The 60,948-nt window shown below is 44.3% G+C and overlaps 2 protein-coding genes across 5 annotated transcripts; one reads left to right on the top strand and one right to left on the bottom strand.

Moving 5' to 3' along the window:
• Nucleotides 1–10,701: 10,701 nt before the first annotated feature.
• On the bottom strand, nucleotides 10,702–18,017 carry LOC124037056 (vesicle-trafficking protein SEC22b-B-like). 2 transcript variants are annotated; one of them, XM_046351685.1, is made up of 6 exons: nucleotides 17,669–18,017; nucleotides 14,081–14,092; nucleotides 13,800–13,909; nucleotides 13,463–13,623; nucleotides 12,726–12,872; nucleotides 10,702–11,738 (listed from the first exon to the last, which is right to left on the bottom strand). In XM_046351685.1, the coding sequence occupies exons 1-6, from the start codon at nucleotides 17,741–17,743 to the stop codon at nucleotides 11,584–11,586; spliced, it is 660 nt and encodes a 219-aa protein (XP_046207641.1). In that variant the 5' UTR covers nucleotides 17,744–18,017; the 3' UTR covers nucleotides 10,702–11,583. The 2 variants fall into 2 exon arrangements, with proteins under 2 accessions (XP_046207641.1, XP_046207642.1); XM_046351686.1 differs by lacking the exon at nucleotides 14,081–14,092 and having other exon boundaries at nucleotides 17,669–18,014.
• Nucleotides 18,018–41,423: 23,406 nt separating this feature from the next.
• Nucleotides 41,424–57,673, top strand: LOC124037715 (ER degradation-enhancing alpha-mannosidase-like protein 3). 3 transcript variants are annotated; one of them, XM_046352703.1, is made up of 21 exons: nucleotides 41,424–42,309; nucleotides 42,409–42,454; nucleotides 46,623–46,723; nucleotides 46,839–46,878; nucleotides 46,982–47,094; nucleotides 48,327–48,480; nucleotides 48,739–48,873; nucleotides 49,016–49,121; nucleotides 49,304–49,401; nucleotides 49,544–49,669; nucleotides 49,802–49,885; nucleotides 49,969–50,052; nucleotides 51,913–52,037; nucleotides 52,221–52,389; nucleotides 52,553–52,698; nucleotides 54,396–54,540; nucleotides 54,699–54,890; nucleotides 55,051–55,216; nucleotides 55,673–55,858; nucleotides 56,220–56,267; nucleotides 56,644–57,673. In XM_046352703.1, the coding sequence occupies exons 1-21, from the start codon at nucleotides 42,191–42,193 to the stop codon at nucleotides 56,922–56,924; spliced, it is 2,664 nt and encodes an 887-aa protein (XP_046208659.1). In that variant the 5' UTR covers nucleotides 41,424–42,190; the 3' UTR covers nucleotides 56,925–57,673. The 3 variants fall into 3 exon arrangements, with proteins under 3 accessions (XP_046208659.1, XP_046208657.1, XP_046208658.1); XM_046352701.1 differs by having other exon boundaries at nucleotides 52,221–52,440; XM_046352702.1 differs by lacking the exon at nucleotides 56,220–56,267 and having other exon boundaries at nucleotides 52,221–52,440.
• Nucleotides 57,674–60,948: the final 3,275 nt, after the last annotated feature.

Genomic DNA, 60,948 nt, shown 5'->3' with positions numbered 1-60,948 from the left:
GTCTTGACATCCTCTGAACTATTGGAGAACATTCCCAATGTCAAACCAGATGGAGAACATTCCTATAACATGACCAAAAATGTAAATAAATGTAACCATGTTTGAACTTTTAGGAAACATTATGTTAAAGTAATACCAAGAAAATAATGTTATTTTGTCAAGATTCTTAAATGTGATGAGAAAGTTCCAAAGCCAAGTAACTATCCAGCACCATTCCCAGAACGTTGTGGGAAGGTTGTGTGCAAAATAACCATGGGTCAACGACACTCACAAAACTCACAAAACCCGAAGAAACACCAAACTCGAAGAAGCATATGGTTCTCAGAACGTAATGTGCTAGCTGTGTGATAAGTGCCTCAGTAAGGAATAAGCACAATTTTGATATCTTATTTGTCAGGAGCCATGAGTTTGATTATAGAAGAGCCCGTTTCTGTCTGTAGGCTATGGCATCTCATGAATTGAATGCCAGTTTACAAGAATGTTTTAATTTACTGTAGCTAGTCATACAGCAGCCTACACAGCATCATATAGACTAGGCCTACCTGGTCTGGAAGTGATAGACTACCTGTACAAACCTTGCAGCAGCGTTAATCTTCCACCTTGAATCATCCGTGTAGTCTAAATAATTAACCTTATAATATAGATGCGGGCAGCAATGAACGAGGTCGGAAAGGACACAAGATCAGTTGGATAACAAAGCATGTTTAGCAACACTGAGCCATGCAAGAAAGCACCAGCTCTTCCAGACAACTGTGTGAAAGCACCAGCTCTTCCGGACTGTGTGAAAGCACCAGCTCTTCCGGACTGTGTGAAAGCACCAGCTCTTCCGGACGACTGTGTGATCACTGACTCCGTAGCCAATGTGAGTAATACCTTTAACATTCAGAAGGCTGCAGGGCCAGACAGATTACCAGGACGCATTCTCAGAGCATGCGCAAACCAGCTGGCAAGTATCTTCAATGACATTTTCAACCACTCTCTGACCGAGTCTGTAACACCTATATGTTTCAAGCAGACTGCCAAGGTAACCTATCTAAATGACTATCGCCCCGTAGCACTCACATCTGTAGCAATGAAAGGCTTTGAAAGGCTGTTCCTGGCTGACATCAACACCATCATCCCAGACACCCTAAGCCCACCCCAATTAGCATACCGCACCAACAGATCCACAAGATGATGCATTATCTATAACACTCCACACTGCCCTTTCCCACCTGGACAAAAGGAACACCTACATGAGAATGTTGTTCATTGACTACAGCTCAGTGGTCAACACCATTGTGCCCTACAAGCTCATCACTAAGCTAAGGACTCTGGGATTAAACACCTCCCTCTGCAACTGGATCCTGAACTTCCTAAAGGGCCACCCCCAGGTGGTGAGGGTAGGCAACAACATATCTGCCATGCTGACCCTAAACACGGGGGCCCGTCAGGGGTGCGTGTTTAGTCCCCTCATGTACTCCCTGTTCACCCACGATTGCGTGGCCGCGCACGACTCCAACACCATCAAGTTTGCAGACGACACAACGTCAGGTAAACCTGATCACCGACTACGATGAGCCAGCCTAAAGGGAAGAGGTCAGAGAAATGACAGTGTGGTGCCAGGACAACAACCTCTCCCTCAGAGGAGTTGATCATAGACTACAGGAAACGGAGTGCCGAGTACGCCCCCATCCACATCAATTGGAGAATGGAACCAAGATGGCATAGCAGTTGGACTTGTATTTTGTCTTGTCCCGTGTAAATATCATTTTCCCGTATATATTTAATATATATTTTAATATCACTTTCCATCTACGGACTGAATATACTCTCCTGCAACCCACCTCACCCAATGTGGTATGGATCTGCAATTTTTTATACCTAAGAACCGTAACCCCCATCAAAAGCTAGCCAGCTAACTGGCTGCTAGCTAGTAGCCAGTTAGCCATTGCTAGGCCCGTCTGCTAGGCCCATCTCCCGGCAAGCCGAAGAGACCCATCAGCCACTCCTTGGGCTACAATACCTGGACCCCCGCAGACCCATCACGACTGGACTACCGTCGTAATTCCGCCCGAGGGGGTTTTTCAACTGACTCCGCCGTCGCGACGTCCCCTGAATGTCCACCTGCTAGCCGCGGCCCACTAGCTGCCTAGAGCACATTGGACTGTTAGCTTAAGAGGCCCATCGGACAAATTCTTTGGCAACTATGCCTATTTTGCCAATTGGCCTGATTTACAACACGGAGCCCTGCTGATCCGTCTCCCGACATCACAGCATGACGGGGCCACAACAGACTTTCTTCCGTCGCAAAGTCCCTCGAAGGCCCATCTGCTAGCTTGCTAGCTGCCTGAAGCCACTCACTGGACTCCTATGGTCACTTGGCTATGCATGACTCTCCCTAACGTCAATGTGCCTTGTCCATCACTGTAGAGCCTCTAGCCCTGCTAAATACGCCTTAGTTAACACTTAAGTTCCACGTCCCACACATGCAGTGACATCACCTGGTTTAAATGATATTTCTAGAGACAATATCTCTTTCATCGTCACTCTATGCACAGGTTTACTCTCACTGTATTCTCATCCTACCATACCTTTGTCTGTTCATTATGCCTTGAATCTATTCTACTGTGCCCATAAATCTGCTCCTTTTACTCTCTGTTCTGAACGTACTAGACGGCTCTGACTTTGAATATGTGGATAAATACAAATACCTTGGTGTCTGGTTTGACTGTAAACTCTCCTTCCAGACTCACACTCCAATCCAAAATTAAATCTAGAATTGGCTTCCTATTTCGCAAACAAAGCATCCTTCACTCATGCTGCCAAACATACCCTCGTAAAACTGACCATCCCATCGAACCTTGACTTCGGCGATGTCATTTACAAAATAGCCTCCAACACTCTACTCAACAAATTGGATGCAGTCTATCATAGTGCCATCCGTTTTGTCACCAAAGCCACATATACTACCCACCACTGTGACCTGTACACTCTTGTTAGCTGGCCCTCGCTTCATACTCGTCGCCAAACCCACTGGCTCCAGGTCATCTACAAGTCTCTGCTAGGTAAAGCCCCGCCTTATCTCAGCTCACTGGTCACCATAGCAGCACCCACTCGTAGCATGCGCTCCAGCAGGTATATCTCACTGGTCACCCCCAAAGCCAATTCGTCATATGGTCACCTTTCCTTCCAGTTCTCTGCTGCCAATGACTGGAACAAACTGCAAAAATCTCTGAAGCTGGAGACTCATATCTCCCTCACTAGCTTTAAGCACCAGCTGTCAGAGCAGCTCACAGATCACTGCGCCTGTACATAGCCAATCTGTAAACAGCTCACCCAACTACCTCATCCCCATACTGTATTTATTTATTTATCTTGCTCCTCTGCACCCCATGATCTCTACTTGCACATTCATCTTCTGCACATCTACCATTCCAGTGTTAAATTGCTATATTGTAATTACTTTGCCACCATGGCCTATTTATTGCCTTAACTCCCTTATCTTACGCATTTGCATACGCTGTATATAGACTTTTTGTTTACTTTTTCTACTGTATTATTAACTGTATGTTTGTTTATTCCATGTGTAACTCTGTGTTGTTGTGTGTGTCGAACTGCTATGCTTTAACTTGGCCAGGTCGCAGTTGCAAATGAGAACTTGTTCTCCATTAGCCTACCTAGTTAAATAAAGGTGAAATAAAATAACTATATGTTGTCCTTTCTCTTCAGGACTCCAGCCACTCAAGTTATAGACTGTTCTCTCTGCTACCGCATGGCAAGTGGTACAGATGCACCAAGTCTGGAACCAACAGGACCCTGAACAAGCCATAAGACTGCTAAATAGCTAGTTAAATAGTTAAACAATAGCTAGTTAAACAATAGCTATCCGGACTATCTGCATTGATCCTTTTTGAACTAACTCTTGTCACACATGCTGCTGTTACGTTTTATTATCTAGCCTGTGGCCTTAGTCACTTTATCCCTACCTATAGTATATATCATGACACGCAGTATCTACCTCAATGGCTTTTACCCCTGCATATTGACTCGGTACTTACCCAGTATTCAAGTTATCGATACTGACTGTGTATTTATTTCTCGTGTTATTATTTTTTATATTTTTATATTATTTTATATGTTTTTCTCTCTGCAATGTTGTTTACGAAGCATGTGATAAAGAAAAAAAAATGTTCTTTCAATACCACAAGGATGACGCAAGTTAATTTTAGTCTAGTGCTGTAGGTTGGTTATATTTGAATGCAGAAGGTAATCATTCTTAAACTCATTACAGGGCATTCGGAAAGTATTCAGACCCCTTGACGTTTTCTTACATTTGGTTACATTACAGCCGTATTGTAAAATTGATTCATTCGTTGTTGTTTTTAAACTTATCAAACACAAAACTACATAATGACAAAGCAAAAACAGGTTTTTAGAAATTTGAGCAAATTAATAAAAAATCTTAAAGGAAATATCAAATGTACACTCAGTACATTGTTGAAGCACCTTTGGCAGTGATTACAGCCTCAAGTCTTCTTGGGTATGATGCTACAAGCTTGGCACACCTGTATTTTGGGAGTTTCTCCCATTGTTCCTTGCAGATCCTCTCAAGCTCTGAGCGTCGCTGCACAGCTATTTTCAGGTCTCTCCAGAAATGTTTGATCGGGTTCAAGTCCGGGCTCTGGCTGGGCCACTCAAGGACATTCAGAGACTTGTCCCAAAGCCACTGCTGCGTTGTCTTGGCTGTGTGCTTAGGGTCATTGTTCTGTTGGAAGATGAACCTTCGCCCCAGGTCCTGAGCGCTCTGGTTCGATTACAGATTCAGAATGGCCAGAAACAAATAACATTCCCCTGAATCTCTTCAGTCTATTCTTGTTCTGAGAAATGAAGGCTATTCCATGTGAGAAATTGCCAAGAAACGGAAGATCTCATACAACGCTGTGTACTACTCCCTTCACAGAACAGCACATACTGGCCCTAACCAGAATAAAAGAGTAGTGGGAGGCCCCGGTGCACAACTGAGCAAGAGGACAAGTACATTAGAGTGCCTAGTTTTAGAAACAGACGCCTCTCATGTCCTCAACTGCCAGCTTCATTAAATAGTCCCCTCAAAACACCAGTCTCAACAGTGAATAGGCGACTCCGGGATACTGGCCTATAACTCCTTGAAGATTTAGACAATGATGAGTGGGTCCTGGGTGTCTTTTGACAGACTTGTTCGCTGTCACCCTCACTTCTCTCTTCCTCCTTCAACATCAATGTTGATCTAAAGGAGCTCCCTGGATGTCTACATTCTCTCTGAGGTGAAGTGGATATTTCACTCTGGATAGTGAACAGGAGTTTTCCGAGGGTCTCTTTGGAAGAGGCATTTAAAGACATTGCTGTTTGTTTAGGACATACAGTAATGGCTTCAACCCTGTGAGGAAATCCTTAAGCTTCTTCTGCACATTGGTGCAGATGTTCTTAGCCATTGACCAAAGCTTTTCCTCTGATATTTTCACAGTCAATCCCCGGGAGGCCACTGTTGAGGTCTCTGAAACTCCCCCCTAGCACTGACTCTGTTGGCCACTTAGTGGACTCAGTGTTCTGGAAAATAGTTGCCATCCCTTTGACAAAGGTTCCCATTATTCCAGAGGCTGTGTCCTGAGAGGATGTGAATGCAATCTCTGATGATAAGCCAGATGACAAGTCAGTCCAAAGACCTTCCTGAAGACTAGTATGGCTATCCTGTATAATAAGGAAATTACTGGATGTCATAATAGCCACTTTTGCCTGGAATTCCTTGCTAGAGGAATTTGATTGCTCTGAATCAGACTAGCCGATGACTGTGTGAATATTACACTCTCTCCTGAGCTCAGTTCAGAAAATTGAAGACTCAAGTCCTGAAATGTTGAGGGGGACTAGGAAATAGTGAGAACACCATCCACAAACCACCCAAGGGAACTTGCTACTGTTGAAGATTTGCTCTCCACTTTTGAGACCTCTGTCTTAAAGATGTTCACAAGGCTGCTGAGCACCTCTTGATTGCTGTCTCTAGATCAGGAAGACAGATAGCTGGTAAAGGTTGGCTCTCACTGGGAACTCTACTGAGTTGGGTGGTGGGTAATTGCTCCTCACCATTGGAAACGTTGTCCTTTTGCAGAGTGTCTGAAAACTCACGAAGAGGAGCATCTTTAGCCACGCCTTGATCTGGAGCAAAAAGTGTAAGGAAGTCCATACGGCCATAGACTCTGTGGGCTGCAGAGAAGACACTCCTCTATGAAAACTCTGTCTCTTGGTTATTGAGAGAAGCTGGCTCAACACATGCTTCACATGACTGTGCTGTGGCCTCCATGTCTCCCATAAATGTATTAATAATCCCTTTGGTTGTGGAGGTTACAGGCGTCAGAACTATGGGAGCAACACAAGAATGCCTTCAGGAAATAAGCACACCAGAAGAGCTGCTGACCTTCATAAGTATGGTTCTCACCACTGCAGGGGCGTTAGACTGGAAGTCAGGGCTAGAGAGAGTCTGAAGGTTTCTGGACACTGCACTGGTAAAAGGTCCAGAGTCTTTGAGAGAGTGAGTGGGCTCTTCTTTTCCAGGTGAAACATCAAGTTCAGGTTGAAGTTTAGATAGAAAATGAGACCCCAAGATTTTAATCTTCTTGGTTAAATCCAAAAGAACTTTGAAGTTCTCTGCCATTATGTCCATACTCTCCACAATGACATTAAGGAACTCATTGGTCAAAGGGTCCATTAGGGGCTTAATCATGTTCACGCACTACCTTGGCTCAGCCTTTCCATCAAAGCTGTCCATTAGTGTCTGTAGCTGGACCGAGACCACATGCACCATCTCCCTGCCTGCTGCTAATCCACCAGCATCATCACAATCTAACATTATGGGGGAGAATCTACCCGAGCTGGTCTGCATTGCCACTGAGAGGCCAGCATTGAGCTGGTTGACCAACTCCCCCACCATAGCACAGGTGAGCTGGAATGAGTTGGTGTAGGCAGGGTTTAAGTGAGCCTCACCTAGGAACAGTAGGAATCTCATCTCCGTTATACCAAAGACATCCTTCTGGAGACACATTCTGCATAAAAGTCTGGGACCTTGAACATACAATAAATGCACAAACTTGAGATTGGAGACCAAACTTAGCACCCTGATGGTTTACTTATGTCAGTGTAGTTCACCAAACAACCTCCACTACATAAGTGGGCACTATTCTTCTTCTAGAATCCCTAAACCAAATAACATGGTTTTGTGGCTGAGTTTGATGTTCATACGACATCACAATTAGATTTGTTTTACTCAAAATGTCACAGTAGCTTCATTCAGCAATCTACAAACACATAGCCTATTAGGTATACGATTAGCTGTTACACATTAACTCACATTAACACCCCCTTGGGATTAAAAACTATAATTTAAAACGTACATATGGATCTGTTAGCAGAACAAGTATTTTATTTACCAAAGGTCCATTTTAAAACTAATTTCCCTTCACATTTTTCCATGTTAATATGATATCTGAGTAAGAGTGAGGTCAGGGCCCCTGGGCACCATGGCAGGGGCCAATTAGAATTGAAGGCAGTCAATCAGGAAGTGATTCTAATTTAAAATTAAAAAATTGAAAAACTTTTAAAACTTTTTAGCTTCTACTCCTCAGTTTATTGAGAAGCCATTGAAAATAAAAGCAGTTTTCACAAATTTTGAATTGTTATTTAAGTTTATTTCCTGAATTTCCGCACATGCCCTCCGTTCACTGTCGGTAATTCAGCCATGATTACTACAGTTTAGATAGCTGGCTAGACTAACTCTTTTTTAATTTTAAAAATGTATTTCACCTTTATTTAACCAGGTAGGCTAGTTGAGAACAAGTTCTCATTTGCAACTGCAACCTGGCCAAGATAAAGCATAGCAGTGTGAACAGACAACACAGAGTTACACATGGAGTACACAATTAACAAGTCAATAACACAGTAGAAAAAAAAGGGGAGTCTATATACATTGTGTGCAAAAGGCATGAGGAGGTAGGCAAATAATTACAATTTTGCAGATTAACACTGGAGTGATAAATGATCAGATGGTCATGTACAGGTAGAGATATTGGTGTGCAAAAGAGCAGAAAAGTAAGTAAATAAAAACAGTATGGGGATGAGGTAGGTGAAAATGGGTGGGCTATTTACCAATAGACTATGTACAGCTGCAGCGATCGGTTAGCTGCTCAGATAGCAGATGTTTGAAGTTGGTGAGGGAGATAAAAGTCTCCAACTTCAGCGATTTTTGCAATTCGTTCCAGTCACAGGCAGCAGAGAACTGGAAGGAAAGGCGGCCAAATGAGGTGTTGGCTTTAGGGATGATCAGTGAGATACACCTGCTGGAGCGCGTGCTAGAATAATTTACCAATCCATTTTTTTTCACTGACATGGGCTAATTGAGTGACTGTCAATGAGTGACATACAGTATCATAAGAAAGTATTTGCCCCCTTTCTGATTTTCCCTATTTTTGCATATTTATGATAGTGGATGTTATCAGATCTTCAACCAAAACCTAATATTAGATAAAGGGAACCTGTGTTTACAAATAACAAAGAAAATGTATACTTATTTTATTTACTTAATGAACAAAGTCATGCAACACCCAATTCCCGTGTGAAAAAGGAATTGCCCCCTTACACTCAATAACTGTGTCACTTTAAGTTGCAATGACTGCAACCAAATGCTTCCTGTAGTTGTTGGTCAGACTCTCACATCGTTGTGGAGGAATCTTGACCCAGTCTTGCATGCGGAACTGCTTTAACTCAGTGACATTTGTGGGTTTTCAAGCATGAAGTGCTTGTATCAAGTCCTGCCACAACATCTCAATAGGGAATAGGTCTGGACTTTGACTAGGCCATTTCAAAACTTCAAATTTGTTGCTTTTTTAGCCATTTTCATGTAGACTAGATTGTGTATTTTGGATCATTGTCTTGCTGCATGACCTAGCTGCACTTCAGCTTCAGCTCAGATAGATGGCCTGACATTCTCTTGTAGAATTCTCTGATAGAGCAGAATTCATGGTTCCTTCTATTAAGGCAAGTCGTCCAGATCTTGAGGCAGCAAAGCATCCCCAAACCATCACACTACCACCACCTTTCTTGACCGATGGTATGAGATTCTTACTGTGAAAGTGGACTTTTTTTTGGATGACATGGGACCCATTACGCCTGGCGAAAACCAAACAAACATTTACTCTGCTGATTCCAGCAATGTAACACAGACTAGAATAATGATTACTATAGTGATGACTGCAGGCTGTGTTATCAGTTTGAGTTCATTAAGTAACATCAGTATCATTTGGCTCCCGAGTGGTGCAGCGGTCTAATGCACTGCATCTCAGTGCTAGAAGCGTCACTACAGACCCTGGTTCGATTCCAGGCTGTATCACAACTGGCCGGGATTGGGAGTCCCATAGAGCGGTGCACAATTGGCCCAGCATCGACCGGGTTAGGGTTTGGCTGGGGTAGGCCGTCATTGTAAATAAGAATTTGTTCTTAACTCACTCGCCTAGTTAAATAAAGAAAAATATCTGACATGTCCTTCCTGTGAAGACTCTTGGATATGATACGATCTAGTTTGTCACTACAAGGTTAGTTAGTCACACACACTTCCCTTGAAGATGTGTATCCCTTGAAGATGAGAGGTGAAAAGGTTAGGCTGTGCCCTGTGGTTAGCTCTGCACGCTATTGATGCCAGAGACGGAGAAGAAAGCGAGGCATCACACTCGCTCCTTTATTCTGGTTCATATACAGTCAATGAACTAAGTAGACCAGACCCAGCTGCTAATGCAATTGGTGCCTATGGGAGAGCCACCCTTTAAGCAGACCGGAACTGTGAGCATTTTTTCAGTGGTAAACGGCTTGAGTGGGACATCTTCATTTATCCAAAACCATCTTAGCTGACGCTACCCTCTGCTGCTTCTCATTTCTGCTGTGCCCACTTCCTGTTCAAACTATGTCAGCAGAAACAGGCTGCAGCACTTTCTAAATGTATGTAGTGCATTGTTTTTTTTCTACCCCAGAAGCAGCAGTATATTTTTTCCAGCCTTTACTACCCTTTGATTTTGTGCAGCAAACATCTTTGCCGCAACAGTGTTTCAAGCTGCAAGAGTATGCCATTTTCAGCTGCAAGATTATCATAAGACAAGGACACCAGCTGCTGGCTGGGATAGGCATAGCTTGAAGAGCTGATGTATGAACCAGGATGCCTACCAGTAGTTGGTCCTGTTAAACAAACATAATGATTTGAATGCATCACCTCACTATAGGTCCCTTATTTAGAAAACTGAGCTGTTGACACATCTTCCTCTTGTGCATTTAGAGGTCTGACATTGACCTGGTGGTAAGTAAAGACCACAACTGGCTATGTGTCCAAAGTTCATGAACAAGCACAGCACCGGGCAGGAATACAACAGTTTCTATTGGTACTGTATAATATGTACATCAGTGGAGGCTGCTGAGGGGAGGACAGCAATATAATGTCTGGAATGGAGTGGAATTAACCACATGGAAACCACATCTTTGATGTGTATGTTACCATTCTATTTTTATTTATTTAACTAGGCAAGTCATTTAAGAACAAATTGACTCCATTCCAGCCATTATTATGAGCCATCCTCCCCTCAGCAGCCTCCACTGATCTATATTGATCCTGATTTGTGAGCAACTTTGTATTCTCTAGTAGAAATCAAATACTTTTGTGCAAATCACTTTATTCATAGCAAATGAAACAGTTAAGTTGAAATTCATTAACCCTGCCACAATTGGCATAAGCCAGCTACATAGCATTAGCTAGCTATCATTCTCATCTAGATAAAACATGTTTTTATCGTGGAGCCTTTAACTTGTGTAAACTTTTTCCAAAATATAAGAAATGAACCCTTTAGACGTTGTCTGGTGTTAAACTGGTCCACTCAGTGTGGAGATGAAGGTGAATGAGAAATATTATTTCTGCAGCCAATACCACGGGTAATGTGATTGATCACCCCAGTAAAGCAGGTTAACATTTAAGAAATCTCCACCAAACCAACATAATAGTAGTGTTATTAACGCCAAAGCCCTTAGGATGTCCTCTGGGTAAATAGAATTACGTAGATTTTTTCTGTACTGCTACAAAGTATACACAATTAAATTGATAAGAGAAGAATTGTTATCATACAGGTTTTGGTAACACACACACACACACACACACACACACACACACACACACACACACACACACACACACACACACACACACACACACACACACACACACACACACACACACACACACACACACACACACACACACACACAGGAAAATAAAATGTCCTCTGTCACACACTCACACGCAATACAAACACTCAACTCCAAGGCATAACCACTATAGAATGACTGTAATTGTTAATAAAACATAACATTTGTAATTACATGATAGATCTATGGACAGACAGTTGGAAAAATAACGTGCAGTGTCTGTCCCTACTTCAACAGTCTTGTGTTAAAAGGAGGGATCCCATATTGGATGGGATGTGAGACCACAGCTAAGCTCCTATCAGCTCTTCTTCTCCAACCCCTCCTGTCTCCTCTCCCTTCTCAGAGCCACCAGAAGCGGACATAGACGATGAGCATGATGAAGAAGACCCCTCCGGCAGCCAGCTTAGCATAGGTGGAGCGAGTGTTCAGGTACTTGGCGTCACTTCTGTACTTCTTCGACAGGCTGGACAGATTACTGGCCTTGGAGTCCAGAGCTGGATGTGATGCGAGTGGATCCAGGTGAGCAAAGAGAGGGAACAGAAACCAGAACAAATCCTCATTTAACACAAGTGAGAATGGCATCTGCTTCCTCTTGTGACTTAAACACTATTCTTTGTCACAACTTGACAAACAGTATGTAGCTGAGAAGTGGCACTCCCTTTTATTAGTTAATCTAGTGAATTCTACCCAACATCATTTACATTTTATCAGTGTGTTTTGCTGCAATGATGTGCATTCATGATAATGCAATAAGCCCTTTCCAAGTTAGACATCAGATAATCATAGATAAAAGGTTTGTGTAATAGAGGTGTAATAGAGGTGTAATAGAGGTTTGTGTAATAGAGGTGTTTCAGCTATCGAGGACCTACATCGAGGACCTACATCAGCCATGCTCAACTGGCGGACTGTGATCCAGATCCGGGGTTGAACGGGGTCAAAACAGACCTTGGGCCCCCTCCCCCAAGGTGCCATTTGAAATTTGGTAGTGTATGGGCAGTTTTCCTCTTGTTATGTCATTCACTGACAGACCTTAGATAGTAGGGTTGGGCAGTATCCAGATGTTCATACCATACCGTGGTACATGGTATTACCAGCAGTGAACACAAGGGGTGCTATTGTTTTCCACAAAATAATGTAAACGATAATAATAATAATAATAATTGACAAACAAAACACATTTAGGCAACAGTGAACTTGATCCATGAGTGGATTGATTGTCTCTGCTGTAACTAAGAAGCTTGATTTTGGAAGTTAGAAAACTTTGGTTGTCTTCAACAAGAGGGGTGTGAACATTTTGAACAGTTTTCAGTCGGATGGGTTGCGCGGTCGGGATTGTTACTATGCCGATAAATGCCTATATCCATCCGGACCTTTGCCACGGAGGACATTTGTGTGACCAGACCATCACAAATAGTAGTTCAGTACCCCTGACCTACATTATTGCTGTAAATCTATAAGAAGAACAAGTAAACCGACATTACCAGACAAGGCCTCCCCTCGTTGCAACACTTCCTCAATGTTGGCCACCATGATCCTCTGAACATCCTGCAGCTCTGTGTTGATGCTGCCCAGGTTCCTGCGGGCTCGGCTGTCTATGTACGACTTCTTGGTCTTCTGAATGTAGGTGTCTGTTGTCAGAGGAAAACATTGCAGGAATGTATGGCATATTTTTTCATCATTCATACTAGGGTATCCTTTAAAGGTTCATCGCAGTCAAAAATATGATTTTCCTATGTTTCATATATCTCCACACTACGAGGTTGGAATACTACTGTACAATTCAGAAAATATTGATAATGCCATTTTAGTGTAAGAGCTGTTTGAAAAGACTGCGTTTAATGTTCGCCTGTTGTGGTGGGATGGAGTTTTGGACTGCCTGGTGACATGGGATGGAGTTTTGGACTGCCTGGTGACATCACCAGGTGGTAAATTTGTTAATATGCCAATAAGAAAGAGTTCCAAACCTGTCTGCCAATAACAGATAGTTTAGATTTTTCCCCTCCCCACTCAGACCACCTCCAGACAGTGGTAGCAAAATACTTGCTTGGGAAATTGCTCTTTGCTAAGAAGCTATTTTTTAAATTGAAAACAGAGTACGGTCGTTAATTGTTACCCAGAAATAATTTAATATTGAGATAAGAATGGCTGCATTGGACCTTTAATCAACGTTGGGTTGTTGGTAGGGATTCTAATGATGATATATTTAATTGAATCTCACCAAACTCAATGAAGGAGTACGGTCGGGACACAGTGGGGACCTTCTTCCCGTGCTGTTCATGGAACTCTGCCTGCAGGTCTTCCAGGTAAGCAAAGGCAAGTTTTTTGTGAAAGCTTGCTTCAGACAGCACTAGGTAGACCACTCGTCTTTCTATGACGTAGCTGTTGGGAGAACCATGAGGGAAACATGAGAGTGGAGTGTCTGAGAAGCATAAAGGTCAGAGGATACCTGCTTATTAGTGCATGGTATAAGTATGTTAATGGTATTTTAATTGTGATGAGTGTTTTGCCAAGAGAGAGTGTCTGTGGTGTCTTTCCTCTAATTGGTTCGAACTCACTGGAAGGACATGGAGCCAGCCTCTAATGTGCAACGTGTGGGACTCTGGTCATTGAGTTTCCTAAACAGCTGTTTAGCCTGGCTCTGGTACTGTTGCAGGTCCCGACCCAACTAAACACGGAGGACAGAGCAAGATTATGCAACTAAGCATATTTAAGAGGACACTGAACCAATGATCAGGATCAATATGTTATCAGCAAAGAAGCGAGTGGTCTGGGTATGGTAAACACAGTAACACATCACAGGAACAATGTGTATGATGTCCAAACAGAAAATACAAACCTTCTCACTTCCCTTTGGGAGAGCAGATAAGAAAGCAAGGGAAACGTGTTAAAGTTCTTCAAGCGGGTGGCAAGACTCATATGTAGCCTACTGCAACTCATAAATACTACACACGTCCTAGAAATACATGGCTGCCTGATTTGCTACAACTACAAGAAAGTAACAAGGATTAATGAAGTAGACCATCACAAATTGCAAATTAACTAAAGAGAGCAGAATTTACTCAATGGACATAGTGTATCTCCTCTGGTTAATCAAATCTCTATCACAGCATCATTCAGCACAGTACACAAATGGCTGTTCTGCATTGAGCATTGGTCTTTGACTCACTACCTACACTACATGATCACAAGTATGTGGACACATGCACATTGAACATCTCATTCCAAAATCATGGGCATTAATATGGAGTTGGTCCCCCATTTGCCGCTATAACAGCCTCCACTCCTCTGGGAAGGCTTTCCACTAGCTGTTGGAACATTGCTGCTATAACAGCCTCCACTCCTCTGGGAAGGCTTTCCACTAGCTGTTGGAACATTGCTGCTATAACAGCCTCCACTCCTCTGGGAAGGCTTTCCACTAGCTGTTGGAACATTGCTGCTATAACAGCCTCCACTCCTCTGGGAAGGCTTTCCACTAGCTGTTGGAACATTGCTGCTATAACAGCCTCCACTCCTCTGGGAAGGCATTCCACTAGCTGTTGGAACATTGCTGCTGTAACAACCTCCACTCCTCTGGGAAGGCTTTCCACTAGCTGTTGGAACATTGCTGCTATAACAGCCTCCACTCCTCTGGGAAGGCTTTCCACTAGCTGTTGGAACATTGCTGCTATAACAGCCTCCACTCCTCTGGGAAGGCTTTCTACTAGATGTTGGAACATTGCTGCTATAACAGCCTATAACTCTTTTTCAGTTCTGCCCACAAATTTTCTGTAGGATTGAGGTCAGGGCTTTGTGATGGCCACTTCAATAGCTTGACTTTGTTGTCCTTAAGCCATTTTGCCACAACTTTAGAAGTATGCTTGGGGTCATTGTCCATTTAGAAGACCCATTTGCGACCAAGCTTTAACTGATGTCTTGAGATGTTGCTTCAATATATCCACATAATTTTCCTTCCTTATGAGCCATCTATTTTGTGAAGTGCACCAGTCCACCTTGCAGCAAAGCACCCCCACAACATGATGCTGCCACACCCATGCTTCATGGATGGGATGGTGTTTTCTTCGGCTTGCAAGCGTCACCCTTTTTCCTCCAAACATAACGAAGGTCATTATGGCTAAACAGTTATATTTTTGTTTCATCAGACTAGAGGACATTTCTCCAAAAAGTATGATCTTTGTCCCCATGTGCAGTTGCAAACCATAGTCTGGCATTTTTATGGAAGTTTTGGAGCAGTGGCTTCTTCCTTGCTGAGTGGCCTTTCAGGTTATGTCGATATAGGACTCCTTTTACTGTGGATATAGATACGTTTGTACCCGTTTCCTCCAGCATCTTCACAAGGTCCTTTGCTGTTGTTCTGGGATTGTTTTGCACTTTTCACACCAAAGTACGTTCATCTCTCGGAGACAGAACACGTCTCCTTCCTGAGCGGTATGACGGGTGCGTGGTCCCATGGTGTTTATACTTGCGTACTATTTTTTGTACAGATGAACGTGGTACCTTCAGGCGTTTGGAAATTGCTCCCAAGGATGAACCACACTTGTGGAGGTCTACATTTTTTTCTCTGAGGTCTTGGCTGATTTCTTTTGATTTTCTGATGATGTCAAGCAAAGAGGCACTGTTCGCTGCCTGTACCCGCACCCCCGACTAGCATCACCACCCTGGATGGTTCCGACCTAGAATATGTGGACATCTATAAGTACCTAGGTGTCTGGCTAGACTGTAAACTCTCCTTCCAGACTCATATCAAACATCTCCAATCTAAAATCAAATCTAGAGTCGGCTTTCTATTCCGCAACAAAGCCTCCTTCACTCACGCCGCCAAACTTACCCTAGTAAAACAGACTATCCTACTGATCCTCGACGATGTCATCTACAAAATAGCTTCCAATACTCTACTCAGCAAACCGGATGCAGTTTATCACAGTGCCATCCGTTTTGTTACTAAAGCACCTTATACCACCCACCACTGCAACCTGTATGCTCTAGTCGGCTGGTCCTCGCTACATATTCGTCGCCAGACGCACTGGCTCCAGGTCATCTACAAGTCCTTGCTACGTAAAGCTCCGCCTTATCTCAGTTCACTGGTCACGATGGCAACACCCACCCGTAGCATGCGCTCCAGCAGGTGTATCTCACTGATCATCCCTAAAGCCAACACCTCATTTGGCCGCCTTTCCTTCCAGTTCTCTGCTGCCTGTGACTGGAACGAATTGCAAATCTGAGCAGCTAACCGATCGCTGCAGCTGTACATAGTCCATCTGTAAATAGCCCATCCATTATACCTACCTCATCCCCATACTGTTTTTATGTATTTACTTTTCTACTCTTTTGCACACCAGTACCTCTACCTGCACATGACCATCTGATCATTTATCACTCCAGTGTTAATCTGCTAAATTGTAATTATTCGCCTACCTCCTCAGCCTTTTGCACACAATGTATATAGACTCTTTTTTTTCTACTGTGTTATTGACTTGTTTATTGTTTACTCCATGTGTAACTATGTGTTGTTGTCTGTTCATACTGCTATGCTTTATCTTGGCCAGGTCGCAGTTGTAAATGAGAACTTGTTCTCAACTAGCCTACCTGGTTAAATAAAGGTGAAATAAAAAAGTTAAACTGAGTTTGACAGTAGGCCTTGAAAAACATCCACAGGTACACCTCCAATTGACTCAAATGATGTCAATTAGCCTATCAGAGGCTTCTAAAGCGATGACATCGTTTTCTGTAATTTTCCAAGCTGTTTAAAGGCACAGTCAAACTTCTGACCCACCTGAATTGGGATACAGTGAATTATAAGTGAAATGATCTCTGTCTGTAAACAATTGTTGGAAAAATTGTGTCATGCACTATGTAGATGTCCTAACCAACTTGCCAAAACTATAGTTTGTTAACAAGAAATTTGTGGAGTGGTTGAAAATGAGTTTTAATGACTCCAACAGAAGTGTATGTAAACGTCCGACTTCAACTGTGTGTATATATATATATATATATATATATATATATAGCCTTTATTTATTGTGCGCCGCCCAATCACGGCCGGTTGTGATACAGGCTAGATTCGAACCAGAGTGTCTGTAGTGACGCCTCAACCATCTCTTCCTCTAGCTACATCACATACATGGACTAAATCTGTCCATTATGATTAGCTGCCTGTTACTCTGACACCTGGAATAAAGCCATCTGGATTTCAATGATAGACACAATCAAACAACTAGCTAATAATATGGTTTTATTATGAAGTAGGCCTGCATAGATAGACACCGAATAGATTATAAAATATATATTGCACATGTAGCTAGCTAGCAAGCTATCTGACAAGCTATTTCCCAATAGTTCGATAGCTGCACTGAATTGCTAGTGTTAACATTAGCTATTTTAGCTAGTTAGCTGTCTGACATTGACAGGGAAAACCATTAATATTAACCTGTTCGTCCTCTTGCATTGATGCGGCCAGCGGCAGTCCATCAGCCAACCGAGCGATCATTGTCAGCAGCACCATTTTGGGATTTAAATGTCTTATTCTCAACCAGTGTTGTTAGCCACAGTGTGAAAGCTATTATAATGACAGACAGCAGCTAGGGGTGTGTTCGTAAATTCAATCTGGAGAGCCAGAGTGCGCTCTTGGCGTTACTAAATTCAGAGCGTTGTCAGAGATTGTCTGTTCGTAAATTCAGTGTTTCGCTCGCTCAGACCGCACACTGGACGAGGGGTAGAGTTGACCTCACAACTGGCAAACAAACTAACTAAAGTTTGCTAGCTTGCTAAAAATGAGAGAACCTCACTCTCACCATATTACTCGCCCCAGCAGAACTGGTTAGGCTGTTTTCATGTTATCTAGAGCGTTGGTGACTGTGTTGCTGGCAACAATTTAATGACGCTTTTTTGCCAACGTGTACTGACACCGGCCATATTCAACGCATGTTGAGCGTTCGTAAATTTATTATGCGCTCTGAAAGTCAGAGTAGATAGCCACAGAGAGTTTACGAAGGTACCATAGATTGACAAAGGTCTGTTTTCCGGGATCCTTAGGACGTCCCTACAATGAAGATTACGTTGAAATGGTTATGGTTATGTAGGGTTTGAGATTACGTATAGGGTATGGACATCCCAAGGGTTCCTTATTGCACTAACTGATGTGACAACCCGTCCGTAATGTTGGGTTGTCAGAGTTACCACATGAAAACAAAAAAAATGAGCTTTTTGGTCTTAATTAAAGTTTAGGGTTAGGCTTAAGGTTAGCAGTGTGGTTATGGTTCAAATCAGATTTTAAGAAGAGCAAATGTAGAAATAGGCGGGGTTTAGCCATAATTATAACTTCGTGGCTGTGGTAACTAGTGACAACCCCTCCGAACGCTTTAAACAGGCTTGAAATGTTCGTTGGGTATGTCACTCAAATCTCTAACCGTCCATCCCAGACAGCAGTATTCTCAAAGGTTCCGCGTTACTCGAAGCGAGAGGGATAATGGGGCCAAAAATCGGTCTTCTCCACCAGATGGCGTTGTTTAATTTTTTTCGCTCACCAAGCGAGGGGTTTTGGAAGGTGGTTTAATGAGTGTCGAATTTGGTCAACAAGAATGTCATTGATTTTTTCCTATGTAAGGTTTATTTGATATAATAAAAAGGTTCGTAGTGCTTAGATTGTTATGAGTATACTGTGACAAAAGGACACTTGACATCCCGGAAACTTTGAGAAAAAAAACTTTCTATCGGAGTTGTCTCGAGATAGCTACGCATATTCATGACATGATGCTAGCATTTTTTATTTTTTATTGACAACAAATACATGAGGGAACAGAAGTATACAATGGACAATTGGGCTAGGGGGTACAATATCACATTAAACAAGGACCTTAAGGGACATACATACACTTATAATTCTAATAGCTTTTTTGTTAGTAGAGTATTTAATTGTCTTAAAATACAGTTCAATTTCTTTTTGTAGGGTAAGAAAATGTGTTTTTTTGTTTGTAAATTTACATTTACATTACATTTACATTTAAGTCATTTAGCAGACGCTCTTATCCAGAGCGACTTACAAATTGGTGCATTCACCTTATGACATCCAGTGGAACAGTCACTTTACAATAGTGCATCTAAATCTTAAAGGGGGGGGGTGAGAGGGATTACTTATCCTATCCTAGGTATTCCTTAAATAGGTGGTGTTTCAGGTGTCTCCGGAAGGTGGTGATTGACTCCGCTGTCCTGGCGTCGTGAGGGAGTTTGTTCCACCATTGGGGGGCCAGAGCAGCGAACAGTTTTGACTGGGCTGAGCGGGAGCTGTACTTCCTCAGTGGTAGGGAGGCGGCAGGCCAGAGGTGGATGAACGCAGTGCCCTTGTTTGGGTGTAGGGCCTGATCAGAGCCTGGAGGTACTGAGGTGCCGTTCCCCTCACAGCTCCGTAGGCAAGCACCATGGTCTTGTAGCGGATGCGAGCTTCAACTGGAAGCCAGTGGAGAGAACGGAGGAGCGGGGTGACGTGAGAGAACTTGGGAAGGTTGAACACCAGACGGGCTGCGGCGTTCTGGATGAGTTGAAGGGGTTTAATGGCACAGGCAGGGAGCCCAGCCAACAGCGAGTTGCAGTAATCCAGACGGGAGATGACAAGTGCCTGGATTAGGACCTGCGCCGCTTCCTGTGTGAGGCAGGGTCGTACTCTGCGGATGTTGTAGAGCATGAACCTACAGGAACGGGCCACCGCCTTGATGTTGGTTGAGAACGACAGGGTGTTGTCCAGGATCACGCCAAGGTTCTTAGCGCTCTGGGACGAGGACACAATGGAGTTGTCAACCGTGATGGCGAGATCATGGAACGGGCAGTCCTTCCCCGGGAGGAAGAGCAGCTCCGTCTTGCCGAGGTTCAGCTTGAGGTGGTGATCCGTCATCCACACTGATATGTCTGCCAGACATGCAGAGATGCGATTCGCCACCTGGTCATCAGAAGGGGGAAAGGAGAAGATTAGTTGTGTGTCGTCTGCATAGCAATGATAGGAGAGACCATGTGAGGTTATGACAGAGCCAAGTGACTTGGTGTATAGCGAGAATAGGAGAGGGCCTAGAACAGAGCCCTGGGGGACACCAGTGGTGAGGAGATAGATTCTCGCCACGCCACCTGGTAGGAGCGACCTGTCAGGTAGGACGCAATCCAAGCGTGGGCCGCGCCGGAGATGCCCAACTCGGAGAGGGTGGAGAGGAAGATCTGATGGTTCACAGTATCGAAGGCAGCCGATAGATCTAGAAGGATGAGAGCAGAGGAGAGAGAGTTAGCTTTAGCAGTGCGGAGCGCCTCCGTGATACAGAGGAGAGCAGTCTCAGTTGAATGACTAGTCTTGAAACCTGACTGATTTGGATCAAGAAGGTCATTCAGAGAGAGATAGCGGGAGAGCTGGCCAAGGACGGCACGTTCAAGAGTTTTGGAGAGAAAAGAAAGAAGGGATACTGGTCTGTAATTGTTGACATTGGAGGGATCGAGTGTAGGTTTTTTCAGAAGGGGTGCAACTCTCGCTCTCTTGAAGACGGAAGGGACGTAGCCAGCGGTCAGGGATGAGTTGATGAGCGAGGTGAGGTAAGGGAGAAGGTCTCCGGAAATGGTCTGGAGAAGAGAGGAGGGGATAGGGTCAAGCGGGCAGGTTGTTGGGCGGCCGGCCGTCACAAGACGCGAGATTTCATCTGGAGAGAGAGGGAGAAAGAGGTCAGAGCACAGGGTAGGGCAGTGTGAGCAGAACCAGCGGTGTCGTTTGACTTAGCAAACGAGGATCGGATGTCGTCGACCTTCTTTTCAAAATGGTTGACGAAGTCATCTGCAGAGAGGGAGGAGGGGGGGGAGGATTCAGGAGGGAGGAGAAGGTGGCAAAGAGCTTCCTAGGGTTAGAGGCAGATGCTTGGAATTTAGCGTGGTAGAAAGTGGCTTTAGCAGCAGAGACAGAGGAGGAAAATGTAGAGAGGAGGGAGTGAAAGGATGCCAGGTCCGCAGGGAGGCGAGTTTTCCTCCATTTCCGCTCGGCTGCCCGGAGCCCTGTTCTGTGAGCTCGCAATGAGTCATCGAGCCACGGAGCGGGAGGGGAGGACTGAGCCGGCCTGGAGGATAGGGGACATAGAGAGTCAAATGATGCAGAGAGGGAGGAGAGGAGGGTTGAGGAGGCAGAATCAGGAGATAGGTTGGAGAAGGTTTGAGCGGAGGGAAGAGATGATAGGATGGAAGAGGAGAGAGTAGCGGGGAAAGAGAGCGAAGGTTGGGACGGCGCGATACCATCCGAGTAGGGGCAGTGTGGGAGGTGTTGGATGAGAGCGAGAGGGAAAAGGATACAAGGTAGTGGTCGGAGACTTGGAGGGGAGTTGCAATGAGGTTAGTGGAAGAACAGCATCTAGTAAAGATGAGGTCGAGCGTATTGCCTGCCTTGTGAGTAGGGGGAAGGTGAGAGGGTGAGGTCAAAAGAGGAGAGGAGTGGAAAGAAGGAGGCAGAGAGGAATGAGTCAAAGGTAGACGTGGGGAGGTTAAAGTCGCCCAGAACTGTGAGAGGTGAGCCGTCCTCAGGAAAGGAGCTTATCAAGGCATCAAGCTCATTGATGAACTCTCGAGGGAACCTGGAGGGCGATAAATTATAAGGATGTTAAGCTTGAAAGGGCTGGTAACTGTGACAGCATGGAATTCAAAGGAGGCGATAGACAGATGGGTAAGGGGAGAAAGAGAGAATGACCACTTGGGAGAGATGAGGATCCCGGTGCCACCACCCCGCTGACCAGAAGCTCTCGGGGTGTGCGAGAACACGTGGGCGGACGAAGAGAGAGCAGTAGGAGTAGCAGTGTTGTCTGTGGTGATCCATGTTTCCGTCAGTGCCAAGAAGTCGAGGGACTGGAGGGAGGCATAGGCTGAGATGAACTCTGCCTTGTTGACCGCAGATCGGCAGTTCCAGAGGCTACCGGAGACCTGGAACTCCACGTGGGTCGTGCGCGCTGGGACCACCAGATTAGGGTGGCCGCGGCCACGCTGTGTGGAGCGTTTGTATGGTCTGTGCAGAGAGGAGAGAACAGGGATAAACAGACACATAGTTGACAGGCTACAGAAGAGGCGACGCTAATGCAAAGGAGATTGGAATGACAAGTGGACTACACGTCTCGAATGTTCAGAAAGTTAAGCTACGTAGCAAGAATCTTATTGACTAAAATGATTAAAATGATACAGTACTGCTGAAGTAGGCTAGCTGGCAGTGGGTGCGTTGTTGACACTACACTAATCAAGTCATTCCGTTGAGTGTAATAGTTTCTGCAGTGCTGCTGTTGTTTACGTTACGTTGCGTTAAAAGAACGACAATAGCTGGCTAGCTAACCTAGAAAATCGCTCTAGATTACACAGTTATCTTTGATACAAAGACGGCTATGTAGCTAGCTATGTAGCTAGCTACGATCAAACAAATCAAACCGTTGTACTGTAATGAAATGAAATGAAAATGTGATACTACCTGTGAATGCGACCGGGTTGTGAGTCTATTCGGTAGACGTTGGCTAGCTGTCGGCTAGCTGTTGGCTAGCTGTTGGCTAGCTAGCAGAGTCTCCTACGTTAAGGACGACAAATAGCTGGCTAGCTAACCTCGGTAAATTAAGATAATCACTCTAAGACTACACACTCTAAACCTAAACAACACAATTATCTTGGATACGAAGATACGAAGACAGCAAAGACAGCTATGTAGCTAGCTAACACTACACTAATCAAGTCGTTCAGTTGAGTGTAATAGTTTCTCCAGTGCAGCTAATCAGTGGACGTTAGCTAGCTGGCTAGTGAAGACTACGTTAGGACGGCGAAATACGATAATTACACAATTATCTTTGATACAAAGACGGCTATGTAGCTAGCTGAGAAGAAATTGCTAAGATTAGACAAATCAAACCGTTGTGCTATAATGAAATATAATGAAATGTAATGAAAACAAATGTTACGTTACATTTGTGAATCTGAAATTTGGCCAAAAGAATAATTAAATTAATTACATAAAAATGTTTCAGCTTATTCCTATCCGAGTTAAAGAATCCAAGCAGTACATCTCTCCACAATAGTGTAAGACCTTCATATAAGTGTTCAATTATAAATCTACTGATGTCTTGACACAGTTTTCTTACATGAATACAATGCCAAAAAAGATGCAACACTGTTTCTGGGTGGTCATTACAAAAGGAGCAATTTGAGTTGATGTTTTCCTTAAACTTCTTCATATAGTGGTTGGCAGGGTAATATTTATGAATAATTTTAAAGGAAACTTCCTTCATTTTGTTAACAAGTAGGTATGTGTGTGGCAACACACATATTGCAAAACAACATGAAGTTAAGGCCAGCCAAAGTAGAGAAGACATGATGAGGAATAAAATTCCAGATAGAAGTGGGTCTTCTTAGGAATTGTTTTATCCAATTGATCTTAAAAGTATTCTTTAAGTTAGTAAAGTCCAGAAAATTCAGCTCACCATTCTCATAAGTGTTCTTTACAACAGTTTTCCTAATGTAATGGGTATGGTTTCTCCACAGAAAGTTGAAAAGTATCTGGTCTATCTCCTTGCTTATTTTACTGTCAAGATATAAAGATAGAGGGCCATATGTTAGTCTAGAGATACCTTCAGTCTGGGTTATTAGGACTCTTCCTTTTAAAGATAAGACCCTCTGTAGCCATTGACTTAGCTTCTTCTGGGGTTTTTTAATAAGAGGGTTCAAATTTAGTAAGCCTCTAGACTTCTGATCCTTTGTAATGGTTATGCCTAAATATGTTCTTCTTTTACTGGAATACCATAATATGAAGGTGTCACACAATCTTTGATAGGCATGAGTTCACATTTATTCATGTTAAGATATGGACCAGACGCTTTGGAAAAGGATTGTCTTTCAGAGCAGCATAGCATCTCTCTTCATTGAATACAGGCGGATGATGTCAACACCCCAAAAATGTTTTAAAATAACGAGATGTAACCACCAATCCAAAGAGTATGGAAGTAAAACGTTCAGGCTGCTGTGCAGACACCATGGAGGCTCTAGTACTCAGCCTTTTTAAACTGTCGAAATGGTTAAATGAATGAGAAATATGTCATTGTTGTAATCGTTTTTGTAGTGGGCAACAAACTATCATGTTAAATTATTATTTACATATACATTTTTTGATATTGCACTAATTTCCCAGTTTGTTACTACTGGCTTGCACAAACTTGCATTTTCACCCCATAACATTTTGTGGAATTACACATCCTTTTTACCCCAAATTGGTTATGTTAGTATAAACGTTTATAGTCAACACGATGACAATATCAATGGCTTAAAACAGATCAATATCTTTGGTTTTGTACTGTTGATTTTGTCACGCGCTGTGGTTGTTCAGGAACGCCGAGTTAATTTTCGATCTTTCAAATGGCACGGGAAACTCAGGGCGGTCTCTATTTAAATGTCACTGACCACACACCAATTTGACAGTCAAACTATCAATTAAATAGCAGTCAACCGTTGTCACTGTAGAAATCCTTTGTCTCGTCGTGATTAGTTCAAGTCGGCTAACATAAAAAGTGTGGTTTGTACCCGTTTCCTTGATGGCAGCCTCCTGAAATCAACATAGGACATTCCAAAATATCGATATAATCCTTCTACAAATTCTCATATAACCATATTCCAAGTTTCCGTGTGGTCTTTGAATAGTGATAGTTTAAACACCGCTTCATCCCAAACATTTGCCCCCTTCTATTGATTTCGGTGTAATATTTCTCAATTAAAAAAATACAAAATAAATGTAGCTAGCTGTCTTCTACAAATGGTATGGAAGTCCAGAGAGGACATATGAATAAAACAAATATGACCTCGTTATGTCATGATCACCACATAACATTTGTTTTGTCGAGATTATAAGATAATTGTCTCATGATCACAACATAACAGAAGTTGTTTTGTCAAGATGAAGAGATATTCAAAAGTACCACTCATCATCAGTGGTGGAACTAGACTTTTATACATGGGGTGGCCAAAGCTACTTCAGGGGGTCCATAGACCATGACAGAAAATGTGTGTTTAACCCTAACCTGGCATCTAAGGAGCATGAATGAATCCTATGATTGCTGATTAGAGGTAGAAGTGATAATTCACTTAACCCGGAGTTCTTTAATGTGGCAGATAGTGTGGTCCAAAAGCGTTACTTCACTAGAATTGTTGAACATACTATGAATAGTCATACTATGAATACCTCGGAACTGCAGCTCAATTACTCACTCACACACACACACACACACACACACACACACACACACACACACACACACACACACACACACACACACACACACACACACACACACACACACACACACACACACACACACACACACACACACACACACACACACACACACAGGAGAGACTTGGGTCACTCTGTTACCATGAATATATCATCTGGGTCTATGTGTTGAACATCCAAAATATTTTCAGAAAATACTTCTCAAGCACCAAGGAGATAAGATAGCATGTGTGTTACATGAATTGCATTGTTTATTTACAATAAAGTAAATGTACAAAAAAAACACACTGCAATTTGACATATCAAGCAGAAATGGACTTGAAAAAATATATATATATATATTTGGTGCCCATCAATATTACAAACTTACAGTATTTATTTTGATTATTTTTTTGTTTATTTAACCAGGTAGGTTAGTTGAGAAAAAGTTCTCATTTGCAACTGCGACCTGGCCAAGATAAAGCAAAGCAGTTCGAAACATACAACAACACAGAGTTACACATGGAATAAACAAACATACAATCAATAATACAGTAGAAAAATCTATATACATCGAGTGCAAATGAGGTAGGATAAGAGAAGTAAAGGTAATAAATAGGCCATGGTGGCGAAGTAATTACAATATAGCAATTAAACACTGGAATGGTAGACGTGCAGAAGATGAATGTGCAAGTAGGGATACTGGGGTGCAAATGAGCAAGATAAATAAATGAATACAGTATGGGGATGAGGTAGTTGGATGGGTTATTTACAGATGGGCTACGTACAGGTGCAGTGATCTGTGAGCTGCTCTGACAACTGGTGCTTATAGCTAGCGAGGGAGATATGAGTCTCCAGCTTCAGTGATTTTTGCAGTTCATTTCAGTCATTGGCAGCAGAGAACTTGAAGGAAAGGCGGCCAAAGGACGAAATGGCTTTGGGGGAGACCAGTGAGATATACCTGCTGGAGCGCATGCTACGGGTGGGTGCTGCCATGGTGACCAGTGAGTTGAGATAAGGCAGGGCTTTACCTAGCAGAGACTTGAAGATGACCTGGAACCAGTGGGTTTGGCGACGAGTATGAAGCGAGGGCCAGCCAAAGAGAGCGTACATGTCGCACTGGTGGGTAGTGTATTGGGCTTTGGTGACAAAATGGATGGCACTGTGATAGACTGCATCCAATTTGTTGAGTAGAATGTTGGATGCTATTATGTAAATTACATCGCCGAAGTCGAGGATCGGTAGGGTGGTCAGTTTTACGAGGGTATGTTTGGCAGCATGAGTGAAGCATGAGTGAAGGATGCTTTGTTGTGAAATAGGAAGCCGATTCTAGATTTAATTTTGAATTGGACATGCTTAATGTGAGTCTGGATGTCATGTTTTGTCATTTATTATCTTGTCTTGTCCCTGTGCTTCCCATTCTATTCGTTTCCCTCTGCTGGTCTTATTAGGTTCTTTCCCTCTTTCTATCCCTCTCTCTCCCCCTCCCTCTCTCACTCTCTCGCTCTCTCTTCTCTCTATCGTTCCGTTCCTGCTCCCAGCTGTTCCCATTCCCCTAATCATCATTTAGTCTTCCCACACCTGTTCCCGATCCTTTTCCCTGATTAGAGTCCCTATTTCACTCCTTGTTTCCCGTACCTGCCCTGTCGGATCCTCATTTATAATTCACCGTGCTGTGTCAATGTTTTGCCCTGTCGTGTCGTGTTTCCCTCAGATGCTGCGTGGTGAGCAGGTGTCTGAGTCTGCTAGGTTCAAGTGCCTTCCCGAGGCAACCTGCATTTCTCGATCAAGTCTCCAGTCTGTTCTTGTCTTTACGTGTAGTATTATGCTTTTTGTTTTGTAAAGTTTATTCTGGATTAAATACTCTGTTTTCGCCAAGTCGCTTTTGGGTCCTCATTCACCCGCATGACAGAAGGATCCGACCGAGGAATGGACCCAGCGACTACAGACGCTCGTAACACTGCCGTCGAGATCCAAGGAGCCATGCTCGGCAGACACGAGCAGGAATTGTCTGCTGCTCGCCATGCCGTGGAGAACCTGGCCGCTCAGGTTTCCGACCTCTCTGGACAGTTCCAGAGTCTTCGTCTCGTGCCACCTGTTACTTCCTGGCCTGCCGAGCCTCCAGAACCTAGGGTTAATAACCCACCTTGCTACTCCGGGCAGCCCACTGAGTGCCGCTCCTTTCTCACCCAGTGTGAGATTGTGTTCTCTCTCCAACCCAACACATACTCTAGAGAGAGCTCGGGTTGCTTACGTCATTTCACTCCTTACTGGCCGGGCCCGAGAGTGGGGCACAGCTATCTGGGAGGCAAGGGCTGATTGTTCTAACAATTACCAGAACTTTAAAGAGGAGATGATTCGGGTTTTTGACCGTTCAGTTTTTGGTGGGGAGGCTTCTAGGGTCCTGGCTTCCCTATGCCAAGGTGATCGATCCATAACGGATTACTCTATAGAGTTTCGTACTCTTGCTGCCTCTAGTGACTGGAACGAGCCGGCGCTGCTCGCTCGTTTTCTGGAGGGACTCCACACAGTGGTCAAATATGAGATTCTCTCTCGGGAGGTTCCTTCCTGTGTGGACTCTTTGATTGCTCTCGCCATCCGCATAGAACGACGGGTAGATCTTCGTCACCAGGCTCGTGGAAGAGAGCTCGCATCAACGGTGTTTCCCTGCTCCGCATCGCAACCATCTCCCTCCTCTGGCTCTGAGACTGAGCCCATGCAGCTGGGAGGGATTCGCATCTCGACTAAGGAGAGGGAACGGAGGATCACCAACCGCCTGTGCCTCTATTGCGGATTTGATGGACATTTTGTTAATTCATGTCCAGTAAGAGGCCAGAGCCCATCAGTAAGCGGAGGGCTACTGGTGAGCGCTACTACTCAGGTCTCTTCATCTAGATCTTGTACTACTATGTCGGTCCATCTACGCTGGACCGGTTGGTGCTACATGCAGTGCCTTGATTGACTCTGGGGCTGAGGGTTGTTTCATGGACGAAGCATGGGTTCGGAAACATAACATTCCTTTCAGACAGTTAGACAAGCCACGCCCATGTTTGCCTTAGATGGTAGTCATCTTCCCAGTATCAAATTTGAGACACTACCTTTAACTCTCACAGTATCTGGTAACCACAGTGAGACTATTTCTTTTTGATTTTTCATTCACCTTTCACACCTGTTGTTTTGGGTCATCCCTGGCTAGTATGTCATAATCCTTCTATTAATTGGTCTTGTAATTCTATCCTATCCTGGAACGTATCTTGTCATGTGAAGTGCTTAATGTCTGCCATCCCTCCCATTTCTTCTGTCCCCACTTCTCAGGAGGAACCTGGCGATTTGACAGGAGTGCCGGAGGAATATCATGATCTGCGCACGGTCTTCAGTCGGTCCCGAGCCAACTCCCTTCCTCCTCACCGGTCGTATGATTGTAGTATTGATCTCCTTCCGGGGACCACTCCTCCTCGGGGTAGACTATACTCTCTGTCGGCTCCCGAACGTAAGGCTCTCGAGGATTATTTATCTGTGTCTCTTGACGCCGGTACCATAGTGCCTTCTTCCTCTCCGGCCGGGGCGGGGTTCTTTTTGTTAAGAAGAAGGACGGTACTCTGCGCCCCTGCGTGGATTATCGAGGGCTGAATGACATAACGGTTAAGAATCGTTATCTTCCCTTATGTCATCAGCCTTCGAGATTCTGCAGGAGCCAGGTGCTTTACTAAGTTGGACCTTCGTAACGCTTACCATCTCGTGCTCATCAGAGAGGGGGACGAGTGGAAAACGGCGTTTAACACTCCGTTAGAGCATTTTGAGTACCGGGTTCTGCCGTTTGGTCTCGCCAATGCGCCAGCTGTTTTTCAGGCATTAGTTAATGATGTTCTGAGAGACATGCTGAACATCTTTGTTTTTGTCTATCTTGACGATATCCTGATTTTTTCACCGTCACTCGAGATTCATGTTCAGCACGTTCGACGTGTTCTACAGCGCCTTTTAGAGAATTGTCTCTAGAAAGGCTGAGAAGTGTTCTTTTCATGTCTCCTCCGTTACTTTTCTCGGTTCCGTTATTTCCGCTGAAGGCATTCAGATGGATTCCGCTAAGGTCCAAGCTGTCAGTGATTGGCCCGTTCAAGGTCACGTGTCGAGTTGCAGCGCTTTTTAGGTTTCGCTAATTTCTATCGGCGTTTCATTCGTAATTTCGGTCAAGTTGCTGCCCCTCTCACAGCTCTTACTTCTGTCAAGACGTGTTTTAAGTGGTCCGGTTCCGCCCAGGAGCTTTTGATCTTCTAAAAGAACGTTTTACGTCCGCTCCTATCCTCGTTACTCCTGACGTCACTAGACAATTCATTGTCGAGGTTGACGCTTCAGAGGTAGGCGTGGGAGCCATTCTATCCCAGCGCTTCCAGTCTGACGATAAGGTTCATCCTTGCGCTTATTTTTCTCATCGCCTGTCGCCATCTGAGCGCAACTATGATGTGGGTAACGTGAACTGCTCGCCATCCGCTTAGCCCTAGGCGAATGGCGACAGTGGTTGGAGAGGGGCGACCGTTCCTTTTGTCGTTTGGACAGACCATAAGAACCTTGAGTACATCCGTTCTGCCAAACGACTTAATGCCCGTCAAGCTCGTTGGGCGTTGTTTTTCGCTCGTTTCGAGTTTGTGATTTCTTACCGTCCGGGTAGCAAGAACACCAAGCCTGATGCCTTATCCCGTCTGTTTAGTTCTTCTGTGGCTTCTACTGATCCCGAGGGATTCTTCCTTATGGGCGTGTTGTCGGGTTGACAGTCTGGGAATTGAAAGACAGGTTAAGCAAGCACTCACGCACACTGCGTCGCCGCGCTTGTCCTAGTAACCTCCTTTTCGTTCCTGTTTCCACTCGTCTGGCTGTTCTTCAGTGGGCTCACTCTGCCAAGTTAGCTGGTCATCCCGGTGTTCGAGGCACTCTTGCGTCTATTCGCCAGTGATTTTGGTGGCCGACTCAGGAGCGTGACACGCGCCGTTTCGTGGCTGCTTGTTCAGACTGCGCGCAGACTAAGTCGGGTAACTCTCCTCCTCCTGCCGGTCGTCTCAGACCGCTCCCCATTCCTTCTCGACCATGGTCTCACATCGCCCTAGACTTCATTACCGGTCTGCCTTTGTCTGCGGGGAAGACTGTGATTCTTACGGTTGTCGATAGGTTCTCTAAGGCGGCACATTTCATTGCGCTAAACTTCCTTCCGCTAAGGAGACGGCACAAATCATTATCGAGAATGTGTTCAGAATTCATGGCCTCCCGTTAGACGCCGTTTCAGACAGAGGCCCGCAATTCACGTCACAGTTTTGGAGGGAGTTCTGTCGTTTGATTGGTGCGTCCGTCAGTCTCTCTTCCGGGTTTCATCCCCAGTCTAACGGTCAAGCAGAGAGGGCCAATCAGTTCATATACTACGCAGCCTTTCTTTCAGAAACCCTGCGTCTTGGGCAGAACAGCTCCCCTGGGCAGAATACGCTCACAACTCGCTTCCTTCGTCTGCTACCGGGTTATCTCCGTTTCAGAGTAGTCTGGGTTACCAGCCTCCTCTATTCTCTTCCCAGCTTGCCGAGTCCAGCGTTCCCCGCTCAAGCGTTTGTCCAACGTTGTGAGCGCACCTGGGAGGAGGGTGAGGTCTGCACTTTGCCGCTACAGGGCACAGACTGTGAGAGCCGCCAATAAACGCAGGATTAAGAGTCCTAGGTATTGTTGCGGCCAGAGAGTGTGGCTTTCCACTCGCAACCTTCCTCTTACGACAGCTTCTCGGTTGACTAGTTCATTGGTCCGTTCCGTGTCTCCCAGGTCGTCAATTAGCTTCTTCCGCGACATCTTCGTCGCGTCCATCCTGTCTTCCATGTCTCCTGTGTTAAGCCCTTTCTTCGCACCCCGTTCGTCTTCCCCCCCCTCCCGTCCTTGTCGAGAGCGCACCTATTTACAAGGTACATAAGATCATGGACATGCGTTCTCGGGACGGGGTCACCAATACTTAGTGGATTGGGAGGGTTACGGTCCTGAGGAGAGGAGTTGGGTTCCGTCTCGGGACGTGCTGGACCGTTCACTCATTGATGATTTCCTCCGTTGCCGGTGATTCCTCCTCAGTGCGCCAGGAGGCGCTCGGTGAGTGGGGGTACTGTCATGTTTTGTCATTTATTATCTTGTCTTGTCCCTGTGCTTCCCATTCTATTCGTTTCCCTCTGCTGGTCTTATTAGGTTCTTTCCTCTTTCTATCCCTCTCTCTCCCCCTCCCTCTCTCACTCTCTCGCTCTCTCTTCTCTCTCTATCGTTCCGTTCCTGCTCCCAGCTGTTCCTATTCCCTAATCATCATTTAGTCTTCCCACACCTGTTCCCGATCCTTTTCCCTGATTAGAGTCCCTATTTCACTCCTTGTTTCCCGTACCTGCCCTGTCGGATCCTCATTTATAATTCACCGTGCTGTGTCAATGTTTTGCCCTGTCGTGTCGTGTTTCCCTCAGATGCTGCGTGGTGAGCAGGTGTCTGAGTCTGCTAGGTTCAAGTGCCTTCCCGAGGCAACCTGCATTTCTCGATCAAGTCTCCAGTCTGTTCTTGTCTTTACGTGTAGTATTATGCTTTTTGTTTTGTAAAGTTTATTCTGGATTAAATACTCTGTTTTCGCCAAGTCGCTTTTGGGTCCTCATTCACCCGCATGACACTGGAAGGATAGTTTACAGTCTAACCAGACACCTAGGTATTTGTAGTTGTCCACATATTCTAAGTCAGAACCGTCCAGAGTAGTGATGCTGGACGGGCGGGCAGGTGCGGGCAGCGATCGGTTGAAGAGCATGCATTTAGTTTTACTTGCATTTAAGAGCAGTTGGAGGCCACGGAAGGAGAGTTGGATGGCATTGAAGCTCGTCTGGAGGTTAGTTAACACAGTGTCCAACGAAGGGCCAGAGGTTTCCAGAATGGTGTCTTCTGCGTAGAGGTGGATCAGAGAATCACCAGCAGAAACATGACGTGACATCATTGAGGTATACAGAGAAGAGAGTCGGCCCGAGAATTGAACCCTGTGACACCCCCATAGAGACTGCCAGAGGTCCAGACAACAGGCCCTCCGATTTGACACGCTGAACTCTATCAGAGAAGTAGTTGGTGAACCAGGCGAGGCAATCACTTGAGAAACCAAGGCTGCTGAGTCTGCCAATAAGAATGTGGTGATTGACAGAGTCGAAAGCCTTGGCCAGGTCTATGAATGCTGTAATGTCACAGTAATGTCTCTTATCGATGGCGGTTATGATATCGTTTAGGACCTTGAGCGTGGCTGAGGTGCACCCATGACCAGCTCTGAAACCAGATTGTATGCGGAGGTATAGGTACGGTGGGATTGAAAATGGTCGGTAATCTATTTGTTAACTTGGCTTTCGAAGACCTTAGAAAAGCAGGGTAGGATAGATACTGTATAGGTCTGTAGCAGTTTGGGTCTAGAGTGGCAGCTTTCCAATCTATGGGAATCTCAGACGCTACAAAAGAGCGGTTGAACAGGCTAGTAATAGGGGTTGCAACAATTTCGGCAGATAATTTTAGAAAGGGAGGGACTAAATTGTCTGGCCCAGCTGATTTGTAGGGGTCCAGATTTTGCAGCTCTTTCAGAACAACAGCTATCTGGATTTGGGTGAAGGAGAAATGGGGAGGCTTGGGAATGTTGCTGTGAGGGGTGCAGGGGTGTTGACCAGGGTAGGGGTGGCCAGGTGGAGAGCATGGCCAGCTGTAGAAAAATTTAAATGATCAGTTATAGTGGATTTATCGGTGGTGACAGTGTTTCCTTGCCTCAGTGTAGTGGGCAGCTAGGAGGAGGTGCTCTTATTCTCCATGGACTTTACAGTGTCCCAGAACTTTTTGGAGTGTGTGCTACAGGATGCAAATTTCTGCTTGAAAAGCTAGCCTTAGCTTTCCTAACTGCCTGTGTATATTTGTTCCTAACTTCCCTGAGAAGTTGTATATCACAGGGGCGATTCGATGCTAATGCAGAATGCCACAGGATGTTTTTGTGCTGGTCAAGGGTAGTCAGGTCTGGGAGAACCAAGGGCTATATCTGTTCCTGGTTCTACATACTATGAATGGGGCATGCTTATTTAAGATGGTGAAGAAGGCACTTTTAACCAGACATCTTCTACTGACGGGATGAGGTCAATATCCTTCCAGGATACCTGGGCCAGGTTGATTAGAAAGTGTTAAGCATGTCACAGTTTAGGTCACCTAGCAGCACAAACTCTGAAGATAGATGGGGGGCAATCAATTCACATATGGTGTCCAGGGCACAGCTGGGGACAGAGGGTGGTCTATAGCAAGCGGCAACAGTGAGAGACTTGTTTCTGGAAAGGGGATATTTAAAAGTAGAAGCTCGAATTGTTTGGATACAGACCTGGATAGTAAGAGTAAGACAGAACTCTGCAGGCTATCTCTGCAGTAGATAGCCCCACCACCCCCTTTGGCAGTTCTATCTTGTATGAAAATGTTATAGTTAGGGATGGAAATTTCTGGGTTTTTTGGTCTTCCAAAGCATGGATTCAGACATGGCTAGGACATCCGGGTTGGCAGAGTGTGCAAGAGCAGTGAATAAAACAAACTTAGAGAGGAGGCTTCTAATGTTAACATGCATGAAACCAAGGCTTTTACGGTTACAGAAGTCAACAAATAAGAGCACCTGGGGAATAGAAGTGGAGCTAGGCACTGCAGGGCCTGGATTAACCTCTACATTACCAGAGGAACAGAGGAGGAGTAGGATAAGGGTACGGCTAAAGGCTTTCAGAACTGGTAGCCTAGTGCGTTCGGAACAAAGAGTAAAAGGAGCAGGTTTCTGGGCGCGATAGAATAGATTCAAGGCATAATGTACAGACAGGGGTATGGTAGGATGTGAGTACATTGGAGGTAACCTAGGCATTGAGTAATGATGGGAGAGATATTGTCTCTAGAGACGTTTAAACCAGATGATGACACCGCATATGTGGGAGATGGAACTAAATAATTGGTTAAGGCATATTGAGCAGGGCTAGAGGATCTATAGTGAAGTAAGACAATAATCACTAACCAGGACAGTAATGGACAAGGCATATTGATATTTGGGAGAGGCATGCGTAGCCGGGTGATCATAGGGGTCCAGTGAGTGGTTGGGCTGGCTGGAGACACTGCGATTCAGACAGCTAGCAGGCCGGGGCTAGCAAGCTAGCAGAAGGGCCTTAGAGGGACGTCTCGATGGAGGGAAGTCTGTTTTTGCCTCTGCGTGGTATTAGATCTGCTTTTACACTTGTGGGAAAGGGCTTGTAAAGAAAAATCTTATTGCAAGAACTGGGAGCTCTTTAAATTTGATATGTCCAAATACCTTAGAAAATGTGGTAGTAATCTTGCTAGGGGGAGGAGAAGATGGAACTGATTGAGTTACAAAATAACCTGGATAATATACACTGCTCAAAAAGATAAAGGGAACAATAAAATATCAAATCCTAGATCTGAATACTTTTTAATTTACATAGTTTAATGTGCTGACAACGAAATCACACAAAAATTATCAAAGGAAATCAAATGTATCAACCCATGGAGGTCTGGATTTGGAGTCACACTCAGAGTTAAAGTGCAAAACCACACTACAGGCTGATCCAACTTTGATGTAATGTCCTTAAAACAAGTCAAAATGAGGCTCAGTAGTGTGTGTGGCCTCCACGTCCCTGTATGACCTCCCTACAACGCTTGGGCATGCTCCTGATGACGTGGCGGATGGTCTCCTGAGGGATCTCCTCCCAGACCTGGACTAAAGCATCCACCAACTCCTGGACAGTCTGTGGTGCAACGTATTGTTGGTTGATGGAGCGAGACATGATGTCCCAGATGTGCTCAATTGGATTCAGGTCTGGGAGGAGGGAGGGGGAGCAGTCCATATCATCAATGCCTTCCTCTTGCAGGAACTGCTGACACACTCCAGCCACATGAAGTCTAGCATTGTCTTGCATTAGGAGGAATCCAGGGCCAACCGCACCAGCATATGGTCTCACAAGGGGTCTGAAGATCTCATCTCGGTATCTAATGGCAGTCAGGCTACCTCTGGCGAGCACATGGAGGGCTGTACGGCCCCCCAAAGAAATGCCACCCGACACCATGACTGACCCACCGCCAAACCGGTCATGCTGGAGGATGTTGCAGGCAGCAGAATGTTCTCCACGGCGTCTCCAGACTCTGTCACGTCTGTCACATGTGCTCAGTGTGAACCTGCTTTCATCTGTGAAGGTGAATTTGCCAATCTTGGTGTTCTCTGGCAAATGCCAAACGTCCTGCACGGTGTTGGGCTGTAAGCACAACCCCCACCTGTGGACGTCGGCCCCTCATACCACCCTCATGGAGTCTGTTTCTGACCGTTTGAGCAGACACATGCACATTTGTGGCCTGCTGGAGGTCATTTTGCAGGGCTCTGGCAGTTCTTCTGCTCCTCCTTGCACAAAGGCGGAGGTAGCGGTCCTGCTGCTGGGTTGTTGCCCTCCTACGGCCTCCTCCACATCTCCTGATGTACTGACCTGTCTCCTGGTAGCACCTCCATGCTCTGGACACTACGCTGACAGACACAGCAAACCTTCTTGCCACAGCTCGCATCGATGTGCTATCCTGGATGAGCTGCACTACCTGAGCCACTTGTGTGGGTTGTAGACTCCGTCTCATGCTACCACTAGAGTGAAAGCACTGCCAGCATTCAAAAGTGACCAAAACATCAGCCAGGAAGCATAGGAACTGAGAAGTAGTCTGTGGTCACCACCTGCAGAACCACTCCTTTATTGGGGGTGTATTGCTAATTGCCTATAATTTCCACTTGTTGTCTATTCCATTTGCACAACAGCATGTGAAATTTATTGTCAATCAGTGTTGCTTCCTAAGTGGACAGTTTGATTTCACAGAAGTGTGATTGACTTGGAGCTACATTGTGTTGTTTAAGTGTTCCCTTTATTTTTTTGAGCAGTGTATATAGATTAAAAGAAGATGGAGCCTTTAGTAGAGCTAGGAAAAAATGGATTGAGGAGGGAGAACAGAATTCATCCTAATTCTTTAGACTTGAGAAATTTCACTCTACAAATAACACTATCCATAAGTTAAACATTGATGGTGTTATTACAGGTGAATTTTAGAAATTATTTTCTGAACAAGTAGCATTTCCAATTTTAAGTATTTTATTATTAAAAACAATGTTCTCCCTCCTACAATGAGTCAGCGGTTAATAACACTGATACCTAAATCTAAAAAAGAAGTGCTGCTCATCGATAACTGGCATCCAATTTGTCTTCTTAATAATGACTATAAGATATTAGCCTCACTACTTAAAGAGGTCCTGGATGCAATCCTTGATGAAACACAGTCTGGCTTCATGAGGAACAGACATATTTCTAACAATGTCAGACTAGTATTAGACATACTTGACTACTCAGACCTAATAACTGAGGATAGCTTCATATTATTTTTAGATTTTTATAAAGCATTTGACACAGTAGAGCATCAGTTTCTCTTCCACTCCATTGAGAGACTTGGCTTTGGGGATTTTTTCTGTAAGGCTATTAAGACTCTCTATGCAAATGGTCACAGCTCTATCAAATTGAAATATGGCACCTCACCTAGATTTGAGTTAAAGAGAGGAATTAAGCAATATTGTCCTATCTCTTCATACCTGTTTTTATTAATCACCCAGCTTCTTACAAATTATTTAAATAATAGTCCTGTACAAGGTATTTCCATAGCTGGTAAAGAAATTATTATAAGCCAGCTGGCTGACGATACTACACCTTTTCAGAAAGATGCTAACCAAATTCCCATATCGATCAATGTGATACAATCCTACAAGCGTCTGGTCTATATCTTAACATGAATAAATGTGAACTCATGCCTATCAAAGATTGTGTGACACCTTCATATTACGGTATTGCAGTAAAAGAAGAACTTACATATGTATGCATAACCATTACAAAGGATCAGAAGTCTAGAGGCTTACTAAATTTTAACCCTCTTATTAAAAAACCCCAGAAGGAGCTAAGTCAATGGCTACAGAGGGACTTATCTTTAAAAGGAAGTGTCCTGATAACCAAGACTGAAGGTATCTCTAGACTAACATATGGCCCTCTATCTTTATATCTAGACAGTAAAATAAGCAAGGAGATAGACCAGATACTTTTCAACTTTCTGTGGAGAAACCGTACCCATTACATTAGGAAAACTGTTGTAAAGAACACTTATGAGAATGGTGAGCTGAATTTTCTGGACTTTACTACCTTAAATAATACTTTTAAGATCAATTGGATAAAACAATTCGTAAAAAGACCCACTTCTATCTGGAATTGTATTCCTCATCATGTCTTCTCTACTTTTGGTGGCCTTAACTTCATGTTGGTTTGCAATTATAATATTGACAAAGTTCCAGTGAAACTTTCTGCTTTTAATCGGCAGGTTTTCTTGTCATGATCCTTAATTTATAAGCACAATTTTTCTCCAAACAGATATTATATATGGAATAATCGGGATATATTGTATAAAAATACTACTTTGGTTTTACAATATTGGTTCCGAAATCATATCCTATTGGTGAGCCAACTGGTAAATGCAGAGGGTCTTTTACTCAGTTATAAGGTTCCTTTAACACCTAAAGATTTTGCAGTTGTCTTAGATGCCATTCCCTCAGATGTTTCTTTATTATTCAGGAACGTGTCCAGACCTGACCCTCCGAGCCTACCTTCTATTGACCCTGTTGACTCATCAGTAGGAAAGACCTGACCCTCCGAGCCTATCTTCTATTGATCCTGTTGACTCATCAGTAGGACAGACCTGACCCTCAGAGCCTACCTTCTATTGACCCTGTTGACTCATCAGTAGGAAAGACCTGACCCTCCGAGCCTACCTTCTATTGACCCTGTTGACTCATCAGTAGGAAAGACCTGACCCTCCGAGCCTACCTTCTATTGACCCTGTTGACTCATCAATAGGAAAGATTTGTTTCTCTTTTGGTCCATGCAACAACAGAGCGATACGAACCTTGTTTCAGCAGGATGTTGTTTCACCTTATGTCATGCCTTATTGGAATGGATTTATTGATAATAGCTGTTGGAAAAGTTTGGATGTAACCTACTTGTTAACAAAATTAAGAAAGTTTAAAATAATTCATAAATATTATCCTGCCAACCGCTATATGAAGAAGTTTATTTAAAGCATCAACTCAAATCACTCCTTTTGTCACGCCCTGGCCATAGAGAGGCTTTTATCCTCTATTTTGGTTAGGCCAGGGTGTGACTAGTGTGGGCATTCTATGTTCATTTTCTATGTTTTGGATTTCTGTGTTTGGCCGGGTGTGGTTCTCAATCAGAGGCAGCTGTCTATCATTGTCTCTGATTGAGAACCATACTTAGGTAGCCTTTTCCCACCTGTGTTATGTGGGTAGTTGTTTTCCTGTTTAGTGTATATCACCTTACAGAACTGTTTCATGTCTTCTATGTCACGTTGTTATTTTGTTTTGTGCGTTCAGTCAATAAATTATTAGGAACACTTACCACGCTGCATATTGGTCTGATTTTTCTTACTCTTCCTCAGACGAAGAAGAGATTCGTTACACCTTTTGTAATGACCAACTAGAAACAGTGTTGCATCTTTTTTGGCATTGTATCATGTAAGAAAACTGTGGCAAGACATCAGTAGATTTATAATTGAACACTTATATGAAGGTCTTACACTAGTGTGGAGAGATATACTGCTTGGATTCTTTACCCACGATAGGAATAAACTGAAACATTTTTACGTAATTCATTTCCATATTCATTTGGCCAAATTTCATATTCATAAATGTTGCTCCCAAGTGGCACAGCGGTCTAAAGCACTGCATCTTAGTGCTTGTGGTGTCACTACAGACACCCTGGTTTGAATCCAGCCTGTATCACAACTGGCAGTGATTGGGAGTCTGATAGGGCGGCAGCATCATCTGGGTTTGGCTGGTGTTATTTACAATAAATTCTTATTGTAAATAAGAATTTGTGCTTCTATACCAAACGTAACATATTGTACGAATCATCTTCTCCGACTCACGTTTACTATGCTACGTCTAGTATATGAGACCAGTCTGGTTCGCTAGGCTAGATGGGAAATTTAGTGAATATCAAAAATGGTGGAAGATTCACTCGGATGTCTGCCAAATATTCAAGGAACTAACAAATGTCAATCGCTATTGTTAGGGTTGCGTAAATTCAAATCTGGTATCAGGATAAATATAACAATGAGTCACCGATTTTATACGATGTATTTTTTATTAGCTAAGTAATAAATGGCAAATGCAACTTTCGTATATACGGGCTCACTGTAATACCACGCAGGGCAGAACAGGGAACTGACAGGATGTATGTAAACAGTATTCTTTATACTGTGATAGACAGTTCCAACCTGTCTGTTGGCCTATCACAGTAGAGTCTGGGCGTGGTTTAAACTTGCTCAGCCTATTGCAGGCGCTCAGGCGGGTCCCCGCCACTTGGCGCTTCTGTTGATAGATGTAACTTGCTTGTGAAGAACATCCAGGCTCTCATGCTCCATACCGTTATCTCGCACCTGGCTCCTGTTATCGCAACACCCCGCTCTGAATGTGTCCCCCTCCCAACTCATTGAACAGTTCCTGTCTTCATGCTACTTTTCCATCATGAGAAAGGCCCATGGCCTTGAAACTTTTAACAATGTTTCAAGTCAGCTATGTTGCATAACACATACATACATCCACACAAGCCAACAGCAGATGATATTCAATCATATATATGGTAATGGCTATAATGTAAAATACAGGATCCAACACTATGTATATTGCAATCTAATTTTATAAAGAATATTCTCCCCAAATGTATAACGACAAAACGTGTAACAAAACTACATTTAGGTGTTGGGCGGGCAGAGGGGTGGATACCAAAACCTAACCGGATGCGGATATTTATCTTCTAAACAGCTCGCTTTTCTTTGACGGTCAGCTGGTGGCTAAAGGTCCATCATTAAAGCAATATTTTCCTGCTTAACAAGAAGAACAAAATACACTAACTCAACGGCCGAAAGCGACCCGGCGCCTTTCCTACTTCGCTTGTTTTCGGACTGTCGTTTACCGGTCAAACTGGCCAGCTAGCACTGTAGCTGGCTATGCGCCCCAACAACTGGCTAACGAAAGAAGAGAGCTGTCAAAGGAGTAGGATATAACAACAGTCTTGCTTCATGGATATAATCCTAATTGTTCCAGGGAAACACCGATAGCTAGCGCCATTAGCGCTGTTTGTCGATAGCAACGATAACGTTAAAGGTTAACGTTACTGTTGTGATAATATATATGAATTGACTAAATATATAATGATTAGCTAATTATTTGTTAGTCTAATCAGAAAGCGATAAAATGTACCTATTCAGTTTGCCCAGTATTCCTGGCAGTGGGCTTTTATGGTGTTTGCTTACTCAAAAAGTCACGGATGTCAAGAAACGTTAATAAGGAAGGACAGGTTGTTTTGATTGGCTTGGGGAAAACGTTATTCTGTCAGTATTGAGTAATGTGATTGCCCGTTAGTTAGGAAACGTTAGACAGCGGGGATTAGCAGTATGTGAATCATGTTTTGTGTTGATTGAAGCTTTGCCAACGTGTTACAAGCTGCTGTAGGTCCTGGTGCCGTGTGTGTCAGAGGGTGTGACCAGCAGGTGAACATGGTTCTAAGGAACTGGACACCCAGTCAAGAAAGGAACATGTGTTAACGCTGCTGTAGGTCCCGGTAGAACTTTGCTGTCGTGGAAAAAGTACCCAATTGGTCATACTTGAGTAAAGTAAGGGTACCTTCATAGAAAATGACTCAGTAAAAGTTAGTCATACTACTTGAGTAAAAGTCTAAAAATTTGGTTTTAAATATACTTAAGAATCAAAGGTTTAAATATAAATAATTTCACATTCCTAATAATAAGCAAACCAGACAGCACGATTTTATAGTTTTAATTCACGGATAGCCAGGGGCACACTAAAACACTCCGACATAATTTACAAACAGAATTTGTATTTAGTGAGTCTGCCAGATCAGAGGCAGTAGGGATGGCCAGGGATGTTATCTTGATAAGTTTGTGAATTAGACAAATTTCCTGTCCTTTTGGGTGTCAGTGACAATCTATCGAGTAAAAAGTACATTATTGTCTTTAGGAATGTAGTGAAGTAAAATTTGTAAAAAGTATTCATTTAAAGTACAGATACCTCCCCCAAAAAACTTAAGTACTTTACACCACTGGAAATTTGTCTTCAATTATGAGACACATCCTATGACAGATCACTATCAGTTTACATAATGGCTACAGCATTCCTGCAAATGGTCAAATATATAGATTGCTTGTTATGTTAGCCTGATTTAGGATTTTAGCTACAGTTGTTTGTCCAACCCCTTGTCACACCTCAACCTTAACCTGGATTTGTACTGTATGACATTGGAGAGGACAAGTGAGTCATAGATGGTGTCTAAATTGGCATTAACAAGCTGATTAGTAACAGTATTGTAGGCCTTATAAACATCAATGCCTCAATGTGGTATTGGGATGCATTCATTAACCGTTGGACCAGACAGTAACTGGGCCTGAAATGTTCCCTGGTTCTGAATATGCACATGAGATCTGAGTGTGTTTGTGTTTATCAGAGACTTTTGGTGTCTAGGCTTATTAATGTGATGATAGGTTACAGTTGTACTTGACTGAGAGAGCTAGGTTGTAGCTATGTGGACGGTGTTGTGGTTCCGCCCTGCAACAATGTCAACCCTATTGTTGCTGCTATTGCTGAGCAACTTATGCAGGCTGGGACAGTCTATGTCACGAGAGGAGAAGCTCAAGCTGAGGTGAGTGAGAAAGATGTCCGCTCCTGGGCTAGATGTGTGGCAAGTTCAGACTGATAAAATAGATTGAGCTAAACTGACATTTCTTTGTTTCCCCTCAAGGAACCAAGTGGTTGAGATGTTTGACCATGCTTATTCCAATTATATGGTAAGTCTCGTCACCACCTGTCCCCTTCACACAACTGAGAGAGTGGTTTAGCAGCAATCTAATAATGCAAAACATTTTTAGATGTTCTGTTGAGATGTACTGGTACTAATTTTTATTTATTTAATTTTATTTCACATTTATTTAACAAGGTAGGCTAGTTGAGAACAAGTTCTCATTTGCAACTGCGACCTGGCCAAGATAAAGCATAGCAGTTCGACATATACAACAGCACAGAGTTACACATGGAATAAACAAACATACAGTAGAAAAAAAGAAAACACAAAGTCTATATACAGTGAGTGCAAATAAGGTCAAATAAGGGAGTTAAGGCAATAAATAGGCCATGGTGGCGAAGTAATTACAATATAGCAAGTAAACACTGGAATGGTAGATGTGCAGAAGATGAATGTGCAAGTAAAGATACTGGGGTGCAAAGGAGCAAGATAAATAAATACGGTATGGGGATGAGGTAGTTGGATGGGCTGTTTACAGATTGGCTATGTACAGGTGCAGTGATCTGTGAGCTGCTCTGACAGTTGGTGCTTAAAGCTAGTGAGGGAGATATGAGTCTCCAGCTTCAGTGATTTTTGCAGTTCATTCCAGTCATTGGCAGCAGAGAACTGGAAGGAAAGGCGGCTAAAGAATGAATTGACTTTGGGGGTGACCAGTGAGTGCTGCTATGGTGACCAGTGAGCTGAGGTTAGGCAGGGCTTTACCTAGCAGAAACTTGTAGATGACCTGGAGCCTGTGGGTTTGGTGACGAGAGTGAAGCGAGGACCAGCCAACGAGAGCGTACAGGTCGCAGTGGTGGGTAGTATATGGGGCTTTTTGGTGACAAAACGGATGGCACTGTGATAGACTGCATCCAATTTGTTGAGTGGAGTGTTGGAGGCTATTTTGTAAATGACATCGCCGAAGTCGAGGATCGGTAGGATGGTCAGTTTTACGAGGGTATGTGCTGACCAACTGGCAAGTGTCTTCACTGATATTTTCAACCTCTCCCTGTCAGAGTCTGTAATACCAACATGTTTTAAGCAGACCACCATAGTGCCTGTACCCAACAACACTAAGGTAACCTGCCTAAATGTTGACCGACCCGTAACAAGTCTGTTGCCATGAAGTGCTTTGAAAGGCTGGTCATGGCTCACCTCAACACCATTATCCCAGATACCCTAGTCCCACTCCAATTTGCATACCGCTCCAACAGATCCACAGATGATGCAATCTCTTGCACTCCACACTGCCCTTTCCCAGCTGGACAAAAGGAACACCTATGTGACGATGCTATTTATTGACACGACAGCTCAGCGTTCAACACCGTAGTGCCCTCAAAGCTCATCAATAACCTAAGGACCCTGGGACTAAATATTTAGTCCCCAGGTGGTAAGGGTAGGTAACAACACATCCGCCACGCTGATCCTCAACACAGGCCCCTCAGGGGTGCGTGCTCAGCCCCCTCCTGTATTCCCTGTTCACTCGGGACTGCACGGCCAGGTGCGACTCCAACACCATCATTAAGTTTTCCACAACAGTGGTTGGCCTGATCACCAACGAGACAGCCTATAGGGAGGAGGTCAGAGACCTGGCCGTGTGGTGCCAGGGTAACAACCTCTCCCTCAACGTGATCAAGACAAAGGAGATGATTGTGGACTACAGGAAAAAGAGGACCGAGCACACCCCATTCTCATCGACAGGGCTGTAGTGGAGCAGGTTGAGAGCTTCAAGTTCCTTGGTGTCCACATCACCAACAAACTAACATGGTCCAAGCACACCAAGAAACTTGTGAAGAGGGCACGACAACCTTTTCCCCCTCAGGAGACTAAAAAGATTTGGCTTGGGTCCTCAGATCCTCAAAAGGTTCTACAGCTGCACCATCGAGAGCATCCTGACTAGAGGTCGACCAATTATTATTTTTCAATGCCAATACTGATTATTGGAGGACCAAAAAAATCCAATAGCGATTTAATTTATTTATTCTTATTTTTTATTTTTTTATTTGTATTAAAGGACAATTACAACAATACTGAATGAACAATGAACACTTTTAATTTAATATTATACATAAATAAAATAAATTTAGTCTCAAAATGAAACGTGTTCAATTTGTTTTAAATAATGCAAAAATACAGTGTTTGAGAAGTAAAAGTGTGCCATGTAAAAAATCTCATGTTTAAGTTCCTTGATCAGAACATGAGAACATATGAAAGCTGGTGGCTCCTTTTAACTTAAAAAAATAAGTTTTTACTCCCTTTTTCTCCCCAATTTCGTGGTATCCAATTGTTAGTAGCTACTATCTTGTCTCATTGCTACAACTCCCGTACGGGCTCGGGAGAGACGAAGGTCGAAAGCCATGCATCCTCCAAAACACAACCCAACCAAGCCGCACTGCTTCTTAACACGGCGCGCATCCAACCCGGGAAGCCAGCCGCACCAATGTGTCGGAGGAAACACTGTGCTCCTGGTTAGCGTGCATTACGCCCGGCCCGCCTTACTGGCCAAACCCTACCTAACGACGCTAGGCCAATTGTGCGTCGCCCCATGGACCTCACCGGCCGCGGCCAGCCAGCTGCGACAGAGCCTGAGATTGAACAGTGCCCTAGACCACTGCTCCACCAGGGAGGTCTTCCTTTTAACTTCTTAGTGATCCCTTCGCGCGCCAATTCCGTTAAAAACACCCAGTGAAATAGCAGCACGCCAAATTCAAAAACAGAAGTACTCATAATAATAATTCATAAATCATACAAGTGTTATACATGGGTTTAAAGGTGAACTTCTTGTTAATCCAGCCACAGTGTCAGATTTCAAAAAGGCTTTATGGCGAAAGCAAACCATGCTATTATCTGAGGACAGCACTAGGCCAATTGTATATATGTATTGATTTTAAGAAAGGCATTAATGTTTATGGTTAGGTACATTGGTGCAACGAAAGTGCTTTTTTTGCGAATGCGCTTGTTAAATCATCACCCATTTGGCGAAGTAGGCTGTGATTCGATGATAAATTAACAGGCACCGCATTTTTATTTTATTTATTTTATTTAACTAGGCAAGTCAGTTAAGAACAAATTCTTATTTTCAATGATGGCCTAGGAACAGTGGGTTAACTGCCTGTTCAGGGGCAGAACGATAGTTTTGTACCTTGTCAGCTCGGGGATTCAAACTTGCAACTTCTCGGTTACTAGTCCAAAGCTCTAACCACTAGGCGACCCTGCTGCCCCTGATTATTTGCAACGCAGGACAAGCTAGTTAAACTAGTAATATCAACCATGTGTAGTTAACTAGTGATTGAGTTAAGATTGTTTTTTATAAGATAAGTAAAATGCTAGCTAGCAACATACCATGGCTCCTTGCTGCACTCGCGTAACATGTGGTCAGCCTGCCACGCAGTCTCCTCGTGGAGTGCAGTGTAATCGGCCATAATTGGCGTCCAAAAATGCAGATTTCCGACTGTTATGAAAACCTGAAATCGGCACTAATTAAATGGGCCATGCCAATGAATCGGTCAACCTCTAGTAGTTTGTAAACATATGTCATATAGAACTTAACATCTTATTGACATACAGTAGGTCTTATTGACAAACAGTAGGTCTAAATAAGGTTCAACTATCAAAACAACTACCACACCAAAATCAAAATTCAAGTTCCTGGCAAATAAAGCATAAATGTAAAACACTTGCCACACACTGCATTCTCTCTGGGCTACACCACCCCACATTCATTTGATTGTGTTAATGGAGTTTAGTCTTACACCTTTTCAATTAGCACAGTAATAAAAGTGATTTCCAGATCCAGTTGGCACCACACTTTCAGTGTGTGCTCTGTGCTGACAGACTGTCTCTTAAGTTAGAGAGGAGACATGGGTACTCTAGGTAGTTTTGCACATTTGGATAGATGGAAGATAATCTATGCCATAGTAATCGCAATAGGCGATATCCCAGTGTGGATACAACACCTGGTTTTGGGACCACTAAGTAGTATGGGTTTCCCTGTTCATATAGACAGGGTTTAAAAAATAAATATAACAGCACAAACCGGTTTCCCATAGGGCGGTGCACCGTTGGCCCAGCGTTGGCCGGGGTAGGCACTAAAATAAGAAATTGTTCTGAACTGACTTGCCTAGTTAAATAAAGGTTAAATATAAAAAGTGTATATTATTGGTTGTGTTTTCCAGGACCATGCATACCCGGCAGATGAGTTGATGCCTCTGACGTGTCGGGGGAGGGTGCGTGGGCAGGAGCCCAGTCGGGGAGACGTGGACGACGCACTGGGGAAGTGAGTGCCTGGAGACAGTCCTGCTGGCATTGGAATACCCTAACTCTCTGTTGATATCTTCTAGCCATAAGGGACTATAATTGATGCTGATTGATTTGTCTTTGTGTTTTTTAAGGTTCTCTCTCACCCTCATCGACACCTTGGACACTCTAGTGGTAGGTTTCATCTTTAGTTTGTTTTACCAAACTCATTAGTTGGATTGTCTAACCTCTGGGTAGACAATGATTTTCATATATTTAATTCTGTGTTTACTTACAGCTCTTAAATAAGACGACAGAGTTTGAAGAAGCAGTGAGGAGAGTGTTGAGAGATGTGCGACTGGACAATGACATCGTGGTGTCTGTTTTTGAGACCAACATCCGTGTGCTGGGGTAAGAAAGAAATAAGAAAAAAAGTCTGTTATTGAGGGGATGGAAATGTTATTATTATTTTTTAACCAGGAAGGCAGTGAAGAAGAACATTCTTATTTACAATAGCCTGGCAAGAAGCTTCCTGCGGGGATGGGGGCTGAGATAAAAAATTAAAAAACGATGTAAGACAAAACAGACGACACAGACAGAAGACACTGGCAACAGCACAAATACAACAGCAAACAAACTGTGTATGTGTGATGGAACATTGCTGCAGGGACTTGCTTTCATTCAGCCACGAGCATTCGTGAGGACAGGCACTGATGTTGGACGTTTAGGTCTGGCTCGCAGTCAGCGTTCCAATTCACCCCAGAGGTGTTCAATGGGGTTGCGGTCAGAGCTCTGTGCAGGCCAGTCAAGTTCTTCCACACCGATCTCGACAAACCATTTCTGTATATGGACCTCGCTTTGTGCACAGGGGTAATGTCATGCTGAAACAGGAAAGGGCCTTCCCCAAACTGTTGCTACTAAAGTTGGAAGCACAGAATCATCTACAATGTAATTGTATGTTGTAGCGTAAAGATTTAACTTCACTGGAACTAAGGGGCCTAGACTGAACCATGGAAAAACAGCCCCAGACCATTATTCCTCCTCCATCAATCTTTACAGTTGGCACTATGCAATTGGGCAGGTAGCGTGCTCCTGGCATCTGCTAAAACCAGATTTGTCCGTCAGACTGCCAGAGGGTAAAGGGTGATTCATCACTCCAGAGAACGCGTTTCCACTGCTCCAGAGTCCAATGACTGCAAGCTTTACACCACTCCAGCCGACGCTTGGTATTACACATGGTGATCTTAGCCCTGTGTGTGGCTGTTCGGCCATGGAAGCCCATTTCATGAAGCTCCTGATGAACAGTTCTTGTGCTGACGATGCTTCCAGAGGCAGTTTGGAACTCGGTAGGGAGTGTTGCAACCGAGGACAGGCGATTTCCACTTCAGAATAATAGCACTTACAGTTGACCAGGGCAGAAATTTGTTGGAAAGGTGATATCCTATGACGGTGCCACGTTGAAAGTCAGTGAGCTCTTCAGTAAGAACATTCTACTGCCAATGTTTGTCAATGGAGATTGCATGGCTGTGTGCTCTTTTATACACTTGTTAGCAACAGGTGTGGTTGAAATAGCCAAATCCATTAATTTAAAGGGTTGTCCACATACTATTGTGTGACCATTGTGACTTTCCTCATGTTTCCAGAGGGCTGCTAGGGGGCCACTCCATGGCGGTGATGCTGAAGGATACAGGGTATCACATGCAGTGGTACCAGGATGAGCTGCTCCACATGGCCAAAGACGTGGGTCTCAGACTCCTGCCTGCCTTCAACACCAGCAGTGGCCTGCCTTACCCCAGGGTAAGCCCTCAGACTATACATAAGGCCACAGCTGTTGGGATATGTCCTGACCATGCACACTTATGTGTACACACACAGCCCTCTCCAATTATGAATGCATAATTGTATTAACTGCTTCAGTGCTCTGCATACAGCTGCTACAGTTTTCCGCAGCCTGGTTTTCTATGGCTGTATAGTTCACCTGAACAATGTCTTTGGACACAGCTGTGGATTTGAGTCTATGACCAATATATTGAGTCTTTTTATTCCACTCAACAGGTAAACTTGAAGCATGGCCTTAGGAGTCCTGAGAGTCGGACGGGCACAGAGACGGACACCTGTACAGCTTGTGCTGGCACAATTATCCTGGAGTTCGCTGCCTTGAGTCGCTTCACTGGGGACCCTGTGTTTGAGGTAAAAACAGACAATCATCTCTTACTTTAAACCTTGTTCAGATCAGGACTAATACTAGTAGACGGCACGACTAGACCTTCATTGTTGATTATCCTAGATGCCAGTGTGTCTGAATGATATTGATTCATTGTCTTCTACACAGGTCCATGCACGGAGAGCCCTCGACTTCCTGTGGGAGAAGAGGCAGAGGAACAGCAACCTGGTGGGAACAACCATCAACATCCACTCAGGAGAGTGGGTCCGCAGGGGTGAGAGAGGGAACCAGTCCCAGGCCATAACTGCTATCTACTGTATTGTAAAGGAGGATTTCCTTGTGTGATAGAAGTGAACGGGCAAGGCGGTAGGAGCTGATGTTCTGTACTTGTAGAAATAAGGCATGCCTGTGTTTCTGCAGTATGAAATGGTACACTGTTGTGTTGTATTGTTCCAGACAGCGGAGTGGGAGCAGGGATTGACTCGTATTATGAGTACCTGCTCAAGGCCTATATTCTCCTGGGAGATGACCTGTTTCTGCAGCGCTTCAACATTGTGAGTGACCTCACACTGTAACCTTACTCTGGCTTTGATAATGGAATGCTTTTATGCCCTTATTGTTCAATCCACACAAAGTATGCTGTTAACGATTCTCAGCCTTAGATTGTCAAAATGTTCTCATTATTTGTGTTTCCAGCACTATGCGTCTATAATGAAGTACATCAGCCAGCCTCCTCTCCTGCTGGACGTTCACATCCACAAGCCTCTGCTGCCTGCTCGCACCTGGATGGACTCCCTCCTGGCCTTCTTCCCCGGGCTGCAGGTGAGACACTCAGCCTGGCGTCACTAACAGACCAGCTGCCTAAGCAGGGGTTTTAGTACATAGACCTGGTGCTGAGATTAGGGAGACAAATTAAGACCTTTACTCTCCTAACATTGTTAATGAATCCCCCAGGTGTTGAAGGGAGATATTCGGCCGGCCATTGAGACCCATGAGATGCTCTATCAAGTCACCAAGAAACACAACTTCCTCCCAGAGGTAAGCTCTCTTTTATGCTCCCTCTCCACCTCTTTCTTTGTTCTCAGGCTGTAACCTTTAACACCCCTCTCTGTCTTCCCCAGGCATTCACCACTGATTTCAGGGTACATTGGGCTCAGCATCCACTAAGACCTGAGTTTGCAGAGAGCACCTATTTCCTGTACAAGGTAAGGACTGTGGAGACATGCAGTCTAGAAGTTGACTTAACGATACATCACTTTTTCCACATTTTGGTACGTTACAACCTTATTCTAAAATGGATTAAATTAAATGTTTTCCTCATCAATTTACACACAATACCCCATAATGACAATGCGAAAATTGGTTGGTTGAAATAGTTGATAATTATATAAAAAATAAAAAATGGATACCTTATTTACATCTATTCAGACCATTTGCTATGAGACTTGAAATTGTTCTGTTTCCATTGATCATCCTTGAGATGTTTCTACAACTTGATTGGAGTCCACCTGTGATCGATTCAATTGATTGGATGTGATTTGGAAAGGCACATACCTGTCTATTTAAGGTCCCACAGTTGGCAGTACATTTCAGATCAAAAACCAAGCCATGAAGTCGAAGGAATTGTCCGTAGAGCTCTGAGACAGAATTGTGTCGAGGCAGATCTGGGGAATGGTACCAAAAATGTCTGCAGCATTGAAGGTTCCCAAGAACACAGTGGCCCCCATCACTCTTAAATGGAAGAAGTTTGGTACCACCAAGACTCTTCCTAGAGCTGGCTGCCCGCCCAAACTGAGCAATCGGGGGAGAAAGTTCTTGGTCAGGGAGGTCACTCTGAAAGAGTTCCTCTGTGGAGATGGAACCTTCCAGAAGGACAACCATCTCAGCATCACTCCACCAATCAGGCCTTTATGGTAGAGTGGCCAGATGGAAGCCAGTCCTCAGTAAAAGGCACATGACCGCCTGCTTGGAGTTTGCCAAAAGGCACCTAAAGACTCTCAGACCATGAGAAACAAGATTCTCTGGTCTGATGAAACCAAGCTTGAAATCGTTGGCCTGAATGATAAGCGTCACGTCTGGAGGAAACCTTGCACCATCCCTACGGTGAAGCATGGTAGCCGTATCATGCTGTGGGGATGTTTTTCAGGGACTGGGAGACTAGTAAGGGTCGAGGGGAAAGATGAACGGATCAAAGTACAGAGAGGTCCTTGATGAAAACCTGTTCCAGAGCACTCAGGACCTAAGACTGGGGTGAAGGTTCACCTTCCAACAGGACAATGGCCCTAAGCACACAGCCAAGACAACGCAGGACTGGCTTCGGGACAAGTCTCTGAATATCCTTGAGTGGCCCAGCCAGAGCCCGGACTTGAACCCGATCGAGCATCTCTGGAGAGACCTGAAAATAGCTGTGTAGTGACGCTCCCCATCCGACCTCACAGAGCTTGAGAGAATCTGCAGAGTAGAGTGGGAGAAACTCTCCAAATACAGGTGTACCAAGCTTGTAGTTTCTTACCCGGGGCTCCCGAGTGGCGCAGTGGTCTAAGGCACTGCATCTCAGTGCTTGAGGTGTCACTACAGACACCCTGGTTTGAATCCAGGCTGTATCACAACCGGCCGTGATTGGGAGTCCCATAGGCAGGCGCACAATTGGCCCAGCCGTAGGCCGTCATTGTAAACTGACTTGCCTACTAGTTAAATAAATAAAACGTTTGAAAAAATACCCAAGAAGACTCGAGGCTATAATCGCTGCCAAAGGTGCTTCAACAAACTACTGAGTAAAGGATCTGAAAGTTATGTAAATGTTGTATTGTCAGCTTTTAGAAACCTGTTTTATTTTAATTTTATTTTTTTACTTTGTCAACATAGGGTATTGTGTGTGACTAATGAGGGGGGGGGTGGAACAATTGAATCAATTTTAGAATAAGGCTGTAACGTAACAAAAGGTGGAAAAAGTCAAGGGTTCTGCATACTTTCCGAATGCACTGTACATTTGATCTTAGTGGCCTTCCTTACTGCCTGATTCAGTAGGACAGTGTCTAACCCTGGTCCCACTGTACCCCCTCTAGGCTACCAAAGACCCCTACTACCTGGAGGTAGGCCGCACGGTGCTGGACAACCTGAACCGATTTGCCCGGGTCCCCTGTGGCTTTGCTGCCATGAAGGACGTTCGCACCGGGAGCCACGAGGACCGGTGAGCCCAGACCCAGGGAAATACCCCGGGGACGGGGAGGGATTTAATGATGGGCGGTTAAGAGGTGGATGGTTTTAGTGGCTGAGCAACAGTGTGCCAGCCATGTAGTTCAATCAAAATAGCTCTGTTGGCCTGCTGCCCCAAATATCACTAATCCTCTCTTCCTAACTCCTCCCCTCTCAGAATGGACTCCTTCTTCTTGGCAGAGATGTTCAAGTACCTGTTCCTGCTGTTTGCGGAAGAGGAAGATCTGACGTTTAATGTTGAGGATTATATCTTCACCACTGAGGCACACCTTCTGCCCCTGTCCCTGTCCACTGCGCCTCACGCCCCCTCTCCCGCCAACGCCACGGTACAGGCTCCATCTCTGCCTCATCTCTCCGCCTATGTCAAATCTCTTTGGGTGGGTGTAGTAAGATCACCTGCTGTGATCAGCTAGAATTCTAATGATAGTACATCTAATAATATTCAAATGATATAGTTGGTCATGTTTGCTCTCTCCCACTCTGTCTTAGTCAGAGGAGGAGTTGGATGACTCTAACTATGATTGGACCTGCCCCAACACACGTCTCCTTTTCCCCGACCCCGCCTTTCCACGGAACCTCCGAGATCCAATCAGGAGTGCTGTGGACAAGAGTTGTCCCCGTCCTGCCATTCACCGGTAAGGGACATTTATACATACACCCCACCCCCTATGTGTTTTATTTGGACAGTGAAATTAAAACTACAATTTAGCTCTATACTCCAGAATTTTGGAATTGAGATCAAATGTTTTATGAGGTGACGGTACCAAATGTAATGTTTTATTTGTTTTTTCTTCTTACATATGTGTTTTACCGTTTATTAATGAATGCACTTTATGTACACTATATATACAAAAGTATGTAGAAGCCTCTTTCAAATTAGTGGATTTGGCTATTTCAGCCACACCCATTGTTGACATGTATAAAATTGATCACTTAGCCATGCAATCTCCATAGACAAACATTGGCAGTAGAATGACAAAAGCTCAGTGACTTTCAACCATCATAGGATGCCACCTTTCCAACAAGTCAGTTCATCAAATTTCTGCCCTGCTAGAGCTGCCCTGGTCAACTAAGTGCTGGTATTGTGAAGTGGAGACTTCTAGGAGCAACAACGGCTCAGCCGCGAAGTGCTAGGCCACACAAGCTCTTTGAACGGGGAGTGCCGAGTGCTGAAGTACGTAGCCTCTGGAAGCAACGTCAACGCAGAAACGGTTCATCTGGAGCTTCATGAAATGGGGTTCCATGGCCGAGCAGTCTAAAGTCTAAAATCACAAGTCTAAAATCACCATGCACAATGCCAAGCTGGAGTGGTGTGAATCTTGCCGTCATTGGATTCTGGACCAGTGGAAAAATGTTCTCTTTGGGCTAGGCCTCTTAGTTCCAGTGAAGGGAAATCTTAACGCTATAGCATACAATGACATTCTAGACGATTCTGTGCTTCCAACTTTGTGGCAACAGATTGGGGAAGGCCCTCTCCTATTTCAGCATGACAATGCCCTTGCGCACAAAGCAAGGTCCATACAGAAATCGGTGTGGAAGAACTTGACTGGCTGCACAGAGCACTGACCTCAACCCCATCGAACACCTTTGGGATGAATTGTAACGCTGAATGCAAGCCAGACCTAATCGCCCAACATCAGTGCCCGACCTTACTCATGCTCTTGTGGCTGAATGGAAGCAAGTCCCCGCAGCGATGTTCCAACATCTAGTGGAAAGCCTTCCCAGAAGAGTGGAGGCTGTTAAAGCAGCAAAAGGGGGACCAACTCCATATTAATACCCATGATTTTGGAATGAGATGTTCGACAAGCAGGTGTCCACATACCTTTGGTCATGTAGTGTGTTTATTCTCCTAATTTGAAGGTGTCATAATAATTTGGACAAATTCACTTATAGTTTAGTATTTGGTCCCATATTTGTAGCATGCAGTGACTATATCAAGTGTGTGAGACTACAAACTTTGTTTTGGTTGTGTTTTCAGGTTATTTTGTGCCCAATAGAAATTAATGGTAGATAATGTATTGTCATTTTGGAGTCACTAGCATTTTGGGGTGATTTGATATTTATGCCTCTAACTTTCTCACTCATCATTCACGATTCATTCATGATTTTCTGTAATCATGGTACTACCCACATGAATGTAGAAGTGTTCAGAAACATATTCTATTTTTAGAATAAATTCTGGAGTGTAGAGCCAAATTACACTTTAGCTTCACTGTCCAAATGTATACATAGGGGAGTATATGTCTAATGTGAGGATCATGTTAAACAGAATATTGTTCCTGTCACAACCATACTGAATGTGAACTTTGATGCCCTTCACCCTCTCATCCAGTGAGCCGGGGATGGGTCGCCCACCTCTGAGGGCTCAGGACTTCATGGCCAACAACCCTGATCACCTGGAGCTGCTGAGGAGGATGGGAGTCAGCCTTATACACCTTAAAGACGGCAGAGTGCAGCTGGTCCAACACGCTACACAGGTAAATGATTAATTCACAGGACAAGCCGGGAGAGTTTGAATGATATCATAACCCCCCCATATGAGTTACTCAGTCTCTTCCCCTATTCTATCTACTGCCCTCTCCTCTCTTTCTCCATCTCCTTTCCTCTCTCTCCCCTTCCCTCGGTCTCTCTCTAGGCGGTCAGTGCTGTGGCAGCAGAGGACGGCATGCGCTTCATGCAGGAGATGATGGAGCTGTCCAGCCAGCAGCAGAAGGAGCAGCTCCCTCCGCGCGCTGTGCAGATAGTCTCTCACCCCTTCTTCGGCAGAGTGGTGCTGACTTCTGGCCCAGCACAGTTTGGCACAGATCTTTCCAAGAGCATCACAGGGGTGAGTTTCTTCAGTGTGCCAATTTCCAATGGATGGACACCTTTGCTTGTTGGTTTTTCCTGACTTGTCCCTAGGTGCCAGATGTTCTCTATTTTTGTCTTTTTGTCTTTCTGAGTGATGTTTTAACATGCCCCCCCCCCTTCTCTTCGTCTGTCTGTAGGTTCGTGGGTTTGTGACAGTGGCTGAACCATACAGTGGCTGTGCGGAACTGAGCAACGCTGCCTTTGTACAGGGCCGCATTGCTCTGCTGCAGCGAGGCCAATGTATGTTTGCTGAGAAGGCCAGACACATCATGAAGGCTGGGGCCATCGGAGGCATCGTCATCGGTGAGGAGGACCAACTGACACAAGATCTCAATTTGAAGGAATCTTCTTCAAGAAGGCTGCACTAACTATAATCATACTTCTAACCTTTATAAATGTTCATAACACTTTCATAATGTTTTATATAACCTTTAATAAACTAATGCATTACTATTTATAAACTGGGTGGTTCGAGCCCTGAATGCTGATTAACTGACAGCTGTGGTATATCAGACCATATACCACGGGAATGACAAAAAATGTATTTTTACAGCTCTAATTACACTGGCAACCAGTTTATAATAGCAATAAGGCACCTTGGAGGTTTGTGGTATATAGCCAATATACCATCATGGCTAAGGGTGTGCCTAAGAACAGCCCTTAGCCATGGTATATTGGCCATATACCACATGTCCTCGTGCCTCATTGCTTAATTATAGTATCCTGTTTAACCTTGCTAATTAACCCTGTCCTCCACAGATGACAACGAGGGTAGCAGCAGTGACACTGCTCCCCTCTTCCAGATGGCCGGCGACGGCCGCAACACAGACGACGTCACTTTGCCCCTCCTCTTTCTCTTCTACAAGGAAGGCAATATCCTGTTGGAGGCTCTCAAGGAGTACAGGGAGGTGGAGGTGCTGCTGAGCGACAAGGCCAGAGACAGAGGTTAGATCTACTGGAGAGGGCAGTTGGACATTAGTGACTAAACAAAGACAGGACAGTGTCTTTCCAGCTTCTGGATAGTTTTGTGGGATTTCAGCTGATTTTAGGGACTATATTTGATTTTGTAAAGATCTCAAAATGGCCAGTATTTCAGGGTTTAGTGGTGAACCAAAATAGTGGGCCTGTGGCCACTTTACAGTACTAGCCTTAGTGGCGGTAGGGGGTGGTAAGCACCCAGTTTGATGTGTGATACAGGAAATGGCTCCCTTCTTTCCATTTTCTTTCCTCCTATACTTCCCTGTGGTGGACTGTAACAGTGTATCCTCTTCTATCTTTCTTTCCCTTTCACCCTTTGGTTTAACAGCCTCTATATTCAAAGGTGAACCTCTCCCTGGCATCCTACTGGAAAGCAGTAAGTATCGCCCTCATCTCTTTCCTCTCTCCATTATTCTGTGTGTGGTAGAGCAGCTCAGTGCAGGTTAGTCGTGTGTGTATATAGCTGGCCATGTCAGAACCCCTCAGAAGAATATTACTGTTGGTCTGTTCTGCACATGACTCGTCAGTACCATTCTGTTTATTGTTCGCTGCCTCTTGTAAACCTCAACACTGCCCTGTTTCTGTCTGGGAATGACTGATAGGTGCTTGTGTTAAATGTACATACATAGTGAGTAGGAACCGGCAAATGGCTGTGTATATATTGTAGGATACTATATGGATGACTGTGCAGGACACAGCTCATATATTGTGGTCAGAAAATGGACTGAGCTCACCCCTCTGTCCTTCCTCAGGGAGGGATGTTCAGGAGGAGGAGGACGACTGTTCAACAGACCAAACTTCACCTATCCCTGCCGCAACTCTCGACCAGTCACACGTGAGGACTGTGGAGCAGGATGAATCAGCTCCCCACAATGAGGAAGTGACTCCTGAGGAAGATGTGGGACCTGCCATTAAGAGGAACCCTGAGCCAGAGGAGGAGCCTGAGGTTGACAAGGACTCTAGCAGAAAATCAGTGGAAGCCATGATGGCTGATTGGCGAGAAGCGTTTCAGCAGATGGAGGATGAGCTTTGACAACTTCCACAGTTCCCCCTCCTCCGGTCTGTCCCAGCCACTGTACAGGCCTGGGGTCAGTGGACTGTGCCTCATAAAGAATAAGGTTTTAGTGGGGCGATGTTTTGATAAGGAACGGTTACCAGGGTGGAATACAGTGACTTCTTCTACAGCCCAGATATCTACTGTCTGGCAGTATGAACCTCTGATTATTCACTATTTTCTGGTTTTGTCTTATTTTCACATTGTCTTCCTCCAAATGCTTTTCCAGGTCACTGACATGTGGGAGCAGATTCCAAATGCTGGTTGAATTATAATCCACTGGTTGATTGGTTGATTTAACTGTAATGATTAACTGATAAGTTGTTGGAACATTTACTATTTTATTTTGTGGGCCTAATTTGTTATTATTAAGCTACCTGACTGTGGGACTGCAGTGGCAAGCAGTCTATAAAAGGCTGATGCTGAGAATCACTTAGCACTGGCACTCTTCAGGAAGAGACAAAGTTTTATGTGACTGTAAATATGTATTTGTCAGTTATTTCCACGATGGTTTGAAATACAGTGCTGCTTTGCTCAGGTTCTGGTCGGTATGAGAGACACCAGGTACTGGCTACCCAAGAGGGCAGACAGTACCACCAGCTGACCAGCAGAGGGGATCCTTGTTTGAGACATCTTACTGGTCTGACTGGAGCTTGATGACATACTGGAAGACCAAGGAAACAAAAAAGCCAACAACATATGGAACTTCAATTAAATTGATAAGGAAATTGAAAAGTGTGTTGTCATCTGTCTCAAAAACATAATGTGTTTTATAGGCGATGGGATTAGAGGTTTCTCTTGGTTTTAGACTATTAGGCTACATGGCTGGACATTAGCGGAACCATATAGTCCACTCTCTTTTTGTTGATGTTCAGAGCAGTATCACCATAGTCTGGTAATAACCTAAAATAACCTCTCCTTAAGGTTAAGATTTAAAAGGGAATAGAGACATTTAAATGGCATTTCAATTCACATGCGCTGAATACAACTGGTGTAGACTTTACAGTGAAATGCTTGCTTACAAACCTTTCCCAGCAATGCAGAGTTTTAAAAAAAATGTAATAGTAACTAACACAAGGAATATAATACACAAGATTGGAGAATGTGCAGAGAGAACCAGTAGCAGATCAATGTGCAGAGAGAACCAGTAGCAGATCAATGTGCAGAGAGAACCAGTAGCAGATCAATGTGCAGAGAGGTACTTGAGGTAGGGTACTGTATGGTCATGAAGGCAGTGTAAAGTGACTGGGCATCCAGATAGATGATAATAATAGAAGTAAAATATAGAACAGAGTAGCCCCAGCAAATGAGTAAAAGTGTGTGCATATGTACAGTGCCTTGCGAAAGTATTCGGCCCCCTTGAACTTTGCGACCTTTTACCACATTTCAGGCTTCAAACATTAAAGATATAAAACTGTATTTTTTTTGTGAAGAATCAACAAGTGGGACACAATCAAGAAGTGGAACGACATTTATTGGATATTTCAAACTTTTTTAATAACAAATCAAAAACTGAAAAATTGGGCGTGCAAAATTATTCAGCCCCCTTAAGGTAATACTTTGTAGCACCACCTTTTGCTGCGATTACAACTGTAAGTCGCTTGGGGTATGTCTATCAGTTTTGCACATCGAGGGACTGACATTTTTTTCCCATTCCTCCTTGCAAAACAGCTCGAGCTCTGAGGTTGGATGGAGAGCATTTGTGAACAGCAGTTTTCAGTTCTTTCCACAGATTCGAGATTGGATTCAGGTCTGGACTTTGACTTGGCCATTCTAACACCTGGATATGTTTATTTTTGAACCATTCCATTGTAGATTTTGCTTTATGTTTTGGATCATTGTCTTGTTGGAAGACAAATCTCCGTCCCAGTCTTGGGTCTTTTGCAGACTCCATCAGGTTTTCTTCCAGTATGGTCCTGTATTTGGCTCCATCCATCTTCCCATCAATTTTAACCATCTTCCCTGTCCCTGCTGAAGAAAAGCAGGCCCAAACCATGATGCTGCCACCACCATGTTTGACAGTGGGGATGGTTTGTTCAGGGTGATGAGCTGTGTTGCTTTTACGCCAAACATAATGTTTTGCATTGTTGCCAAAAAGTTCAATTTTGGTTTCATCTGACCAGAGCACCTTCTTCCACATGTTTGGTGTGTCTCCCAGGTGTCTTGTGGCAAGCTTTAAACAACACTTTTTATGGCTTTCTTCTTGCCACTCCTCCATAAAGGCCAGATTTGTGCAATATACGACTGATTGTTGTCCTATGGACAGAGTCTCCCACCTCAGCTGTAGATCTCTGCAGTTCATCCAGAGTGATCATGGGCCTCTTGGCTGCATCTCTGATCAGTCTTCTCCTTGTATGAGCTATAGGTTTAGAGGGACGGCCAGGTCTTGGTAGATTTGCAGTGGTCTGATACTCCTTCCCTTTCAATATTATCGCTTGCACAGTGCTCCTTGGGATGTTTAAAGCTTGGGAAATCTTTTTGTATCCAAATCCGGCTTTAAACTTCTTCACAACATTATCTCGGACCTGCTTGGTGTGTTCCTTGTTCTTCATGATGCTCTCTGCTCTTTTAACGGACCTCTGAGACTATCACAGTGCAGGTGCATTTATACGGAGACTTGATTACACACAGGTGGATTGTATTTATCATCATTAGTCATTTAGGTCAACATGGGATTATTCAGAGATCCTCACTGAACTTCTGGAGAGAGTTTGCTGCACTGAAAGTAAAGGGGCTGAATAATTTTGCATGCCCAATTTTTCAGTTTTTGATTTGTTAAAAAAGTTTGAAATATCCAATAAATGTCGTTCCACTTCATGATTGTGTCCCACTTGTTGATTCTTCACAAAAAAATACAGTTTTATATCTTTATGTTTGAAGCCTGAAGTGTGGTAAAAGGTTGCAAAGTTCAAGGGGGCCGAATACTTTCGCAAGGCACTGTATTGTGTGTGTGTGTGTGTGTGTGTGTGTGTGTGTGTGTGTGTGTGTGTGTGTGTGTGTGTGTGTGTGAGCATGTATATGGTGTGTGTGTATATAAAGTCTAGTGAGAGTGCGTAGGGTCAGTGCAGGTAGTTTGAGTACTATTAACTATTTAGCAGTCTGGCTATTTGGCAGTCTTATGGTTTTTGGGTAGAAGCAGTCTTGGGGCCTGTTGGTCCAAGAAAGTCAGTGCTCCGGTCAATCAAGAGAGTCCAAGAGTCCATGCTCCGGTACCGTTTTCCGGACGGTAGTGGAGTGAAACTGTCTGTGGCTGGAGTCTGGCAATTTTTCAGGCCTTCCTCTGACACCGCCTGATATAGGGATCATGGATGGCAGGAAGCTCGGCCCCAGTCATGTATTGGGCTGTCCGCACCACCCTTTGTAGCTCTCCCACCTTTGTAGCTCTTTGCGGTCAAGATGCCTTTGATGATGCAGCTGTAAAAAAAATTGAGGATCTGTGGGCCCATGCCAAATCTTTTCAGCCTCCTGAAGGGAAAGGGTGCAGCCGTGCCCTCTTCAACTGTGCAGGTGTGTGTGGACCATGTTAAGTCCTTAGTGTTGTGGACGCCAAGCTCTCAACCCAATCCACAACAGCCCTGTCAATTGTAGATGGGGGTGTGCTTCCCCCTCATTCTCCTGTAGTCCACTATCAGCTCCTTGGTCTTACTGATATTAAGGGAGAGGTTGTTGTCCTGGTACCACACTGCTAAGTCTAACCATCTCACCGTCACGTTGTCAGCAAACTTAATAATGGTGTTGGAGTCATGCGCGGCCATGCAGTCGTGGGTGAACAGGGAGTACAGTAGTGGACTAAAGCACACACATCTGAGGGGCCCCTGTGTTGAGGGTCAACATGGCTGAGGTGTTGTTGCCTAGCCTCAACACCTGGGGCCGACCCGTCAGCAAGTCCAGGACCCAGTTGTAGAGGGAGGGGTTCAGTCCCAGGGTCCCTAGCTTGGAAAGGACTATGATGTTGAATGCTGAGCTGTAGTCTATGAACAGTATTTTCAGTTATTTCTCCTCT

This window comes from Oncorhynchus gorbuscha, linkage group LG06, assembly GCF_021184085.1.
Source record: "Oncorhynchus gorbuscha isolate QuinsamMale2020 ecotype Even-year linkage group LG06, OgorEven_v1.0, whole genome shotgun sequence".
Lineage (NCBI taxonomy): Eukaryota > Metazoa > Chordata > Actinopteri > Salmoniformes > Salmonidae > Oncorhynchus > Oncorhynchus gorbuscha.
This window is presented reverse-complemented; position numbering and strand designations above follow the sequence as displayed.

Excerpts from the sequence above, each read along its gene's own strand:
- LOC124037056 (XM_046351685.1), bottom strand. The coding sequence starts at position 17,743 with ATGGTGCTGCTGACAATGATCGCTCGGTTGGCTGATGGACTGCCGCTG. Across the intron at positions 13,624-13,799 it reads GCTGGCTCCATGTCCTTCCA|CTACGTCATAGAAAGACGAG; the intron begins GTGAGTTCGAAC and ends TTCTCCCAACAG. Across the intron at positions 11,739-12,725 it reads ACGAGGGGAGGCCTTGTCTG|CTCTGGACTCCAAGGCCAGT; the intron begins GTAATGTCGGTT and ends CATCACATCCAG.
- LOC124037715 (XM_046352701.1), top strand. The coding sequence starts at position 42,191 with ATGTGGACGGTGTTGTGGTTCCGCCCTGCAACAATGTCAACCCTATTG. Across the intron at positions 52,038-52,220 it reads ACCGGGAGCCACGAGGACCG|AATGGACTCCTTCTTCTTGG; the intron begins GTGAGCCCAGAC and ends CTCCCCTCTCAG. Across the intron at positions 55,859-56,219 it reads CGACAAGGCCAGAGACAGAG|CCTCTATATTCAAAGGTGAA; the intron begins GTTAGATCTACT and ends TTGGTTTAACAG.